General features: G+C 45.9%; 2 protein-coding genes across 2 annotated transcripts; both read left to right on the top strand.

Moving 5' to 3' along the window:
- The first annotated feature begins 13,495 nt into the window (after positions 1–13,495).
- On the top strand, positions 13,496–13,909 carry PIRT (phosphoinositide interacting regulator of transient receptor potential channels). The gene has a single exon (XM_063109355.1). It carries the CDS (start codon positions 13,496–13,498, stop codon positions 13,907–13,909), a length of 414 nt encoding a protein of 137 aa, XP_062965425.1.
- Positions 13,910–34,595: 20,686 nt separating this feature from the next.
- On the top strand, positions 34,596–34,835 carry TMEM238L (transmembrane protein 238 like). Its single transcript, XM_063109490.1, has one exon. The coding sequence runs from the start codon at positions 34,596–34,598 to the stop codon at positions 34,833–34,835; it is 240 nt and encodes a 79-aa protein (XP_062965560.1).
- The last annotated feature ends 37,254 nt before the right edge of the window (positions 34,836–72,089 follow it).

Genomic DNA, 72,089 nt, shown 5'->3' with positions numbered 1-72,089 from the left:
TCTCCTTAATCCTTGAAAAATAAGTGCCCTCATGCCACAAAAAACAATTACATTGTATAATACCGAATACACTATTTATCCTGATTTGAGCATCACATTGCGCACAGGTGTTGATAGTCAACGCTGTACCCCACAGATATGTACAATCAACTATGTTTCAGTAAAAAAAAAAAAAACCTCATCTTTCAACACTCACCACACAACACTCAACAAGTGCTCTAGTCTACAGCAAAGGCGACCTCCGTACACTGTCCCTGATAAGTCACACCCTCACTAGTCCCTCTGTCTAGAAGTCTCTCCCCTCACCCACCACTGCCTAATTCCTGCTAATCCTTAGCTTTCCTCCAAGAACTTATCTCTTCCCAAAGGCTTCCCGAGGTCCCCAGGCCTGGGTTCGTGGCTGCTCTGTGCTTCTGTCGCGTTCTGTGCCGAGCCTCACGGCAGCATCCACCGCTCCACGTGAACAACGTCTGTGTCCTCGTCCATCTTCCCCACTCGCCCCTAAGCCCCAGAGATCTGACATTGTGTCCTCTCCACCTTGGCATCCCAGTGCCCGGCTCTGTGTTTGGCACATAAAAGGCCCTGGATAAATATTTTTAGTTAAATAAATGAATTTAAATTGCAGTACAATGGAAGAGTCCACCTAAATAGTAGATAGAAACCGACTTTGCTGTGCATGCCCCTTTCAGGAGAGGTCCCCTCCTCACCCTCTTGGCGCTGAGGGTGTGTGCGGCTGATTTGACCTTGAAGGTCAGGCACTAAGGAGGTAAAGCCGTGCGGCTGAGGCATGGGAGAACCCAGATCTCTAGGGATGCCCTGTGTGTGGGAAAGAGGGAAGGGGAAGGACTGTGGCTCTCACTGAGGCCAAACTTACCCAGTCTATGTTCAAATATTCCTTATTATCCAAATGTCTTTGTACAATTGATTTGTTTCCGTTAGAATCCAAAGAAAGGAACAGATCGCATTTAGTTACATCTTTTTTTTTTTTTTTTTATTTTGTCGATATACATTGTGGCTGATTATTGCTCCCCATCACCAAAACCTCCCTCCCTTCTCCCTCCCCCCTCCCCCCCAACAATGTCCTTTCTGTTTGCTTGTCTATCAACTTCAAATAATTGTGCTTGTTATATCTTATTCCCCACCCCCGGTGTGTCTGTGTGTGTGTGTGTGTGTGTGTCTGTGTGTGTCTGTGTGTGTGTGTGTGTGTGTGTGTGTGTGTGTGAATTTATATATTAATTTTTAGCTCCCTCCAATAAGTGAGAACATGTGGTATTTCTCTTTCTGTGCCTGACTTGTTTCACTTAATATAATTCTCTCAAGGTCTATCCATGTTGTTGCAAATGGCAGTATTTCATTCGTTTTTATAGCTGAGTAGTATTCCATTGTGTAGATGTACCACATTTTCCGTATCCACTCATCTGATGATGGACAGTTGGGCTGGTTCCAACTCTTGGCTATTGTAAAGAGTGCTGTGATGAACATTGGGGAACAGGTATCCCTTCGACTTGATGATTTCCATTCCTCTGGGTATATTCCCAACAGTGGGATAGCTGGGTCGTATGGTAGATCTATCTGCAATTGTTTGAGGAACCTCCATACCATTTTCCATAGAGGCTGCTCCATTTTGCAGTCCCAACAACAATGTATGAGAGTTCCTTTTTCTCTGCAACCTCGCCAGCATTTATCGTTCAGAGTCTTTTGGATTTTAGCCATCCTAACTGGGGTTAGATGGTATCTCAATGTGGTTTTGATTTGCATTTCCCGGATGCTGAGTGATGTGGAGCATTTTTTCATATGTCTGTTGGCCATTTGGATATCTTCCTTAGAGAAATGCCTACTTAGCTCTTTTGCCCATTTTTTAATTGGGTTGCTTGTTTTCTTCTTGTAAAGTTGTTTGAGTTCCTTATATATTCTGGATATTAATCTTTTGTCAGATGTATATTTTGCAAATATTTTCTCCCACTCTGTTGGTTGTCTTTTAACTCTGTTAATTGTTTCTTTTGCTGTGCAGAAGCTTTTTAGTTTGAAATAATCCCATTTGTTTATTTTTCCTTTGGTTGCCCGTGCTTTTGGGGTCGTATTCATGAAGTCTGTGCCCAGTCCTATTTCCTGAAGTGTTTCTCCTATGTTTTCTTTAAGAAGTTTTATTGTTTCAGGGTGTATATTTAAATCCTTAATCCATTTTGAGTTGATTTTAGTATACGGCGAGAGGTATGGATCTAGTTTCATTCTCCTGCATATGGATATCCAGTTATCCCAGCACCATTTGCTGAAGAGGTAGTCCCTTCGCCAGTGAATAGGCTTGGTGCCTTTGTCAAAGATCAGCTGGCAGTAAGTGTGTGGGTGGATTTCTGGATTCTCCATTCTATTCCATTGGTCAGTGTGTCTGTTTTTATGCCAGTACCATACTGTTTTGGTTATTATAGCTTTGTAGTATAGCTTAAAGTCAGGTAGTGTTATGCCTCCAGCTTTATTTTTTTTGCTCAGCATTGCTTTGGCTATGCGTGGTCTTTTATTGTTCCATATAAATGTCTGGATAGTTTTTTCCATTTCTGAGAAAAATGTCTTTGGAATTTTGATGGGGATTGCATTGAATTTGTATATCACTTTGGGTAGTATGGACATTTTCACTATGTTGATTCTTCCAATCCAAGAGCATGGGATATCTTTCCATCTTCTTGTATCCTCTCTAATTTCTCTCAGCAGAGGTTTGTAGTTCTCATTATAGAGATTTTTCACCTCCTTGGTTAACTCAATTCCTAAGTATTTTATTTTTTTGGTGGCTATTGTAAATGGGCAGGCTTTCTTGATTTCTCTTTCTGCATGTTCACTATTGGAGAAAAGAAATGCTACTGATTTTTGTGTGTTGATTTTGTATCCTGCTACTGTGCTGAAATCATTTATCAATTCCAACAGTTTTTTTGTAGAGGTTTTAGGCTGTTCGATATATAGGATCATGTCATCTGCAAACAGGGACAGTTTGACTTCATCTTTTCCAATCTGGATGCCCTTTATTTCCTTCTCTTCTCTGATTGCTCTGGCTAGTACTTCCAACACTTTGTTGAATAGGAGTGGTGAGAGTGGGCATCCTTGTCTAGTTCCTGTTCTTAAAGGAAAAGCTTTCAGCTTTTCCCCATTCAGGATGATATTGGCTGTAGGTTTGGCATATATGGCTTTAATTATGTTGAGATACTTTCCCTCTATACCTAACTTATAGAGGGTCTTTGTCATGAATGAGTGCTGAGCTTTATCAAATGCTTTTTCAGCATCTATAGATATGATCATATGGTCCTTGTGTTTGAGTTTATTAATATGGTGTATCACATTTATTGATTTGCATATGTTGAACCAACCTTGCATCCCTGGGATGAATCCCACTTGATCGTGATGAATAATTTTTCGTATGTGTTGCTGTATTCTGTTTGCTAGTATTTTAGTGAGGATTTTTGCATCTATATTCATCAAGGATATTGGCCTGTAGTTTTCTTTTTTGGTTATATCTTTACCTGGTTTTGGTATCAGGATGATGTTTGCTTCATAGAATGAGTTTGGGAGATTTGCGTCCGTTTCAATCTTTTGGAATAGTTTGAAAAGAATCGGTGTCAATTCCTCTTTGAATGTTTGGTACAATTCTGCTGTGAATCCATCTGGTCCTGGGCTTTTCTTTGTTGGGAGTCTTCTGATAACAGCTTCAATCTCCTTTATTGTTATTGGTCGGTTCAAACTTTCTACGTCTTCACGGTTCAGTTTTGGGAGCTTGTGTGTGTCCAGAAATTTATCCATTTCCTCCAGATTTTCAAATTTGATGGCATATAGTTGTTTATAGTAGTCTCGAATGATTCCTTGTATTTCAGATGAATCAGTTGTAATATCGCCTTTTTCATTTCTAATTTTTGTTATTTGAGTCTTCTCTCTTCTTTTTTTTGTTAGCCATGCTAATGGTTTGTCAATTTTATTTATCTTTTCAAAAAACCAACTTTTTGATTCGTTGATCTTTTGAATTGTTTTTTGGTTTTCAATTTCATTCAGTTCTGCTCTGATCTTAATGATTTCTTTCCGTCTGCTAACTTTAGGTTTGGATTGTTCTTGTTTTTCTAATTCTTTAAGGTGAAGTGTTAGGTTGTTCACTTGCCATCTTTCTATTCTTCTGAAGTGAGCGTTTAATGCAATAAATTTTCCCCTCAATACTGCTTTTGCAGTATCCCACAGGTTTTGGTATGATGTATCATTATTTTCATTAGTTTCAATAAATTTTTTGATTTCCTGCTTGATTTCTTCTTGGACCCATATGTCATTAAGTAGAATGCTGTTTAATTTCCATGTGTTTGTATAGTTTCCAGAGTTTCGTTTGTTATTAATTTCTAGTTTTAATCCATTGTGGTCTGAGAAGATACATGGGATAATTGCAATTGTTTTGAATTTATTGAGACTTGATTTGTGACCTAATATGTGATCTATCCTGGAGAATGATCCATGTGCTGATGAGAAGAATGAATATTCTGAGGTTGTTGGGTGGAATGTTCTGTAGATATCTGTCAATTCCAATTGGTCTAGAGTCTTGTTTAGATCTTGTGTTTCTCTACTGATTCTTTGCCTAGATGATCTGTCTAATATTGACAGTGCGGTGTTCAGGTCCTCTGCTATTATGGTATTAGTGTCTATTTCCTTCTTTAGGTCTAATAGAGTTTGTTTTATAAATCTGTCTGCTCCAACATTAGGTGCATACATATTTATGATTGTTATGTCTTCTTGATGTATCAGACCTTTTATCATTAAGTAGTGTCCCTCATTGTCTCTTTTTATGGTTTTTAGTTTAAAGTCTATTTTGTCAGATATAAGAATAGCTACTCCAGCTCGTTTTTCTTTTCTGTTTGCATGGTAAATCTTTTTCCATCCTTTCACTCTTAGTCTGTGTGAATCTTTATGGGTGAGGTGGGTCTCTTGTAGGCAGCATATAGTTGGCTCCTGCTTTTTGATCCAGTCAGCCAGTCTGTGTCTTTTAATTGGGGAATTTAAGCCTTTTACATTAAGAGTTGTTATTGAAAGGTGTTGATTTATTCCTAGCATTTTATTGGTTGTTTGGTTGTCTTAGGTGTCTTTTGTTCCTTGCTTTCTGATTTACTGTTTGGTTTCTGTGTTTGTTGGTTCCTTAGGTTGTAGATAGTGTTTTTGTTAGCTTGTTTTCTCTTCATGAATGCCATTTTTATTATACTAGTGGGTTTAGATTTTTCTTGGGTTTTTATGGCAGTGGTAGTTATTTTTCAGGAACCAAACCCAGTACTCCCTTGAGGATTTCTTGTAAGGGTGGTCTTGTGGTAGTGAACTCCCGCAGTTTTTGTTTGTCTGAGAAATATACTATTTGCTCCTCATTTCGGAAGGATAGCCTTGCAGGGTAGAGTATTCTTGGCTGGCAATCTTTGTCTTTTAGTATTTTGAAAATATCATCCCATTCCTTTCTAGCTTTTAGGGTTTGTGATGAAAAGTCTGATGTTAACCTGATTGGGGCTCCCTTATAGGTGATTTGACGCTTCTCTCTTGCAGCTTTTAAGATTCTCTCTTTGTCTCTGAGTTATGCCAATTTGACTATGACATTTCTTGGAGAAGGTCTTTTTGGGTTGAATACATTTGGAGATCATTGAGCTTCCTGGATCTGAAGATCTGTGATTTTTCCTATACCTGGGAAGTTTTCTGCCACTATTTTGTTGAATATGTTTTCAATGGAATCTCCATTTTCCTCCCCTTCTGGAATACCCATGACTCGGATATTTGAGTGCTTGAGGTTGTCTGATATCTCTCTCAGATTTTCTTCAATGTCCTTGATTCTTTTTTCTTTCTTTTTGTCTGCTTGTGTTATTTCAAACAGCCCATCTTCAAGTTCAGAGGTTCTCTCTTCAACTTCGACAAGCCTGCTGGTTAAACTCTCTGTTGTGTTTTTTATTTCGCTGAATAACTTCTTCAGTTCAGCAAGTTCTGCTACATTTTTTTTCAGGACATTGATTTCCTTGTACATTTCCTCTTTCAGATCCTGTATACTTTTTCTCATTTCATCATGATGTCTAGCTGAGTTTTCTTGTATCTCATTCAGTTTCCTTAGAATTATCACTCGAAATTCCTTATCAGTTATTTCAAGGGCTTCTGGTTCTATAGGATCTAGAGTTTGAGATTTATTAACTTTTGGTGGTGTACTTTCTTGATTTTTTGTATTTCTGATATCTTTTTTTTGGTGTTTATTCATTGTGGCAGGGGGTTTCACAGTCCACCGGTTTGAGACTAATGACTAACTAGGATGTTGCTGTGGTTGCCAATTTCGTATGGCTCCCTTCGTGACTGCTCAGTTGGCCTCTAGTGCCTTGTGTGTGTGGTTGCCTCGGGTCTTGGGCTTCTCCGCGGAGCCACCTTTCTGGTCAGCTTGGACTCTGCTGGGCTGGTGGATCACGTACCACAGGGTGTGTGATCTCTGTTGAGCTTTCACTTCCTGTGCAGGACTTCTCCCTGTTCTGTGTGCTCTGGCCCAGACTGTTAGATCGTGCAGTGGCGACCCCACCGGGTGTGTGGTTTCTGTCGAGTCTCCCCCTCCCTGGCCGCACGTCTCCCCACTCTGTGCGCACTGTGCTGGGCTGGGGTGTGTCTTCTGCACCCCTCGTCTATGAGCTGGGCCTTCAAGACCCTGCTCAGCACCACCTCGCCCAGGAAGTCTACCAGGTTTCTGCTAGGCACAGACGACCGGTCTCTCTGGGTGCCTTTGTAGCACTATGTAGATCTTTCTCGGGTCTTGTTCACCTTTGTATCCTCCCAGTATAATCTGAGTCTAGCGCCCGCCTGCAGCCTGGTCTCCGGCAGGTTCAAGCAGACCTGGGAACTCTCCTACCACACTATTCCCAACCTGAAATTCGTTAGGCTTTTTTCCAAACTGGCGGCCGCAGAGATGGTATCTGCCTCCCAATAACAGGGAGTTTACCTGGGGCCGGAGTCCAGGGTGTGGTGGAGTGACAGTCAGCCCGCCGTACTTCCTTGCCCTCCTGACACTGGCCGGGGACCCCCCCGCCACCAGCCCCACCAGAGAACTGGGGAGGGAGTGGGAGAGGAGGCCGGCCCGCAGGCTCCAGAAAGCCCCGTGCCAGGCCAAGCAAGTGGGAGGGCTCAGTGATGGCCGAGCTGGGCGGGGCTGCCTGCACCTGGGAAAATGGAGGCAGCACCGGGTGGTGAGTGGCCTGGTGGTGCAGGTGGGAGCCGGGTGGGCATCCACCCCCCGAACAGAGCTGGGCCAGGGGTCACTCACAGTGCTGTGCCAGGTTGGGCGCTCACCCTGTCTCTGGTTTGTTGCCTTCCCAGTTCTCGGCCGCTGCTGCCTCGGGCTGTTCAGTCGCGGCGCGGCTCGGGCACTCCCAGGAATCTTCTTTAATGCCGGCCTGAAACCTCGAATCCTGAATAGGGCAGCTGGCCGCCTTCAGCGCGGCCCCGGCCTCCGGGATCCTGGCTGCATCCACAGCAGCCCTGGCGCCGTGTTCCCTGTTTCGAGACTCGCTTTTGCAGCTAAGAGACAGTTCTTTTCCTGCTCCACACTTCAAAGCTGTTGCCTGTAAATGAGGCAGCCTCTCCTGCCGGGGGCAAAGTGGCGGTCACCCCCCACGACCGGCCAGCAGCAGTGGTCCTCCCTTAAGAGATGGCAAGAGGAAGGTCCACAAGTTTCCCGGCTGCCTGAGGCCCAGTGGCCACCTTTTCCACCTCAGCTACTCTGCGCCAGCCGCCGCAGCCGCCGCCATCTTGAAAAACCCTAGTTACATCTTTTAATTGTCTTTGTTTAAGCATTGTATTGACACAGAACATATGCATGTCACAAGTGTACCGCTCCGCTAGCACACACCCATGTAACCAGCTGCCAGGTCATCGCCAGGGCCCCAAATGTCCCCATCGTGCCCCCTTGCAGTCACTACCCTGGCCAAAGTAGCCACTCTCCTGACCTCTCATAGCACAGACTGTTTTACATGCTCTTGAATTGTATGTAAATGGATCACACAGCATACATTCTTTCTGTGTCTGCCTCTCCTGCTCAGCCTCGTGTTATGCGTGGAGCTGTCCTTTCCCCTCACTGCTCCTTCCTGGCGCCAGCCTGCAGCCCGCCCAGCCCTGGCGTAGAACTGTCAATCAGTCTCCACACACTAAATCAGCCCCTGACACTCCAAACTTGGCCTCTAGAGAAGGGCCCATCCGCCCTTCTCAAATTGCTGCCCTGAAGGCGAGCTGACATTCAAATCCTGGTTAGTTCTGAGTCCCTGCCCTCCTGTCCTCCTGCCCTCCTGCCCTCCCTGGGGCCCTCCTACCTGCCCCCAGCCCCCCTGCACTCCCGGCCTCTTCTGTGTCCCCGAGCTCTACAGGCCCAGGCTCTCTCTCTCAGGTCTCAGTCTTTGTCCACCTCTGGGGTCTAGGGGACCTGAAAGAAAGCTGAGTGCATTAATTTTTTAGGGCTGCTGTAAAAGATTAACAAATTAGTTCAAACTTAGTGACTTAAAACAAGGGAAGTTTATTCTCTCACACTTCTGGGGACCAGGAGTCTAAAATCAAGGCGTCAGCAGGGCTGGGTCTTTCCAGAGGCTCTGCAGGAGAGTCCCGCCACGCCTGTCTCCTCGCTGCCCGTGGCTGCCAGCAACCCTTGGCACTCCCTGGCTTGTAGAAGCGTCGCTTCAATCTCTGCCTTACCTTCACATATACGTCCCCTCTGTGTGTCAAATTTCCCTCTCCTTTCTCTTATAAGGACAGCAGTCATTGGATTTAGGAACCACCCTAATCCGGTTTGTTCTCATTTCAAGACATTCATCTTAATTATATCTGCAATGACCTTATTCAAATAAGGTCACGTTCTGAGGTTGTGAGTAGACATAACTTTTGGGGGCTACAATTAAACCCACTACAGCGAGTAAGGGATTCCCTGAGACACACAAACCAAACCCCAGTAACTTCATTGAAAATGTTAATGGGTGGATCTTCTCACTGGACCAGCTCCCCAAGTGTCCCCTGGTCCCCCACAGAGTTGCAGCATCGGGCCAAGTCATCTAAGCATCGGCTAAGTGCCAGGCTGTGAACCAGGTGCTGTGGGGTGGAAAATGGTAAACATCCTACAACAGAAACATCATACAATCCTATAGTCCCCCACAGCAGTAAATTAATTACCCAACGCCAACTACACTATTGCTGAGAAACACTAGTATAGAGAAAAATAAAATAAAATCTTATTGCCTTTTAATAAAATGTTATAAAACTCACACAGACCCTGAACTAGTGATTTTATGGAAACCTGATTTCTCAGAATTCAAGTTGGGAGGCTGGCCAGTTAGCTCAGTTGGTTAGAGGGCAGCTTTATAACACTAAGGTCGTGGGTTTGGATGCCTGTACTGGCTGGCTGCCAAAAAAAAAAAAAAAAAAATTAAAAAACCATAGTCAATTTGATTCACTACCTGTAAATGTATCTAACCTAGCTTTGGAAGTCACCTAACCCAACTCCTTCATTTTACAGATGAGAAAACAGGGACCCAGAAAGAAAATGATTATAATAGCAACTGCAGCCATTTCTTGAACACCTGTAACATGGTAAACAATGTAGTAGTGTTTCTTGAAATTTGTCAGTCACAACAAACCGATAAGGTAAATACTCTGTTATCTTTATTTTATATCAAGCCATAAGTAACCTGCCTGAGGTCCCACAGCTTGGAAGTGGCAAACCACATTCAAGCAGTGGTCCCTATGATGCCAAAGATCTGGACCTTTCTGTCTCATGCAGCCACTGCAAATAAGTTTAGTGACTTTGGCTGCCCAGTTAGCTCAGCTGGTTAGAGCATGGTGCTGAAAACACCAAGGTCTGGGTTCAATCCCTGTACCAACCAGCCACCAAGAAAAAAATAAATGAAAATTTTAAAAAGGTTTAGTGACTTGCTGAAAACGTGGATGAGTGGGCCTAATTCTTCCCAGTGCAGTGTTCTATCCACGGCCCCTTCTGCCTGCCCCCTTCTGCCTGTAGTTGGTCCTGCCTCCTGCCTGGTCACAGTTAGAGAAAGAGGAAAGGAGGGGTGGGAGGGAAAAGGACAGGAGAAGAGGGGAGAGGAAGGAGAAAGCGTCACCCCTGCTCAGGGGAAGAGTCGCTGCCTAGACTTTCATCCTGCCTGCCCATTCACTGTCCCAAGCCAGTCAACTAAATTAATGGTTCCCATTCTTTGGGATTTCCTGGACCATTGCAATAGACAGATAGACACACGTCCACAGAGAGTGACCAACTTTTTTCTTGGCAAGTACAGATACAAACCAGTGATCAACTTCCAACATGTCATTTCATCAAAGGAAGAATATTCCAGTGCCAACAAAAGAAGGGCCTCATCTCAGAATAAAATCTAGTCCTTTAAATAGAATAAACGTAACATTATGGATAACTTACAACAGCGTTCTTATTTCTCATGTTATACAGTGGATTGGTGTTAGGGAGCTATGAATCTAAGTCATTCCACGTTCAGCAAGATGTTACTTTACGATGGGATGAAGCCCCAAAGTGAAAAACTCGAGATTCTTGGAGTTGAAGGGCCCTCGGGATTCATCCATGGTGTAGAGCAAGGAGCTTTGAGTCCAGGGACATTGGGCTAAATTCCAGCACGGCCATATATGAACTTGGATGTGGGGTCTGACCAAGCTCCTAAATCTCACCAGACCTCAGTTTCTGCCATTGCAAAATGGGACTAAACTAATGACCTCCTCACAGGGCCAAAGAGGATCAGTTAGGTGCTTCCAGCAAGGCCCCATTAGTCCCGCCTCCCTCCCTCAGAATCTGGGAATCCACTGTCCCTGGCGGTGGTCCCCGCCTCCAGCTGAGCACTTCTGTTCGTGAGGCCCCTCACACGCAGATGGCAGCGCATCGAGGGAGCTCCTCCTCGCCCAGCCCCAGCTCTCTTCTCTGGCACGGCTGAGAACCTCTGCATTCCAACTTCTCCACAAACTTTTCAACATCTGAATACAGCAGTCATGTCTGCATGGGGTCTTCACTGCAAAGGGCCAGAAATGGTAACCCAGAAAAAAGAATCCTGCTGAAGATGATGAAGCATCCTCACAGGAAACCAGGTTGCAATAACCAAAACAAGGGTACATAACGCACTTTATGGTCCCTTCCTTATCTCCCAGCCAACAGGGGAAAAAATCACTTTTTAAATGACTACTTAGCTTATGCAAATATACTGCAGGATAGAAAGAGAAGAAAACACCTGTGTATCTGTGGTTACAAAAGCACATGGTAATATTTCTCAAAGCTTTTGGAAGCAGAGATAAAAATATCCACTCTCTGCATGAGTGTGCATGCATGTGAATATCTAAATTCTGGAAGCACTGGTGCCTGTAACTGCTTGTTCTGGAAGGTGGGAGCATTGTGCTTCAGGTGGTGGGAGCACTAGGCCTGTGTGGTTCAGGCCTGAGCTGCAGGGGTCGAGTGGTGGAGACTGAAGGGGTTAAGTTGAAATTAACATTGTAGGAAGTGTTGAAGGAGAACACAGTTAGTGAAGGAAGCTTCTCTGTGCAGAGGTGCCTTGGTCAAGAGGGAGGGGCAGGTTCCTGAACATCAGGCTTGGTGGCCTCAGCTCCAGACCCCACCCCCTCATCCCACATTCTCTCTTACTCCCAGGCCAGTAACAAGGTTTCCAAAAATGCCTCCCACCCCCTCCATACTTAAGTCTGACTCTAGCCCTCTTGTTGGCACACTGTTAGGGGTGGGGAGGGTGGATTCATTGTGATTGCGAGAAATAGCCCACCTGCCCCAATAAACTTTTTGCTCACATATCACTCAGAAATAGGGATATTTGTAATGCTGATATAAATGGGACCTGTGGTAGCCCAATTGGAAACATAAAAGAATTCAGAGGAAGAAGCCCAGGATAACTGGAGGGTGAGGAGAGTGGGGGCCAAGAACCAGGGAGGGACTCCGTGAAGAAAAGTGAGAAAGCTTGTGTGTGGACTCAGGACACAGGAGGAAAGAGTGGCCAGCTGGGTCCCAGAGAGAAGTGCCCACCAGAGCTCACGGCAGGGGAGGCACCAGGCTCCTGCCAGGAAGAACCTGGCATGTGAAAATGGGCAGGTCCTGAGTTTGTCACCAGTGGAAGGGAGAGGGGGAGGAAGGAAGGGAGGAAAGTTATCACTTTCAATTAAAGACACAGCATCTCGGATACAAAGCGCTGCCCTAGACACTTTGGAGACAGCTCAAAGATGGATCCAGGCAGTGACTTGGTGAAAACCTCTGGGCAGGGGACCTGGGCTCTCTCTACCTCCTTTCTTTCAAACAAAGCCTGTCCTCAGGAAAGTACCTACTATCAGTCACTTATATCTTATTACCTTATTGTAAATATATAGGCATTTGCACCTGAACCCACCTTTCCAATCATGGAATGAAAAGCTTTACTCCCACATTAAAGGAACTTGAGAAAACACCGCTCCAGTGCAGAGTATTTGGCAGGCAAGTGGTGCAGTGCTTCTCAGCAGTTCGGAAATTGCCCTGTGCAGGTCACCATCTACTTCCCCTGAGTGGAGACCAGGAGACAAGGGGAAGTGACTGAAAGGTATGCAGATGGGCTCTAGATGAGAAATTAGAAGAGGCAGCTGAGCTAGACTCCATAGCTTTAGAGCCCTAAGAATGGGAAGGTGGAAATCTGCCTTGTGTAATTAACATGGAGGGTAGAGAAGGGTGGTGTTTAGATATTAGAAGCTCACACCATGAACCTGAGACTTCACTGTCTATGCTAAGAAAGCATGTGAAATCCCAGCTGCACTAAATGGTGTTCTCCAGCCTATACATAGCCTTAGCTTTCTTGTCTGTAAAATAGGACTACTGCTTAATTCACAGGGTTATTGTGAGGTTTCAATTTGATGAATGCAGTGTTTGGTGCCTGGCACAGCACACACACACACACAAACATTTATGTACAAAGAATCACTCTCCTAATAGGCAAATGATACCATTGATGGGGTGTTTGCAATGTGCAAGGCATTGATGCAAAGCATTACATGCCTTAACTCATTTAATCCTGTTGAAAATCCTATGAGAGAAGTAGTAGTAGTATCCTCATTTAATAGATAAGAAAACTGAGACACAGAGAGGTTAAGTAACTCACTCAAGGTCACACAGCTAGAAAGTGGCTGAGTCTGGAAATAAGATGCCATTCAATAAACAGTAGCTTTAGTTTGTTTGTTTTTAAAATGGCATCATTGTTCTCTGTTTTAAATATTAACAACAGTTGATTAGAATGATAGAATATTTATCTCTTACAAGAAAAAAATATACCAGCTTGGGTGGTTTCTTATTTATGTGGATTTCATCTGATTTTCCTTTTGGTTTCAGCACAAAAATCCTATATGACCCTCCATGAAAGCCAGGCTGGAGACGGATGCTGAGTCCAGGAAGGGTGTGTGAGGATTCCTTTGGCCTCACCCTTGTTTCTAACTGTTGCCAGTACTAGGTGCCCGGTCCTGAGCAGCCATGATGGTTGAGGCTCTCCCAAAGGCCCTGGAGGTCGATGAGAAGTCTCCAGAATCCAAGGATCTGCTGCCCAGCCAGACTGCCAGCTCCCTGTGCATCAGCTCCAGAAGCGAGTCTGTCTGGACCACCACCCCCAGGAGTAACTGGGAGATCTACCGCAAGCCCATCGTCGTTATGTCCGTGGGTGGGGCCATCCTGCTCTTTGGCGTGGTCATCACCTGCCTGGCCTACGCCTTGACGCTGGGAGAGAAGAGCCTTACCGTCCTCAAGATGATAGGGCCTGCCTTCCTGTCCCTGGGTCTGATGATGATGGTGTGTGGACTGGTGTGGGTACCCATCATCAAAAAGAAACAGAAGCAGAGACAGAAGTCGAGTTTTTTCCAGAACCTCAAGGCTCTCTTCCTGAACCGCTGATGGTGGTTTCCCCATCACCTTGCCACCTTGACCAAGAGAAGATCTGATGACCAACATCCAACATCCCCATCTCCTCCGTGGAGTGCCATGAAACTGATCCAGGCAAACCCTCCCTCCGGCCCCGTGGAAAGATTGAGCTCAGGGCTCCACCTCCATGCAGCCCGGGAGCATTGGGGGATGTATCTCACTTGGTCTCTCTGTTATTACTAATGCTGCCCTAAGATCCTGGCCACAGCCGACCCCTCCATTGCTCTCATCTCTGCTCCTGCATCCAAGCATCGTTCGTCCAACTCTCTCTGCCACATGCAATGCATGCTGGGAAATTCCTTAGGGGGTGGGTTCTGCCCCAAGGAGAACCTTGTGTTTACATATCTGAGTGCCTGAGCTGGATTCCACATTTGCATCCTTCTGGAACCAAAACTGACCAACAGAGAAGGGAGGGAAGGCTGAGTTCTGACCCCCTGGGTTTGGCAGCCCCTGCTCCCTGAGCGCGTGAGACACTGACTTGCATATCAAGAGACCAGACAAGTCACAAGTATCCAACATTCCAAAGACTGAACAGAGAAGGGAGGCCGGGAAAAACACTTTGCAAGACGGCACATCTTCCTGCACATGATAGCAGTTAGCCAGCCAAGGAGGTTTAACTCCCAATTACATAGTATTTATACCAGAGGCAGTGGGATAGGCTAGGGAGTTTCACTGTTTCCCTTTGACCTTCTAACCCCTTCTCATTGACTCCTTTCCTCTCTGAACTTGGCAATTAGCCAAGGACAAATGCGTGTTGCCCTAACTTCCTATCTACCCACTCCTGCCTCCATCCCTGATTCTAGAAAAGCAAGATTGAAAGCTGCAGAGGGATTCTGTAAAATTATTCTCCACTTCTCCTCCATCAAGATCAAATCTGAGAAGATCAAAGTCCACATCTGAATGGTCTGTGCATTTCTAGAGATGAATTCACTTAGAAATCCCAACTTCTGCTATCTCTGCCCCTGCCCACCAAACAAGCAACTATTTATTAAGTGCCCTGCTCTGGACCAGGCTCTAGGTTGGGAGAAAGACAGCCATGGTCTCTGCTGTCATGTTGCTTTCCAAAGGCAGAGACACAGCCAAGCCAACCAGCAGCTAGAATATTCCATGCTGCATTATCGATGGGGGAAAGGCAGGTGACTGTGGGAACACAGCAGGTGTCTGTCACAGATTTGGGAGAGGACAGAGAGGTTCCTGGAGGCCATGTCATCCTCACTGAGAACACAAAGGAAGAGAAAAGTTAGCAAAGAAGGGAAAGGAAAAGAGCAGGAACCACCACGTTGTGCAGAAGCTCAAGGTTAAGAGAGAGCGTGATGAGATCAGGGAATGGCACGGCCACTGTCCTGAGCTCCCACGTGCTCTGTGTCAGCCCCTCTCTCGGCCCGCTTGCCACCTACTTCCCTAAGTGCCTTACTGCAGCTTCTCCTGGGGCACGTGGAGTGCCCACTGGGGCCTATGGTAGAGCCTGGAAGTGGGTTTCCAGAGGGCCACCAACAGAGAGTGCCCACGAGGTAGGCACTCCCAAAACTTCCTGGAGCAACCAAGAGGCCCTCAGGTGAAAGACCAGGGGGCACCTGTGAGAGAGTCGGCAGCACTGCCCCAAGCCAGGCCAGAGGCCCAGTGGAGAATGCCTAACGTGGGGGTGAGAGGAGAGTGGCCCTGCCCAGGAACCACCCTTGGCTTGAGCTGACTCCCTTTACGCCACAGCCTTCCAGCCTCCCTGGTCACCATAGCAGTGCCTATCCCAAGAGGCCTGCAGGAATCTCCATCCTTCACAGTGGTTCCGTATGAAGAGTCAGAACCCATCCCGGCTGCCTCTGCATCGTGGGGGATTCCACGGAGGCAAGTACTTTGGGGACACCCCTTGCTCCACCTACTTGAGGAGTCATTGTTGCGGAGCCTGTGGCCTTTGAGGCTCCCCCAGGATGTCCAGGTTATTCATTCAGGCCCGTGCCAGTGTGGCCGGGTCCTCTAGCCCACAAGTCCCCTGCACACAGGTGGGCCAGGACCAATCTTGAGGATGTTACAAGTGCTGTGTCACTAACTGTAGTTCTGCTGCCTCAAGTAACAGGGCTTGCAGATCAGTTGCCTTTCCTCTGCCATAAGTGCAGGTTCGGGATGGGCCTATACCGTCACTCTCGTGTCCTCAGAGCTTTCTTAAATGGGATCAAGCAGGATGGGCTCCCAGCTAGCTCCTGTGCCTCACCACGTCAGCCCAAGAGCTTATAGTCGGAGCACAGCTGTAGGAGGGACCACGTAGTTGCTGCTACCACAAATGTCTTAGTGAAGGAAGTTCGGGGACAACCACGACATTAGAAGGTGTCCGAGCTCTGCACTCAGTTTGCAATCTCCAGCAGCACCTGCCCTCACTCCCTGCCCCCTCAAGTCAGTTTCTCAGCAAAGAAAAATGAGGAAAGAGCTACGAGGAAAAACCACCAAGCATCGTTCATCCCCACCAGGACCCCCACGTGAGTGTGGGCCTGGGAACGTGCCAGGGTCATGCCGAGGCAGAACACCTTGGAGACTTTTGCCAAAGACCGCTGCCCCGTGGACTCCTGAGCTACCGATGTACTTTCTCTGTGGAAACAGCCACATCCGACGCCACATTTCTGCAACAAAGCATCACCTGCAATGACATCTTTTATGCCCATGCCTCGGAAGAGAGGACCAGCATCCACTTACCAGGCTCACAGGATTGTATAAACCCCCCACCCCCAACCCCACCCTACAGCTGTTCTGTTTGGGAGAATTTGATCTAATCTGAGGCCTAAAGGAATCCATGTAACGTTGAGTTGTATTCTATTTACCAGTGTCTGCTGTGTTTTTGTTCTACCCTCTCTCCCTATCACTCCACAGTGCTACCTGGGAGAAAAGGTACAGGGTGGGCTTCGTGTACGGTTCCTCAGCTGCCTGGTGGGAGCTCATGACCCTGCTCTGAGATGCTGATGGGGCAGAGGGACCAGCAGCCCCTGACTCTTTCCAGTCCCATAAGCTCAATATTGAGACCAAAAAAGAGATATGGAAAAAGAACCTTCCAGAATAAATGAACCAGTGGTCCAGAGAGAAGAAGGTGGCTGCCCCAGGGTCAGCCTGTCAATGTCCCCATGCACTAACAAGAGGAGGCACAGGAAGGGGTGGCAGCAACTCCCAGGACCTCCTTGGCCTCCTTTTCCTTCTAAGCCTCTTCGTCCTTCTCCTGCGCAGCCTCTTCTGCTTCTCCAACTTTAATCCTGATTCTCTTCTTTGTGGTTCCCCACCAGACTCACCGTGACCTTGGCTTTCTGCTTGCCCTAGCTTGCTCAGCCCTCAAAGGAAAAAGAAAAAGGATGGTGCGGGGTCTGGGTAGAGCACGGGATGTTTTATTCCTCCCTCAATTCCTGCAGCATGGCTGGAGTCACGATGCCCCATCCCCTCCTGGCCCCCACACCCATCACTCCATCACTTCCATCCCTCGGAGATCAGAGGGCTCCATAAAACTAAAACCTGGAGCCCCAAACATGTCTGATGTTCAATGTGTGCAAAGGGACTGCCTGGGCTGAACCTGGTGATGCTGCCAGGTAATACCAGCCGGGTGCCACGGGGGCTTTGGGGCTGTGGGCTGGGGTGGAGGAGGCTGCAAGAAGGAAGTTGGAGGTAAGAGGCTGGTGGACAGCTGGCAAGAAGCCTTTGGGAGTGGTGTCTGAAGAGCAGAGACGGGCTCAAGCTGAACATAATGGCCACCTCTTGGATGCTTACTGTGTGCCAGGAACTGGTCTAAGCACTTCACACATTAACTCATTTAATCCTTTCCAAAAACTTTGTTCTAGGTACTGTTGTTACCATCATTCCCATTTTACAGGTCAGATAAATAAAACACAGGGACACCAAGCTAGGACAGCATCGAGCCAGGTTTGAAATCCACCTGGTCTGGCTCCAGAGGCCACAGCCATTAGCTGCACCCCATACGTGCTCTAAGCCCCTCTCAGCAGAAGGCACCAGGGTTGCCGGGGTGGGCTCTGGGCTGCAAGGTGGGCAAAGCAGGAAGGGGTCTGGGGTCACTAGACAGTCAGAAAGGCACACCAAGCAGGGACCCAGACACCAAGAAGGAAAGCAGGCAAATTTCCTAGCCAAGAGCTGGGAGAAGAGGGCAAAAAGGGCCACCAGCCGGGAAGATGCCAGCACTCTGAGTCCCTCCTGTGTGCCAGGCGCTGCACGGGGGGGCAGTCACAGTTTAGCTTGTTTTTGTCTTCTCCCCCATGTCTAATCCTTTGTGGCACATTTTATAGAGAAGTAAATGGGGCTCAGAAAAGTAAGTTACTTGCTCCCGGTCTCACAGGCCATCAGCAACGGATCAGAGATTTAAGCCCAAAGCTGCCTCCCAAGCGCACGTGCTGTCACACCCTGAGCTTTCAGCCCATGGGCCGCAGGCACTAGGCCATGTGCCTGGTTAGAGGCACGGAGGGGAGTCTCCAGCCTCCAGCACAAGGTGACGCTGTCAGAGCAGGGTGGCATTGATACACGTAGCCTTTGTCCCACAGGCCAGCCTCTTCTGCTGATCAGCAGGGGGATTGTAGCCAGCTGACACTGTTACATCTTCATATCCCATCACATCACCTTGGAGGCCAGTTCACAGGCCCCTCAAAAGTTTGAGACCACCTCTCACAGGGAATGCTCAGAATCGAAGGAGCAGCCAGGATCCCACAGCACTTCTCTAGAGCAGAGCTGCTGAACACCCCATCTTCCTGCAGGGAGAGGGGCTTAGGGGCCCCTTGCTTTGCTCCCCCGTTCTTAAAAGACCCTCTTTTCCTCATTCAAGATTAGTGAGGAGTCACTAAAGGGTCTTGGGCCTGGTTCATCCTCGGTCATGCTAACCCAGATCTTAGAGAGCAGCCCCAACATAAACCAGGGCAGAAAATCATCCATTCAGGTCCTACCCTCATTCCTGACCCCAGAATCTGGAGCCTGTGCTCTCAGCACATGCGAGGATGGCCCGTTCCTGTCTGGGTTTCCTCCTGTGCAGACTCACACACAGCCCCAGGGACTCTGCGAACCTAGCCAGGCCCTGGCACTGTGCGGTCAGCTCCCCCGGGTCTCCAGCCAGGGACCTCTGTGCCTGCAGGACCATGTGCTTCTCATGTGGCCTGCATGTGCAGTGAGGGGATCCCAAGCCATCTCCCACACCAGGTCTCCAACTTCAAGGAGAAAGAAGGTTCTCCAAAGGTCACCCTAGATTGAGACCGTCTCCCACTGCCTAGCAGGACCCTCTGGCAAAATCACCGATGTGACTGCAAAGAAGAGAAGGAGTAGTCACCAGTGGTCCCTCTAGTAATCACATAGACCAAGTTGGTCCCATCTTCAATAAATAAAGAAATGTAGACAGAAACCCTGGCCTTTCTCCTGTGGGGTTGCATGGGAAGGGGACCTGAGGGAGGACGGAAGCATGACTCTTTTATGCAGCACATGCCCAGCTCATTCCCCGGGTTACCAGGCCCTTCCTTTCTCTGATCGCTTCTTCGGACACCATCTCTGGATTCATACCTGAGGAACAGCCATTAGCCCAGCATTTCAATCCCCGGAGAACCTGCCACACACAGACCTCAGAACTGGGGATGTGGTTATGTAGACATGAGCTCTGGCCTCAGAAAGCCATCAGGCTGGACCCCGGAGGAGAGAGGCAAGGAAGTCATTGGTTATGACACAGTGTGACAGGCAGGGAGGGAAGCCTGGATGCAGAGATAGTGGGCACCCAAGTCAGCCTGGCCCCAGCCTGCCTTCCAGCCTTCTGGAATAGAGCTGTGCCAGGTGTTCACATGAGGGGTGGGAGCAAGGAGCCTGGGGCAAAGGGAAGGGACAAGAGGGGACTGGGAGCTGCCTATTGGTCAGTGGGGGAGGCTGGCCCATGAAAAGCAATGCCCTCTGACGATATTCAGAACTCTACTTTGCCATCTTGCTTTTCTCTGCTTCCCCTGAAATCTGTCCATCACAACCTCCAACTGTGTTGTACAGTGCCACGTATGAAGAACATGCTCGGGTGCTCAGTGGTCCCCACACTTCCCCCACCTAGTCACGCTTCTGTCCCGAGACCCAGCCATCCAAGAAACGGCGGTGCATGCGATCTTGCCCATCCCTGGAACATTGCCCTGAAGTCTCCCCTGCCCCATCTCTTCTGTGTTCCAAACACTTCTCTGAATGATTTCTTCCATGACAGTGGCTTCAACTCTTCTCTGTGTGCCGGTGACTGCCCAGATCTATTTTCATACATCTAAATGCCTTTTGGACACTGTGTTAGCTTCCTATTGTAGCTATTGAAAAAACAAGAAAACATAAATTTAGTAGCTTAAAATAACACACATTTACTATCTTATGGTTCTGGAGGTCTAGTCCAAAATGGATCTCACAGAGCTAAACCAAGGCATAGGCAGGGCTATGCTCTTTCTGGAGGCTCTAGGGGAGATCTGTTTTTTTGGCTCTTTCTAGCATCTAGAGGCACCTGCATTTTTGGTTTTTGGTTCCTTCCATCTTCACAGCCAGCAATGGCATGTGTCTGAGCTCTTTGTGTATCATCATGTTTGCTTCTATGACTCTCCTGCTTTCCTCTTCCACTTACAAAGACCTTTATATTGGACTTTATATTGGGCCTTTATGTTGAGACCATATATTGGGCCCACCTGGATAATCCAAGATACTTTTCCAATCTCAAAATCCTTGTGTTAGTTCGCTAGGGCTTCTGTGACAAAGTACCACAGATCAGCTGGCTTAAACAACAAAAATCTATTTTCTCACAGTTCTGGAGGCTGGAAGTCTGAGATCAAGATGTCAGCGGGTTTGGTTTCTTCTGAGATCTCTCTCTGGCTTGCAGACAACCATCTTCTCCCAGTGGGTTCCCATGGCTCTTCCTCTGTGCATTTCTGAGTCCTAATCCTGTCTTTTCATGGGGACATCAGTCAGATTTGATTTGGGCCCACAGTTATGACCTCGTTTTAATTTAATTACCTCTTTACAGACCCTGTCTTTAAATACAATCACATTCTGAGGTGCTTGGGGATTAAGACTTCAATATATGAATTTGGGGGGAGACACAATTCAGCCTATAACCTCCCTTAATTACATCTACAGAGTCCTTTTTGCCATGCGAGGTAACCTAGGGATTTGGATGTGGACGTCTTTGAGGGGACTATATTCTGCCTACCAGAGAAACCTTCACCTTAATAGCTTCAACAGTTTAAACTCAACGTGACCAACACTGAACTCCTCCTCCTCCTTCTTCTATGTCACCTGTCTCGAGAAATGACATTACCTTTTGCCACCATTACCTTTTGCCACCATTACCTTTTGCCACCATTCAGCCAGTTGCCCAAGGCAGAAATCTGGTGTTCTAGTGGGAATGCCAGAGACTACCTATCCAATATCCTTTTCCTCATCTTCTTTGTTAATAAAACCTCTGTTTTATTGGAGGCAGCAATTTGCCCAATTAAAACAAGATCTTTCCTGGCAGATATTCTCCAGCCTCCCTTAGGACGAGGTTGACCATGAGATGTATATAGAAATCATTAGATGAGGACCAGAAAAGCTCATTATCTGCCGGAAGCTCCTGTCCTTTCACCCCTCCTTCTGTGGATGCAGACCAGATGGCTGGAGCTGCAGCTGCCATCTGGGGACCACTAACTGACCTTGAGAATGGAAGCTTTTGTCAAAGATAGCAGAGCAGAAAGTTAGACAATGCCTGTGACCTTGATGACATCCAGGGAGCTACTGTACTGCCTAACCCCAGGATTTTCTTACAGAAGATAAGGGGGTTGAGCAGGTGGGACAGTCTGATAGGCTGCAGAGGAAGCTAGGTGCCCCTTGTGAACCCCACACTTCCTCTACACAACCAGATGTCCAGTCTGAGAAAGATCCTGCTGCCTCAGAGGTAGGAGGACTGGGACCATCGTCATCATGGTGCTCTGACTTTTTCCCTCCTTTTCTCTTTCCCTAGAGATTCGAGAATGTTTCCAGGTGGATGACAAACAGATGTAAAATTGCGCGGATTCAGAACTTAATTACGAGAGTCTTTGCTCTAAGTACATCAGTTCTGGACGTAATCAAATAGTATTAAATAGTACTATCAAATAGTATTCTGCTCTGCTGTCTTTGACAATGGCTTCCACTCTCAAGGTCAGTTAGCTGTCCCCAGATGGCAGCTGCAGCTCCATCTGTTCTAAGAGCTGAGGCAGGGGCAGTGGGGAGGGGCTGATTGTATACAACTAGCATCCACTGGAGAAGACACCACTCTCTCTCTCTCTCTCCCAGGTTCCAATCTGTGCGGTTGTCAAAATTAAGGAAACCTGACCTTACCAAACATGCAGTACCATGTATTGGTTCAGAATGCAGACTCTGGAGACAGCCCACCTGGGTTCACATCCTGTCTGGGCTTTCCCAGCCCTCTGGCCCTGGACTTCACTTCTCTACACTACAGTCTTCGCAAAGCACCCACCTCCTTCAGAGTATTATTGGGGTAATCCCCAAAAGGCTCTTTTGTATTAAGCACTGAAAGTTATTATCAATGTAACAGACTGCCCAGGGTAGTCTAGGTGAGATTTGGATGTTCTGCTAAGTTATTTTGCTGTAGGAAATCTGGCGAGACTAGAGAGCTGTGTGAACTGATTAGAAATAGAGAGTTACAGGGGAGGGTGTCACTATGTGCTGTGTAGTCAGGTGAATGGGAGTCTGATACCAGCCAATGGTTGTATTCTGTCAGTTTTGACTCCTCCCTTCCCCTCCCTCTCTCCCTCCAATCACCCCTGATCAATCACAAGGCCTGTGATTTCTATCTCAATACCTCTCACAGGCAGACATATTTCTGGGGCTGAAATAGCTCACTGTCCAGCAAAATTCATGTTGCCCCTCCACAGCAAGGAACAAAGTAGCTGTCCCACCAAGTCCACATGTCCAGAACCCCTTGTATCCAGGTGGGAACATGTGACGGGTACACATTAAAGCAAGAAGAGCCATATGACTCTGCCAGCCAGGCCCTTTAGGAAGTGGGTGTGTTCTTCTCCCAGCTCTGTACAGAGCCCCACGTGCAGGGAGCCTGGGCCCTGAGTCACCAAGGTCAGGAAAGCCCCATGAGGACCGGCAACACCACATTGGACTGGTATATGAACTAGAAATACACTTCGATTTTGTCTAGCCACTGGAATGTCACGGTTCACTTGTTACCGCAGCTAGCATCACCCCACTCATATACCACTCTGCCGTCACCGTCACCGTCACCATCATCACCTTCCCTGGAGCCAGGGAAATCCATCTCACAACTATTCCACAGCTCTCTCACTCATCTCCTCCCTCTGTTTTTCTCTCCCATAATCCATGCTACACCCTGAGCCACGGTAATCTGTTTCCCAAATGCAAAAACTTAATGAGCCTCTCCCTTCCTGCAATCCTCCCATGGCTCCATATGGTCCTGATGTGTAGTCTGAACTCCCCAGCTCGGTTTATGAGGCACCGTCTCCTGCCACGCCTTCGTGGCAGCAAGCCTTCCCCATCCACACAGAACCTCTTTCAGATCCTCATCCTCCCCACGTCCCCCCTGCCCTGCTCCATTCCATCTCTGCCCATCACTCGGTGACATTCTCTCTGCCCAGAACATTACCCCTCTTCCCCCAGCCCTGTCTGTCCAGCCCATTCTCACTCACTCCTCTCCTTTTCCTAGGTGCACATTCTCCTTCCACCAAACTGCTTAGGACCCTAGATCACCATTGCTCAAGTCAAATCCAGCTTGAAAAGGTCACCACTTATTTGGTAAGAAGCAATTATCCTCATGGAAAAATCAGAGGCTTTGGCGCTAAACAGACCTGGTTCGAAACTTGACTCCACCAGCTAATTTCTCCATTTTTACATTTCTATCTCAGATTTCCAATTATGTGTGAAGATGGCAATTACCCCTTTATGTCCCTGTAAGGATGAAATAAGACAAGAGAAAATGCCAATAGGACGCACTCGCATAGTAGGTGCCATGGTCTGAATGTTCGTGTTCCTCCCAAATTCATATGTTGAAAACTAATTCCCAGGGTGATGATGGTGTTAGGACTAGGGCCTTTGAGAGGTGATTAGGTCATGAGGAGGAACCCTCATGAATGGGATTAATGCACTTATAAAAGAGACCCCAGAGGGCTCTCTCACCTTTCTGCCATGTGAGGACACAAGGAGAAGACAGCCATCTGCAAGCTGGAAGAGGCTCTCACCAGAACCTGACCATGCTGGTGCCCTGATCTTGGACTTCCAGCCTCCAGAACTATAGGAAATAAATTTCTTTTGTTTATGAGCTACCCAGTCTATGGTATTTTGTTATAACAGCATTAGCTAAATGAAGTAGACAGCAGGTATTCAGTAAAATGCAGGTGTTAACTTTGTCACCAAGTTACCAGGTACACTCAGATCCTGGCTGAAGTTCCCAAAATTTGATACCAGATATACAGGTCTGGCTGCCTGTCCCCTTTCAAAAACAAACCATTCAAAAGTCAAATGTTGGTGAAAATGGAAATCAGTTTTTATTCAGGAATACCAGTGACCTGAGGACAGATGTTGGGCTAATCGATCTCTCTGGTAAACCTGAAGGAGACTGGCCAGGCTAAAGTTCATCTCAAAGACTCAGATTTACTCAGGGGTTTTTTAAGAGGAGGCTGAAGGAATGGAACGTGGGAAATGAAAAGCAGGAGGGAGGGAGACATGAGCTGTGGGGGCTCCGTGCAAGGTCTCGCCAAGACCCTGTCTGGTTTCTGCTCCCATCTTTGCTGTTATCTCAGGGCCTGGGTAGTACGTGCAAGTCTGCAGCTTCAGGCTGGCTGGAAAACAACTTCACATTCATGTAAATAATGTCATCTTGCCCCATAACCAGGTTCAAAATATCAAATAACTATGGGAGAAGGGGGAACTCAGAGAAATGCACGCCAAGGAAAAAACCTTTGTCCTTTTAAAATTTCTTAGAGCTTATGTGGTTTTAGTTCCCAACATGGTTTCAGTCCTGCTCACTCTAATGACAGGAAGAGATCGTTTTAGGTTACAACCGTAATGCAACAATTCCCAAATCCTTCAGCTCGAATAGATTTAGGCTTGGACATATAAGGCCATAAATGGACTCTTCCAGATAGGACATAGATATCTGATTTCAAACAAAGAAATGTGACATTTTGGCAACCGAGGGCAGGGTTGTACCTGTAGCACTACTATAGTTATTAGGGATCCTCTGAAGACCCAGACTATTTACCATATACACACTTTTACTTAGAATTTTGCTTAGAACCCAAGTAAGAACCTCAAAAAGTTCAGGTAAGAGCCCCAAGTGAGTAATTCTGGGAACAGTTGCCAAACACTCCATGGGTGCCATTCACTGGGAAGAGAGAAAAGCCCCATGAATTAGCCTGCAGTGACTGCCCATCACCTAGGGACAGGGTGTGGCTGCTTTCTGGGACCAGGCAAAGTACCAGACTGAGACCGACCAGCACCAAGTGTGCCCCATGGTCAAGGCCAGAGCAGCGCTTTCAGGTTCACGCCAACAAAAGGATAAAAGGAGTGGGGCCGGCTCCTGGGAAAGCTAGTGTGTCAGGGGAGGAGGGTGTGCCCGCTGGAGGATGAGCCGCCCAGCGGGGAGGAGGAGGGGGAAGCCTTGGATGATGAGCTGGACACGGGAAGGGCATGGGATGGCTTGCAAAGCCGTTTCCCACACGGTCTGGGGAAGGCAGCATTCTTCATTCATTCACTCAACAGAGAGCCTTTGAGCACTTCCTGAATGCTGCGCTGAGTGCTGTGAACAAAACAGACCAGAATCCCTGCATTCGAGAGCTTCGCCCCTGCTAGGAGCAGACAGTCCACGTACGCGGACACCATCACATGAACAAGGTGATGTCAGAGACAGACGAGGGCTGTGAGGTCAGAAAACAGGTTGAGGACGAGGGTTATGAGGTCAGAAAACAGGTTGAGAGCACAGAGCATGGGGGGAGGTGCTACTTGATAGGGTGGCCCAGGGAGGCCTCTCTGGGGAGAGGGCATTTGTGTCCACGACCTGAATGAAGAGGAGGCACCAAGTGAAGGTCTGGGGAAGGCAGGGGCCTCCCCTCCCCTCCCCTCCCTCCTCCCTGCCGTGATGTGATGTAATTTCCTCTCCAGCCCCGCCCAGAAGCAGACCCTGCCGGTCCACCCTGCAGTCTGACCTGTGGCCTGGTTGGCTGATGCCTCTCATTTGGATTGTTCTTCCTACTTTCTTTGCTTCCTATGGCTGGAGGGTTTTCTTTTTTATTTTCTAAGTTTTTATGACATTTTAACATTATTATAAATATAAATAAACTTAAATAAAGTTTGTTAATTAAAATATTGTATAGTTTCAGTTGTGAAAGATGGATAAATTCTAGCGATCTGCTATACAGCGTCGTGCCTATAGTTATCAACATGGCATTGTGCACTTAGAAATCTAAGAGGGTAGATTCTGTTACGTGTCTCAGGAGGCACCATTGGTCCACCTCTTTCCCACCCCGCTACCAGCAGCTGCTCCTCTTGCCCAGTCCACTGTGCCATGCTTACTCCCTGCCATACTTCCATACTTGGCCCCTCCAACCTGTTTGCTACACAGAAGCCAGGGTCCTCCCTAAAAAAATATGGATCACACCCCCTCCTGCTTAAACCCTTCCAACAGCTTCCCAATGCTCTTAGGAGAGAGACACTAACACAGCTCTTTGCTCCCTTCCTCCTCTCCATTACACTGACACCTGCAGTGCGACCTGCCACCACACAGATGTGCACACGCTCCTGACTCTGCTGGGGATGCCTGGTCACCCCTCTTCACTTAGCCACACCCGCTCACCCTTTAGATCTCAGCTCAAACACCAGAGCCTCAGAGAAGCCTCGGTCTCTGTCCTCCTGTTCGTATTCTCATAGGATCGTGGTCCTTTACCTCTGGCCACTGATCTCTGTCACATTTATATGTTGATTTACACGATTGGTATACGTGTGCTTTCTCCCTCTCCTTTCTCTCCCTCCCTCTCCCCACTTTAAGCTCCCTGAAGGCAGGGTCCATATTTCTTTTGCTCAATCATACCTGGCGTGGCAGCAGCTGACCCCAGTCCCCAGAGGAGCCCCAAGGTGGAGAGGCGGTTAGCCCTGCAGCTCTGGCCCTGGACCTGTGGGTGGAGACACCTAAGCGAAGCCCCTGGATCTTGGCCCTGGGCCCAGCTGGGACAGGAAGGGAGTCACAGACAGCCCAGTCCTGTGTCTGCTTAACCCTGGCAGCTTGTAAACAGGATTTGCACCTGATTGCTTCTAAGGCAGCCAAGTGATAGCCAGAAAATGGTGACAGAAAGGTTCTAGCACCATGCCCAGCAGATGTCCTGGAGGTGAGGCCTCAGGATTGGTATCTCTGACACCTCTTACTGTGTGCCCAGCAGTGAGTTCGGAGCAGAATGGCAGCAGAAAGTCCACAAACTCAGCGGGTATGGGGGAACACCTTGAAGCACAGCACACCGCTCGACCGCTCGAGTGCTAGATCCCCCTGCGGGGAGTGGGGGGACCACTTCCTCAGAAACAGGGGGAAGATGATACAGAGGGAATCTGAGCAGAGCTGAGTGGAGTTGGGGGAATTCTGGTGAAACAGTCTCAACTTCTCCAATAAGCTGGGAGTGTCCCAGGAGTTATAAAATGAACCTACTCAATAAACAGGAGCTGGGTTACCAAGGAGAAGGCAGAGCCGCTCCCCAACTGGAGCAGTGCCCGACCTAGCGAGGGGAACAGAGAACCAAACAAACTCCTTCAATAAATGTAACAGGGACTGTTATAAAGGTAACTGTCAGGTTAGTTAGGAATCCGCTTTTCACTTCAGGATAATTATTATCTGAAGAAACAAAACAAAACAAAAAATGGAAAATAAATTTGCTGAGAGTGTGAGGAGACTGGACGGGGGCACTCCTGCACCGCAGGTGGGAAGGCAGAATGGCACAGCCACTGTAGAAAAGGGAAGGGGGTTCTTAAAAAGGCAAACGAGGAACTGCCAGATGATGCAGCAGTGCCACTTCTGTGTATACACCCCGAAGAACTGAAGGCAGGGACTTGAACAGATATTTGTACACTGTTCATAGCAGCATATTCACAACAGCCCCAAAGCAGAAGCAACTCAAGTGTCCCTTGGCAGATGAATGGATAAACAAAATGGGTACGTACACACAATGGAATATTATTCAGTCTTAAGAAGGAAGGAAATTCTCGCATATGGTACAACCTGGATGTACCCTGAGGACATGATGCTAAGTGAAATAGCCAGTCACAAAAAGATAAACACTGTCTGATCTCATTTATATGAGGTATCTAGGGTAGCCAAATTCATAGAGACAGAAAATAGAACAGTGGTTGTCAGGGACCAGGAGGGGGGTGGGGAGTTAGTGTTCAGTGGGTACAGAGTTTAGTTTGGGACGATGGGGATGGTTGCCCAACACTGTGAATGTACTTAATGCCACGGAACTGTACACTTGAAAATGGTTAAGATGGTAAATTTTATGTTATGTATATTTTACCAAATTAAAATAAATAATTTTTAATTGCATTTTTAATTAAATGAGAAGAATAAAGAAACTGATTTGATTCTCCAAGGATGTTGGGGCAAGAGTCAGTGTGAGCATGACGAGCAGAAACGGGGGAGAAGTGCTACTTGTATTTAATACACACCAGCCACCGGGACAGGTTCTAAATGCAGCTCTGCCACTTACTGGCTGGGTGACCACTCTCCACTCTGGAACAGGAACAGGGCTCCTGGGAGGACCAGGAGATGCCGCATGTGGGCGGATGCCCATAGTACATCAACACGTACCACAAATGCATGGAAATATTATTCTCTGCCAAATGGGGGCAAGGTCATCAACCTGCTGAGAAGGAAGGTGCTAAGCGAGGGGAAGGTGGCAAAGGGGGGATGCTTTTGACCTCTGGATGAGAGTCATGAAGGTTTAGATCAGCCCAGTGGGGATAAGATGGGAAGGCCGGGGGGAGGGCCAGAGAGTTGGCTGAGCAGCAGGGAGGGCCCCCTGAGCCTGGATTCTCATTCTTATGTCTACACCTCATGTAAACGCAATTATACTGTATTTATCCTTCTGTGACTGGCTATTTCACTTAGCATAATGTCCACAAGGTACATCCACGATCTAGCATGTGTCAGACTTTCCTTCCTTTTTAAGACTGAATAATATTCCATAGCACATACATACTACATGTTGTTTATCCATTCATCCGCTGATGGACATTTTAGGGAATCCTCTTAAGCCCCCCTGGCAGCCTAACGGAGGAGAAATGAAGAACGCTGAAATTGCCCGGGGCTCCTGTGATAAGAGTGAATATATTTCTGAAAATACTGACCCTAGGCTCTAGCCGGGACAAAAGGACGAGTAAACACAGATTGACCATTGATCAGGGTCAATATTTTCTAAATCCTGGAACTATACACCCAGGGCTATGTGAAATGATTTCAGCTAGCACACAAACACATTAAAGTCATAGTTATTCTAATTTTCATTCAGACGTTCATACGGCTTCCAGGACAAAGTCTCTGATTGGTGCTATCATGTTTTTTCCACTCCTCTAAAATTTGTGAATCTTCAGCTTTTATTTGAGAAAGAAAAAAACAGGTCCGAGGTTCAGCAATTTCAGTAGGTAAAATGCTCAACAAATTTAACTCAACAAATCTGGCCCACAGCCTGGTTTTGCAAATAAAGTTTTATTGGTACACAGCCAGACTTATCTATTTACAGATCATCTATGGCTCTTTCATCACAATGGCAGAGTTGAATGGTTGTAACAGTGACTGACAGAATGGCCCAAAAAGCCTAAAATACATACTACCCAGCCCTTTACACAAAAAAATTGAGGACCTTGGTCTAATTTAATTACATTGTTTTTTCAATGTGTATATTCCTCAGTGTTTTTTCAGTGTAATACTTTCTATTATGTCATACCAGGTTTTCGCTAATTGTGACAATAATTGATTTTTAAAAAGAATCCATTCAAAGAAAAAAATTAACAAAATAGGATGCATTAACAAATGAATGTAATATTATATAATAGGTGATAGAAGTACACTGCAGCTACGGCAAAATCATGAGAGTGGTACATATATAACCAAGGCTTGATAAACACTGGATCATGAGAGCAGGGAAGCTGAAGAATTTGAGGACGAATTTAAAGAGCTGCTTTAGTAGAGGTAAGTGATTTGCAGGAAAACAAGGGGTCTGGGAAGGGGATTTCATGAGAATAAAGGACGGAGAGAGGGCTCAGCATGTCCTAATGGACCTACTGGGAAAGAGAGGAGGCAGCCAGGGGCAGGAGCTGCAACTAAGTGAAGCCAGGGTTGGTAAAGCAGGAAAAGGACAGTGCGATGGAGAATGCCTTCCAACCTGGGGTTTTCCTGACAGAAGTATCATGACAGAAAGAATGCGAAGGTATTAGTGACAACTACGACAGTGACACTTGTCTAAGTTGACTTTGTGCAGGTTCTAAGCACTTCACACCTACGAACTCACTTAATTCTCACAGTAACCCTGTGAAATAGGGATTCTTTTACAGTGAGGGAGTTGAGGCACAGAGAGGGTAAGTAACTTGCCCAAGGTCACACAAGCCAGTGAGTGGCACAGTCAGGCACTCCACTAAGCTCTGCACTATGAAAAGGCAGGGAGGCCAGTGGGCAGGGCAGAGTGGCTAGATCCACCCAACAACATCTGAGCCTGGCCACCCAGGAGGTGACTGGGCCTTGGTCATTTGTAGAGTCAGGTCTGGGAATTGTGACACTGGGTCAGCTGAGCTCCTGACCGGCCCATCCCTGTCTCAGTCTTGCCCTGCCCTTTAGGATCTGGATCATGGAGAGGCCGTCATCCTGTGACATCACAGGGAGATGACAGATCATGGTGACTTTGCCAAGGGAGTGATGAGGTCTCAGTTGCCAATTAGAGGCAGAGCCGTGAGGCAACAGCAGCAGAACAGGTCTGAACCACAGTGGCAGCTAAGGCCCCAGCAGCCCAGAGAGGTCTCAGAAGCAGAGGGGCAGAGGCATCCTAAGTGACCATACCCAGAAGTCACAGGCTGGGGCTGGGTGTCCAGTGGTGCCCTCCACACTGTGTTCATGGCTCAGAAAGCAAAGCTTCAGAGCAGCATGACAGATGCTACTGTCTTGTAGTTCCCTGCTTTTGTCCTTTTTGTATTTATCGCCACCTGAAGTTATATCACTCAGGTGTTACTTAATTATTAACTATGTGTCTCCCCCCAAGAATATTAACTCTGTGGTGTGAGGTTCTGGACTTGATCTTGTTCTCTGCTGCCTGACACATCATCGGTGCTCAATAACATCGGTTTCATTTAAATCCCACTTCAGCTCAAGCTTCTAAATGTGTAGGGGTCACTCAGGGCTACCCACCCATGGAGGATGAGCTCCTTGGTTTGGCCATTAGAGGTGAGAGACCCTCCTTCCCAGCTCCCTCTCAATGATACAGGGACAACCAATGGCATCTCTGTGTCCCAGGAGCTGAAGCGTGGTGCCTAGTGGCACAGTGAGCCACCTTTAATGGGGGGATGACACTACAGTTATCTGTGTTTCTGAAAACTTGGTTTGAGAATCTAAATTTTCTATATAGACTACAGATAGATGTCAAAGAATGTACAAACAAACAAACAAAGCTTTTAGCTAATTATCATGGGTTATGGGTTGAATTCCCTCTGTACCTCAGAATGTGACTTTATTTGGAAATAGGGTCTTTGCAGATGTCATTAGTTAAGATGAGGTCATACTGGAATAAGGTGGGCCCTACTCCAATATGACTGGTGTCTTTACAAAAAGGGGAAATTTGGGCCCAGAGACACGTGCACAGAGAGAACGCCACACAGAAATAAATGCAGAGATCATGGGGTTGCACCTGCAAGCCAAGGAATATTGAAGGTCTCCAGCAAAGCACTAGAAGCTAGCAGGGAGGCCTGGAAATGATTCTCTTCACAGCGTCAGAAGGAACCAACCCTGCCCACACCTCGATCTCAGACTTCCAGCCTCCAGAACCGTGAGACAATGCATTTCTGTTGTTCAAGCCACCGAGACCGAGCTAGTTTGTTACAGCAGCCCTGGCAACCAAAGCAGCTATTTCCAACAGCGGATGCTAGCCTTGGCAAGTAAACCACTCACCAAAGATCTCTGTGGGAAGAAGAGGGTGGTGTGTCCTTCTAGCTAAAATGGAGCACAGTGCACAGTTCTGTGTCAGTTCAGGAGAACACTTCTTGCTGGTGCCCTGCCCAGGTCAGCCTCCGCCCGGGTGCCTTCTGTTTCCCACGCTTCCAGTCACTCTCCCCCTTTCTCTTGTCTCCCTCCTCCTCTTCCAGCCTTCCCCATGGCAGGGCTCGACTCTCACCTGGCTTTTCATCAAACGTCCCAGTCAGTCCCTCCCAGCTGTGCAAATACCCAGAGTGCCTCGACTCACAGGAGAGGTACCTTCAGAAAGCAGGAGCAGGAAAGATACCTGGGGCAGCAGGTGTGCAGGGGCTCCTCATGGCTTGGCTGGTCTTCGGGGGGCGGGTTGGGGGCACAGTTAGCAACATGCAAAAACGGCCATGTATTGTGTGAGAAGGGAGTGGCAGACTGCAGAACCAGAAGACAATGCAGCCCGTTTCTGTAAGGAAGAAGAGAGAAAGTCATGGTTCTGGAGGATGCACGCCAAGTAGTTGATGCTAAGTAGCTCTGGATACTGAAATAGTGAGTGGTTTCAACTTGGTTCCTTTTGCTCATGAATATGTCATTTCGGCTGGTAATGAGAAAGAGAGAGAGAGAGAATAGCAGTACTAAAAATGTTGAGGAGATCCAGAATGTAAGGAACCAGCATTTCCATGGGATGCTCCAGGTCTTGTTGAGAGAGGTTGACCTGAAGCAGGGCACAGGGAGAAGCTTTTCTTGCCGCCAGCTTCTCTCTGACCCAGCACATCAGATGGAAGTAAGCTGACCAACCATCCTTGTTGACCCAAGACCAAGGGATTTTCCAGCACATAGAAATTTTAGCACTAAAATTCCTGTTCACTATAGACTAGAGCCACACACACACAGAACTCTGCAAAGGCTCCTGGGAACTTGTGCACAGCTAGGCCAGGACACATCAGCCCAGCTCTGCACAGCCACAGTGTGGGTACTTGACCTGCCCCTGGGGAGAGGCCATTGCTGTCCACTGACTCTTCCTCCCAGGAGGACAATGGATAGGAGGTGTCATGACTTCCCTGCAATGGGAGGGGTTCCTGTGTGGGCACCTCACCCCTTCTAGGACACACGGGGGAAAGCATGCAAATATGGGCGGGGAGAATGGCCAAGCTTCTCACTCTGAGATGCTCCAGGTTGCCTGCCTGGCTTGGGTCAAGTCTCATAATGTTTCATCTCCTAAAAAGTATGGTTATATCATCCTTACCTCAAGCACCCACCTACCCCACTTTCCCCAGTACTTTTTCTGAAAGTTTCTCTCTTATCCTGGCTTATTTTACATATAGGAAACACAATTTGAACATTCCCTATTTATTCTCACCCTCTGGGGAAGGCAAAAGAAAAAGTGGAAATTATTTGCATCATTTATCTGGGGAAACTGAGGTCCACAGAGGTCTGGTGCCTTGTTCCAGGCCCCACTGTGAATCAGGGACAGAGGGGTGGCTGTCCGGGCAGCTCTGCAGAGGTGACCAAGGGCTTCTCATCTGATGTTCACTCCACACACCCAGTGAGTGGCCACAGTGATAAGGTCTCCCCATCTTGTACATAACCCTTCAGGGATACGAGCAGTGTCTGGAAGAGCACACGGCTGTGGCCCATCATGAGACACAGCAAACACGAAGTCAGTGTAGAAAACACAGGGCCAATGGGCCATGTGAACACCTCTTGGCTTTTGCCTGGGAGTTGCCTTTCGGTCCACCCCGAGGCTACTGCAGACGGAGGCCGGAAGCTGGAAGTCCCTTCTCTCCCTGTTTTCTTCTGTATTCACGCGGTGTTTTTCATCTTTGCCCCTTTCCGAAGCCTGCCTTCTGCCCATTGTCACAGGAAGCTCAGGTCCTTCGGTCCTCAGAGTGGAGAATCTACATGGCAGACAAAATTTCTTTTGCTAATATTGACCAACTCTTACAGCATCATTTCAAAATCTATTGATGTCAACAAATTCTTGTCCACGTCCTTTACATAAAACCTCCTTTCTCCACCAGGAAGAGTGTGGGGGGGAGACTGGGGGGAGAACACCCACCCTATCACATCAGATGATTCCAACTGTGTCTCAGAAACAGTATGCTCAAGCTCTCTGGCTTGCATGTCAGAGAACAAGGCACGGGACAGCCCCTCCTCCAGGGCCACGGGACCCCTGACACTGCAGATTCACCCCAGGGCACCCTGACTCCCCTGCTGCACGGTCCTAGTGATAACCAGCCCAATTAACAGTGATGTCAGATTATTTTGGTTGGGATCATTCCTGAGCCATGAAACAGTTAAGAAATATCCTGCCCCACTGGCTGCGAACTCATAAAGGGAGACCCACGTGTACTTCCTTGTGGCTCCGAGGCGTGCCGGCTCTCTCATTTGCTCACACCCAGCGGGGAGAGAAGGCAGCCCAGGCAGGACGGCACCCTCCCATGCAAATCACCCCCGGGAGAGCGGCTGGGCTCCTCCAGCTCCTCCCGGGCAATGCTCCTGGGGCGGCCATGGGGAAGATGCCATCTCGGGCGCTGCGTAGTCTTCCTCATCCTCGCCCTCCTGCTTGATGCTGTGGGCCTGGTCATTTTGCTGCTGGGGATCTTTGCCACACTGACTTTCTGGGACTTCTTGGTCTACACGGGAGCCCTGATGCTGGCCTTCAGCCTGCTGTTCTGGATCGCCTGGTATACCTTCAACATCGAGGTGTCCCTCGATAAGCTGGACTTGTAGTTTGGCCTGGGCAGAGGAGGGACTTGGGCACCATATGCAGCATGTCTGTGAACTTGGGGCTGTCAGGCAGCGACCAGATGCAGCTCTCACCAGGTGCAGCTCCCACCGGATGCCCCACTGGGACAAGGTGAGTGCACACAAGACCTGCCTGGCAGGGTGGCCATGGACGCTCAGACGGGCAGGGGTTAGCCAGGGCCTCCTGAAGCTGAGTGGGCAAACAGCCAGATGACTGCACTCCAGCTGGGGACGGTGTAAACCTGGGCTCAGGTCAGTCCTACAGTGGACCAGCCAGGAGAATGTGGGCAGGTGTTTTCTCCTCTGGGTAGGGACACTTTTCCTCACAAAGGCTGGAGAGAGGGTCTCTTCAGCCCCTTCTTCTTCTGCCACGCAGAATGGGAAGCTATCCCTTCAGCTTGGAACTTGGGAGAAAACAGCCCACCTGATTCTCTGCTGGGGAGAACCCCTGCTGAGAAAACCCTTGAGTACCAGAACAGGATAGAAAGTTCCCAAAGGCTGCCCGTGCCCTTGTATTCCTGGGGGGTGGGGAGAGGGGGGTGCTGGGCTTTGGTGGGAGCAGAGCAGAACCACCCACCCAGAATGGCCCTACTCACTAGCTCCCTCCTTGCCCCTGCCTGCTGGGCCCCCAGGAGAGGGTCGGGACCTGCCTCCTCTGTCAGCAGCGCCCCAGCCCACCCTCCTCACACATGCTCACAGGCGGCCCACACATGTGCCCTGGCCAGCCTGGGGGATCCAGAAGTCAAGAGACTTTGGCTTCATGGGTGTCATCGGCCAAGCTGTACGTCACAGAAGGCGAGTGGCTCAGTTGACTGCATGGAACCAAAGAGGCAGACGGTTATGAGTTTTCACATAGAGATGGAGCCCAAAAGATAGTGTTGATCTGGCCCTTACAACCCTGAACTAGAGACGGGCAGCTGCCCCAGGGGACTGAAATCGGAGCCCTGGGTGCTTTGATCATTGCACCCTTCTCCCCAGGACCTGCACTCAGGTGCAGCCAGGCACTCCCTTTTGATTACATGGTGTAGGATCAAAGGTCATTGCTGAGTAGGAAGAAGGAAGTAAAATTGTATCTTTTCTGAGAGGTTACATCTGACTCTCAGAACTGAGAGGAAGGCAGCAAACTGAGGAGGTTTTGGTAGGGCAGGGTAAACGTGTACCCAGCAGACCACGTGGAAAGAGGTGAGACGTCCGCGCACCTGGGTCCTGACTGAGCTCACCACTTGTTAGCTGGTGACAGTGGACAGTCCGCATCACACTCTAAGCCTGTATTCCCACCCCTGAAATGAGGATAATACTCCCTGCCCTTGCTGCTGAAGGACAGCAAAGAGGTAAGGCAGGAAAAGGCTCTTTGCAAACGACGTGGTTTTTATGAATGTCGAGCGTTGGTACTAAACACATAATCTGGGGTTAGTAAACTGACCCAGGGCCCAAATCCTGAGCACCTTGGTGTCTTTCAATTTGGTAGTGGTGGGGTCAGCTCACACTTTGCATCATGAACCTTTAAAGCAAGAAGGGACCCCGATTTGTTTGCTAGTTTACCCAAATGTGTCAGGCACTGTGCAAGGCCCACGGGATACCATGAAGAACAGGACATATGGGGTCTCTACTCTTGGGAAGCAAGACAGACATTAACCAAACAGCCACACTAACAGAAGTACAATGTCAAAGTCAGGTGAGGACCAGGAAGAAGAAGAGAATCGTGCCGCAAGGACGTTCAACAGAGAAACTGACCCGGAAGGTGGGGTCAGGGAAGGCTTCACGGAGGAGGTGATGTTAGGCTGAATGCCAAAGGAAGAAAAGGAGCTGACTGGAAAGTCTTTCGGGGAGAGGCAATGGCTTGGGCATAGGTCCTGGGGTAGCAGGAAATAAAAGACAGCGGGGAGATCAAAGGGCAGAGAGAAGGTGCAGCAGAGAGTAAGGACCCTGTGGTAGGCAGAGGTGAAATGTAGCAGGGCCTTTAGGGCCCTCTGAAAAATTTGGGGCATTACTTTAAGAACAGTAAGAAGACACTGAAGAGACGTAAGCAGGGGTAGGGGCTTGACATAATTGGAACTATGTTTCCAAAAGACCACCCTGGGCACAGCACAGGTTAGAGTTAGTATTATTAGTGCCAGCCTGTGGCTCACTCGGGAGAGTGCAGTGCTAATAACACCAAGGCCGTGGGTTCAGATCCTATATAGGGATGGCCTGTGGCTCACTTGGGAGAGCGTGGTGCTGACAACACCAAGTCAAGGGTTGCGATCCCCTTACCGGTCATCTTTTATATATATATATATAAAAAAAAGAGTTAGTATTATCACCAGTTGAAAGCCATTTGGGAAGCTAAGACATGTGCCCAAATAGCATGGAGTCCCCCAGGTGAGGCTCCTTGCCCTGTACATCCTTCCTGCCTTGAACAGAAGTTCAGCAGCCCATGGGTGAAGAGTGTGGGCCATACCCAGACTGTATGGTTTATACTCAGTTTTGTTCCTTCCTAGCTATGTGACCTGGGGCAAGTGACTTCACCTCTCCATGCTCCAGTTTCCAAATCTGTAAAATGGAGATGGTGCTAACAGCCCCTACTTCATAAGGATGCTGCACAGATTAAGTGGATTCATATTTGCTTAGCACTAGGCAAGTGATGACTGCATAAAGCAAGGGCACTCCGCTAAGCCTCGGTCATGAGGCAGGTACCTGGAACATAGCAGTGGCTGAGACCTTCCTCCAAGGTAGACACCCTAAGCATCATGATCGATTGTGAAGGTGGCATGCAGCGTTAAGAGTTTTCAGTAGGTGTGAGAGTGAACGCTGCTCTAGAACGCCAGGCTTTTGCCCAAGCTCAAACGGACTTCGGGAATTGTGAGATCCATTGTAATTTTTGTTGAATACAGGCAGGCATGCAAGCAGCACTTTCACCTTTTCAGTCCCCAGAATCACTGTCCCACAGACTCTCACGGAGGCTCCCTCTGTCCCTGAGTCCCATGCAACATCTCAGGCTGGCCCAGAGTGACAGGTTAGTGACAGATGGACCTGGCTGTTCAGGAAGCTGCTCTCTTATGGAGCTGCCACCCACCCATGACCTTGGGCAAGTCATTTTACTTCCCTTTAGAATGAGAGATTTGGTCTCCAGGGGAGGTTTCAAAGTGAGCTCTGTGAAGACCCCTGGAAGGGGGTGAAGGGCTGGAGCAGAGTGAGGGGGCAGGAATCCAGCAGCCCCACCCACCCCACAACACACTCGTTCACCCAGAACAGCGGGGTGCTCGGCAGTCTCACCCATTGGACCCGCATGTAGGCCTCCACGTGAACACAAGCTTCTGATGCTGAAACATACCAATTCCCTTACGTCCCGTGCCCTTTGGCCTCGTGTAATCGCCCATCGTATTCATGATTTACAGCAGATCGTAACTGGCTTCACCAGCTCTGCAGTTCTCAGAGTGGGGTAAAAGCAAAGAACAGCACGTGGACTCCTGAGTTCAGAGCCTGACGCCACCATTTCTAGCATGTCCTTCAAAGTTTCAGTAAGATGAGGCTGATAGGATCTGCCCTGGAGATAAGGAGGTCACATTCCTGGTCCCATACAGAACCCGACTCAGGACAGAGCAGGGGCCTGGCCTCCTGCCAGCCTTCAGCCTGCTGCTTGCACGGTTCCCCGGAGGCTAGAGGGCAGCCTGGCCACCAAACCCCAGAGCCCCCAGAAGTTTCAGGACAAGTGGCTCCTTTTTACAGCCCCACTGTGTCCCCAGCGAGACATCCCACCATTTGATTTTATCACTTGGTTGCTGTATTTTCAGGACCTTTGTTTGCTCCATTTTCCTCTTGCTGGGCATTTCCCACAGATGGAGATAAGTCTCCAGGCCCAGTCAGGTGAGAACTCTTGTCCAAGACTACACACCCCAAGGGCCGGCCCGTGGCTCACTTGGGAGAGTGCGGTGCTGATAACACCAAGGCCACGGGTTCGGATCCCTACATAGGGATGGCTGGTGGCTCACTGTGGAGAGCGTGGTGCTGACAACACCAAGTCAAGGGTTCAGATCCTCTTACCGGTCATCTTTTAAAAAAAAAAAAAGACTACACACCCCAGCAATACACACACACACACACACACACACACACACACACACACACACGTCTCCCTTCTTCACCTCACAAACACAGGAACACCCCCCTCACATACACACGCATCCCTCCCCCACTGCACACACGTGTTCACGCACAGCTAATACGCCCCCCACACACTCACACAAGCCCAACTCACACATCCTCCACACCCACACCCACACTATGCACACACCCCCCACGCCTTCCACATACACACCCAGAAACGCACTCACAGACAGACACAACCCATCACCCCACAACGGAAGCCACAGGGCGTGGAAGGCTCACAGCCCCCAGTCCTGGACAGCCAAACTTGTTCCTCCCCACCGACTTTTTCCAACACACAGACTCTCCTCTCTGCATGGAGGAGGCCGGCGGAGCTGCCGAGGCAGTTCAAAGTGAGCCAGTTTAAAGGCCCCTGCCACCACTCACCGTGCCCGTGCCTGCCTAGACGCGGTGGGGGGCCGTGTAGGTGGCCAAAAGCTTCTCTGATATCTCCAGGGGTTTCTAAAGTGAAGAGCGAGGTAAAGCGAGCACCCAGCACTTGGCATAAGCATTCGGGGAATGCATTCCTGGAGATCAGCCGGTCTTGCTGGGGCGGGGACAGCAGTGCTGAGGGAGGGCAGAGCCACCTGGCCCAGGGGCGCGGGCTGTGCCAGGCATAGGATGTCTGGCCTGGCTCCTGAGGAACAGGTAACAACGTGACAGGCAGAGATGGCACAGGGAGGGCCATGCAGGCAGAGGGGAGGACTGCAGAAACGAAAGAATGAGTGACCTGGGAGGGCTGAGCAGACATGTGACTGGGGACTGGGGTCTTCAGTGCCGGCCCTGACCGAGCTGGACTTTGAGCACCAGGTGGGGATTTGGTAAGGAAGGAGGAGCTTTCAATGACATTAGACTGGGGGGCAAAACAGCCAAGCTCTGCTCAAGGAAGAGAAGGTGGCATTGTGTGCAGAACGGAAGGAAGGAAGGTTACATTGAGAAATTTGTCCAGCATGGTGGAGCTGGACAGTGATGGAGCCAGACTATGAAAGCGGGTGTATCTGATCGTATTGTTCATACTCTTTCCACTAGACCAGGGTTGGCAACTACAGCCCGGGAGCCAAATCCGGCCCCTCTCCTGTTTCTGTAAGTAAAGCTTTACTGGAACACAGCTAAGCTCATTCACTTAGGTACTGACCATGTCTGCTTTATGCTACCAGGGCAGGGTTGGATAATTGTAACAGCAACCATGTGGCCTGCCCCTGTCATATTTACTACCTGGTCCTTTCCAGAACACATTTGCCGACCCTGGCCTAGACACTATGTTTCCCACAGGAGCCAAGGTCAGAACCTTGGGCCGTGCCTGCATTTTGGGAACAGGAGAAAAAAGGCAGGCTGGGGAGGCCCAATGGAAGTTCCCAGTAATAATAAGGGAGTGGTCCTGTGCAGGTGGCAGAGAGGACAAAGGAGGACATAATATCGAGAGTGGGGGGGACTGACCTTCAACGCTTCAGAGCCGTGAAGAAGGTTGGAGCCTGAGAGAGGTGGTCAGACTTGGCAACGTGCCTTTACCAGTAAATGGTAAGGACAGGAATCAGGTGAGTGCGATTACGGAGTGGCTGTTTAGACGTACGAGGTGGGAGTGCAGATCAGTCTTTGAAATATCTGGTGGTGAAATGAAGTGGCAGGGTAATGCCTGATGGCACAGCTGGCTTGAGGCAGAAGTTTTTTAGAGGGAGGGATACAGAAAATTGAAGAGAAGAACGGAGGAGAGGAAGAGGATGTCGAAGTTACACATGAAAATGGATCTCTGGCCGCGTCCAGAAGTAGGGGTCAGAATCCAGACCCCAGAGAGATGTGTTAGTTTCGCCTGCAAGGAGGGTGGGGAGAGGGAACTAAGATTTGATGAGCATCTTGGTCTTTACCGGGCCCATCGTTTATTTTCATGATCACATTCAGTGCTCACAACTCTGTCAGAGATTCAAATCCCTATTTTACAGGTGAAGGAAACAGTCTCCAAGTGGTTTCAGGGCTAGACCAAGCACTAGAATTCAAACCTAAATCTGGGTGACTCCAAAAACTATGCTTATTACACCACCCATGGGCTTGAAGTGGTGTATTTGAGTCTTGGGCTGATACATCTCATCTTTGTGTACTCGACACAGGTCCTGTCAAATGAAGAAGAATCGAACCAAGAAGATGCCTTCTCTTTGTAGGACATCCTATAACAGGATCTGGGAAGAACCAGGGCTGCAGTGTTGAGGCTTTCAAAGCTCCCGCAAGAACACCCATGAGTGGCTGCGAACGCCAGGCTTCTGGCAGGTTCTAGGCTCCACGAGCCCAGCACCCCTGCACAGGCTGTGGACATCACCGCCACCACCCCAGCTATTTATAGAAGGCTGGAAATGCTCTGAAGTTCCCTCAGTGAGTTGTTTATGGCAGCAGCCCTGCAGGGAGCTTAGACACCAAAAGAGAAGTCTCACCCTCTGCTGTTGTCTTGTCAATGTTCTTTTGAAAAACTATCAGAACCAAGCACAAAAGTTCAGGCAGGATCTCCTGCAAGCACGGATCACACAGCATTGTTGTTCTCTCTCCACCTCGGCTCTATGGATAGACTGTGTGAGCCCCGGGAGGCCTCCACCTTCTCCATCCTTTGATGCCATCTGGTTGGCACAGGATAGCATATTGCAGTATGTTGCTTGCAAAGGCGAATGCACAGCCAGTGCCATGTCCAAGAGGACTCTCCTCCCTCAGTGGAGACACACTGTGCTCTATTAATGCAGCCCTACCCACTGGCACAGCCAGGCCATGCCCATGGCTCTTGTTGAGCTTTGAGTCAGCTGAAACCCTCCAGGCATTTTTCCAACAAGCAAGCTAGGCCTCTGCTACGCTATTTTTATGTCATGCATGCTATGACTTTAAGGGCAGGGCTTTGTTTTTTGTCACAAATTTCATCCGGTCAAGTTCAGCCCAACTGCAGCAACTCTAGGGCAACCTTCACAGGCTGGTCAGATCGATGAGCTCGGCTTCATCCCCCACACTGGACCTGCCCACTAACTTATATTTCCCCCAGTCTAATTTTGTAATTTTTATTTATATGTCACACTATAAGTGTATGTGTTTCTTGGTAATTACCTAAATAAAGAAGTAGATTTGCCTTATGCTTTAACGTGATGTAACGTATTTCTGAGTCTGCATGATCTCATAAGAATTCTCATACTCCCACTTTTAGGGCATCCTCTTCCCATTAGTTTACCCTGCCTTGGTGCAAATCCTAGAGTTCTTCATTCAGTACAGCCCCTCCAAGGAAGGAACGCATAGAGCACAGTGTGATGGAGACAGGACACGGCTTATCCCCACACCACAGAATCTTCTGGCGTCTCGGCACTCAGCCACCAGCCTGGCTTCTCAGAATTAGGCTGAAACCTGAAGAGATGAAAGAACAGCCTAGTTAAGGCATTAAGAAGAAAGATTCCGCTCCTACTCGGAACCTTCTTCAGTGATCCTTACCAGTAATCCTACTGATGTTCCCAGTGGGAAATTTCTTATGTGTCTGAGCTGACTACATACTCTGAGGGGCTGGCTCCTCTTACTTGGGGTTGTAAAGTTAGCAGGAAAGGAAAAGTCACATGTTATCAAAATCACCCTTAAAAATTCCTTAGGAAGACACTGTGTTGGAAGCCATGTAACTTTTCTTAATGAGACCAACACTGTTGTTTTTTTTAATTCTACACATGGGACTGTTTTCTGTTCTTTGGCTGGGTTCCAAATGCAATAGTTGGCAGCAACTGTGCTGTTCAAAATATACAAACCTTGAAAAGCTAGGATCACAGTCAGCCCAGAGCACGTGTTCACATCTGAGAGAGGCTGGGAGAGCTGAGACTAGCTGAGCAGCCGCCGATTCTGGCCTCACCTTCCCACTCATGCCAGGGAATTTCCCACACTACATCCTCCTTCCTCCCTCTTCTGTCTGGCTGGTAGCATGCGAGTTAGATGCAGTTAAATGCATACACAATGGTTCTCCATATAGGGCATTTGTTGAACTCCTGAATTAGAGGACATGCTGCTTTGGAGAATGAGTATAGAATAAATCTGTAATAATAGGAGTAGGGAGTGAATTAAATTCAGTTTCAGCTGGTTACCTGCTAGCCCTGGAATTAGCCTGCAGATAGAAAAGGGAGGCCCACAGAAGAGGGACTCCTGGAATTTAGCATCAGCTACCCAGCAATCACCTTTAAGAGCTAGAACCGAGGAGGCACAACCAGGAGACACAACCAAGCAGTGCACGTGGAAACTGGAGGGTAGTCCCTCTGGGGAAAGCTGGGTCCACAACTGAGCACCCATCTGCAAGGACAGTGCTCAGAGACTCCCTGTGGTACAGAATTAGAGAACACAAGCCCAAATGCAATCTTAGAAATCACAGAGAAGCACTTTTCCAACTGTTTGCAAACCTCCTGCAGATCTTGTTAAAATCAGATTCAAATTCAGTAGGTCTGGGGAGTGGCCTGAGACTCTGTATCTCTAACAAACTCGCAGGTGATGCTGCAGCTTCTGTTTGTCCCCATGACACATTGAAGAATGAAGATCTCGAGCAAGCCCGACATTTTAGAGATGGAGACACTGGCACCCGCAGAAGGGGCTTCCCCAAGTTCAAGCAGCAGAAAAGCAGCAGATCTAGGTCGGGAGCCCAGGTCTCCAGGCTGCCAGTCAAGTCCTCTTTCCCCTCCATAAATGGCTGGCTGACTTCTCTCCAGCCCTGCTGAGCCTCAGGCAGAACAAGGACGCAAGCAGGGCCTTGGCCAGAGGAAGTGAGACATGCTCATGCACAGGTGAGTCACGCTTCTCACACTTCAGCATCAACCTGCGTGTGCCCAGGATGAGCAGGCCTCCACACTGCTGTGTCACTTCAGATGCCAGAGCGCTGAGCACAGCTTGGAGATGGAGGAGAAAACAGGAGGGGCTATGCTTCCACCAGACAGGGCCACATGGAGCCTGGCTAGACCTGACCTGGTTTGTCCTCACAGAAAATTCTCCCAAGGGGCTGGGAATGGGACAGCCCTCCAGGCCTGTCTCTGTGGCCTTTCCTCCTAGTTATTCCCCTGGGAATCAGCTGGGCTTTTTCAGTGACATGAACTCAGTGCACTCTGCCACTTACAGGCTGAGTGACCATACAGGTGGTTCTCACCTATAAGGAGATAATAATAATGACCTCACAACCAGGAATATCAAATTTGACTCAGCATTGGCCTCTGAGACTTCTGCAACCTCCTGAATTGGCAAATACCTTAGAATGTCTCATTTCCCCTTTGTAGAAATTAAAATCTTGAGCTGTAAATCTTAGGTCATCTCCTCAGTCTAGTAATGATTCCAGGACCATAGGACCTGTCATTTTTAAAGCTACGTAAAGTCGGCCACTAATAATCAAGTCTGCACTTTACACCACCTCTTTTCCACGGTTTCTCACAGACATGACTAACAAGGACGCACAAAGCCTAGGGGAGATTACCAGATGGAAGGGAAGCCCACCCCCAGTCAGTAGCCTCAAAGCCTCTCAATTCAACTCATCTCTCAGTGAAATCACGGTAGGTTGGAGAAGGGGAGCTTATCCTGGCTGGATCACAACCTGAGCCTCCCACTGCTGAGGCAGGCTCAGAAATGTATTTGCATGAAGGGCTAAAGAACCTTCTGTGTAAGAACCAACCATAAGCATAAAGGGGATCAGGCAGACAAGCTTTGCTCTGAAACAGATGCTTCACACAGGTACGTTGCATTTCCTTCATCTTCCCGCAGTCTGTGTTTGTTCTCAGGCAAGAAGAGCTATAAGAAGGGTTAGACTGGATTTCAAAAATAAATAAATAAAAGCTCAGTGTGATACTGAAATCTGCATCTCAGCATTTGGAAGCAACCGGCATAGACTTGGACTGTGTTAGTTCCTAGTAGACACAGTGATAATCTGGCAGAAAAATGTAAGAGGAAGTGCCAATTAATAGCTGAATCAACTTTTTTGTGAGCTGGATTGGTTCTTCCAAGACTCCTAGAAGTTTCTTCATAGGGGCCAGCCAGGAAGCAAGGATAACAATAAATCGCCCCTTGTCAGGGACATTGGGATGAAAGGCTCAGAAAAGCAAAGCTGAATATGAGTCTGGCAATGCCAAGGTTTTGCGGATGAAACGAAGAGAGGGTCCAGCGGTCACTGACTCCACAGCAGTCACATGGTGTCAGGCTTTTATTCTCCGCTTTATTCAACAGTCACCTCAGGCCTCATTCCTCCTGGGTCCCAAAGACTGTTCCTACTAGAAGGTCCTTTAGCATGTGAAGCTGGTAACTTTTAGAGAAGGGAGGGGGTAGTAGAGTACAGACTCCCACCATGCCCCAGGCCACCTCTCTGCAATGCCCCACGCTGCAAGGGCCATGTGCCCCAAAACTCCGAAGTCAGCATGCGAAGAAATAATTAGCATATACACTCTATGCACTATTTTACAAGTCAACAGCTTAGACACAAAACTTGGACTAACTCTGCTTCCCAAATATAGGCGTCCAGTTTACAATTATTCTATTTCTTTCCTTTCTTGCTTCTCTTTCCCCAAATTGGCTGCTCTGGCACTAGCTCTAGCTCCAGGAACAACTTTTTTCTCTTTACCCAGCTTCACTTCTGGCCCAAACCACAGGCCTATCCCACAGTGAGGAGGACAGAAACCCCCCAGATTTTATGCACTGGGGTATGCCCCAACACACACAGTCTCAGCTTGGATGTCCTCTCACCCCTGATCCCATCTTTCTGACTATTCTTCCTTCCCAACCCCCATCAATCTTGGACTCTGGGGCCGTCCTTGACCAAGTCCACATCTACCTCCCTGACTGCAGCTATTTGGAGTCTCAACTCTGGTCCCTGCCAGGAGCCTGTCACTCTGAAGAGAGTCCAGGGCCACAACACCCAGCTCTAGGCCTCTGAAGCTGCCTGGGAAGTGTAGTCCAGGGACCAGCAGCACCAGCCTCACCTGGAACTTGTTAGAAATGCAAGGTCTTCAGCCCTGGGTAGAGTGACCAACTCATCCCAGTTTGCCCAGGACTTTTCTGGTTTTAATGTTGAAAGTCCTGCATCCTGGGAACCTCTTTAGTCCTGGGCAAACCAGGATGGTTGGTCGCCCAACCTCTATCCCAGACCTGCTAAATGACCGTCTCTGAGGGCAGGGCGGGCAATGGCTGTTTAACAAGTCCTCCAGGGCAGTCTGATGCATGCAGGCTCAAGTCTTAGAACTTCTACCCGAAAGAATTTCTAATGCTGAACTTTCACTGAAAGCTGCCCTCTGAGTGACCCCATCTTCCCAACCCTATCCCTGGGCACAGGAAAGCAAACCTCGTTCTACTGTCACTGGGAGTCAGGGCCAGGCTGCACCAGCCCCCGGCAGCTCTATCAGCTGTGAGGAACCTCACGTCCTGGCTGGCCCACACTGTCACAGATCGCCTACAAGCGGTGTCCTGGCCAGATACGGGATGGACTTGTTTTTCCTCCTGTCTCTTTTGCATTGCAATTTTCAAGAAAATCGAGTTCTTCGAAGTTTAGAAAGAAAGTCAGGTATGGTGGGGGAAATTGCTGGGGCTGGTTATGAAGCAGGAGGGAGGAAGCAGGAGAGGATGGTGGGGAGGGGAAAGGATTGAGGAAATAAAATAGTTAAGGGGAAAATGAAAAGCCGGGATGGGGAATGGGGATGAAAAATCTGTGGAATAGAGAAACTGAGAAGGAGTTGACAAGAAAAGCTGCTCTGACCAGCTCGGCTAGATTGCAGCGCCTTGGGAGATCTGGGATAAGTGAGTACTCACATCTGCACATCCTGGAAAACATTTTCACATGACCATTTTCACTCAGAAGCAGAGGTGATGGCACCAGAAAGTCATAAAGTGGCCTAGAATGCCTCTTGTAACCCTTACCCTAGACCCCTGCATGTAGGCTGTAACCTAGTAACAATCCCAAATCTACATGTCATGTACAGCCAGTAGAAAAATTGATGAAGTGATAAGTCAGGGCTGTCCTCTCTCTCTCCTTTGATTCTTTCCCCTTCTTGTGATTATAAAATGCTCAGCTCTGCTGGCCCTCTTGGGAGCACATTCCTCAGGGTGACCCGACCTATGCGTTTCCTCGGTTGCAATTGTCACATTGGCTCAATAAATCCTATGCTTTGTCTGTTTGGGCTCAGTTTCTTTCAGGTCAACAGTCAATGGGGAAAAAAAGAGGGTTTCTCAAAGTGTGGTACCTCTTGGGGCCAGCCTATGGCTCACTCAGGAGAGTGTGGTGCTGATAACACCAAGGCTACGGGTTCAGATCCTGTATAGGGATGGCCGGTTCGCTCACTGGCTGAGCGTGGTGCCGACAACACCAAGCCAAGGGTTGAGATCCCTTTACCAGTCATCTTTAAAAAAAAAAAAAAAATTGTGGTACCTCTGGACCGGCAGTGGCTGCTTCACCTGGGACTTATTAGACATGTAAATTCTTGGTCTCCCCAGACCTACCAAATCAGAAACTCTGGGAGTTGGGCCCATTTGTCTGCATTTTAAAAAGTCCTCCCAGGGATTCTGATGCAGACCAGTTTGAGAACCACGGGGCTGAACAATCCTGTTTCTTTCAGGAGGCATGCTGCCCCTTTAAAAAGTATCTGTCTTGGGCATAAGGACTCAGAAAAGAGAGATGGGACCCCCTAATGTGACTCTCACACGTGCCACCTCTTGCTCTTCTTGAGTCTACAGAGATAGGGACAAAAGGCTGTACATCTGTTCCGCTCCATCTCTCCTGCTGTACCACGGGTCCCACCAGCCTCTGGCAGCTCTAGACTGTGCCGCCCTATCCTGGAAGGTGTTCCGGGCTGGGAACAATCCTAAAAGGCTTCGGGCGCTGTGCCACTTCCCAACCTAGTCAACATCAAGACTCATCTTTATTATTTTTCTGTCCAATCTCCCTTGACTTGAAATATGCTGTCTGCCAAAGAGACTGTAATCATTAAGAAATAATTAATTCATTTCCTCATGATTAATTAATCAAACACATCTATAACCGGGAATGCAAAAAGCAGAAAACAGATGTATTATGATTTCCATTAGAGTTTTTGGAACATTTAAAACACTCCACTACAGCTTCCCTAAGCCTCAAGGGATCTGGGAGGAACAAATGGAACCAGAGGTTCCAGACCCCGAGTGCTCCTATAGCAAAGGCGGCAAGTGAAGAGCACTCAGGCAAATGCTCACAGGCTCTTGCCACACTCCCCGGTCCTCAGCTAGCTCAGGACTTCATCCGTCCACAAACTCCACCTTCCCCTCCCATCCAGTTTCCGGGAATCTCTAAAGGACACCTCACACAGACTCACAAACAAGGCCAGTACTAACCAGGTGAGGTCTGCAGGCAGGCTGCTGCTTATCTTTCCCAATGTGGCCACCCCTGCTACACCCCACCTCTACTTCCTGCAAAGTCAGTCTTCAGTCTCCACCACTGAATCCACCAGAAGACTCCAGGCTGCTTGGTGGTCTGTGGCAGAGGGGAGGAGCAAGCCCCTGTGCCTTGGTGTTCCCCTTTGTCACGGGAATCTCAAAGCCATGCTGCTCAGGCGATGCAAAGTGCTATAGAAATGATGTTTCCTGTTTCCACCCACAGGCCCTGCTCAGACGGGAATTCACGGGACAGCGGAGCTGGGAGGCACATCAAGCGATGGAGACTACAGGGCTCAGCATCCCTTTCCTCTCCAATGACTATGGCTTTGCTCCTGGCTGCAGGTTTGACAGGGCCTGCCTCCTGCCTTGCCTAGGACACTTGTCAACCAACACATCTTAATGACAGAAGACAGCAGAACCAGGGATGACCTAGGGATGGATCTGGGACAGGCCTGCCTCACACAAAGAATGTGCTAAAAATCATTTTTTATCTTTAAAGTTTGTACAATGTTGCCTTTTACTCTATGATATATTTGTGCTTGTTCACTACCTTTAAAATGTCCCCAAATCTACAAGTAAAATCGGCATCGTTGTACATGCAGATTTACTTTCCCCCAGCACAATGATAGGGGCCCCAAGGGCCACCAGCGCAGCAGAAAGGAATTCTCAGAGTTGGCAGCCATTCTCTCCCAGGAGGCTCCTCAGCCCATCACAGGTGGAAGTGTGCCAAGGTCACCCTGGTGGACAGCCAGGCAAGTCCTGCCATTCCGAACACCCCTACTCAAGACCAAAAAGTGCCACTTTGGTCCATGTTCCACATTTTCTACTTAGGAAAGTTGAGATGTTCAGTGACTCCAGGATGTGAAATGACTCACCAAGGCCACACAGCCTGCTGCTGATGGGGCCTGGACTGGAGCCCACATCTTCTGATGCCTGACCTACTGCTTGTCCTTTCTGGCCTTCCATGTCTCCTCTGTGGGGGAAGGAAAAGGGCTGGCAGTAAAACAAGGACCCTCCAGGATGAGCCAAAGCCCCTGGTCAGCAAGCATGGACCAGACTGTGCACTCAAGTAAGCCTGCTATGCCCCTTCTATAAAACGGGAATATTAACGCCAGCACTGTGTACTCCAGAGGATGGCTGTGAGATGTGTGCTGGGTAACATACACAAGGGACTTGGGACAGGTGTAAATATGTGATAAAATGGGGTGCGTCTCTTGACCCCGTCGCCAGAAGGCTCAGGTGAAGCTTCGCTCATTCCACCCTTCTCTCTCCTCTCCCCATTTGCTGCACCTCAGCACACTCTTGGGGGACAAGGGAAGTGTGGGGGACTCAGGGAAGTCAACTCTGTAATGATAATGGAAAACACCTGGCCCATGAGCCACAGCCACCCCACACGTGCCTCCCGTGCCAACAGAAGGCATCAATGAAGGTCAAGTAACTCCTGCGGGGCACCAAGGTGGCCTCCACCCAGGACTGCTGGCGCCATCACCAAGCCTTTGAAACTGGCTCCAGAGATAAAATCCACTTATCATTGCTATTATTTACAGTTGATATACTCTGATCGTCAGGGGTCAATTACGCAGGTGAACTTAGACCAGCTGCTATAATGGACGAACACCTACAAATCCCTCCCGTCACACCCTGTCCCACAAATGATTCAAACTGCAAAGAGCCCTGATTTTTAATCAACGTAATGTTCTACGTTAAATCTGTATGGCTTGTATTTTTACTGTCCTCCATTCCAAATTCCTCTTGATCTACTTGGTGAAAGTCTTCATGCTTTTTATGCTGAAAGTCTTCTTACTTTTTATGCATAACTTTTGAAACAGGTTTAGTGGACCCTGTACTAAAGAAAAAAAACATACCCTACTTCCCCATAAGTCAAGGAAGCTTACAAAGAGAACTCAGAGAAGTTCTGGAGATGGAATTAAAGTGTAAAAGCAAGAAAAGGTAATTGAAGAGGTGGATTACATGGAATGAGAGGCTAAATGCTACAAACCTGAACCAACAAGCAAGTTCAGTAGTTTGGGGTTGTGTGCTTACAACTTACCTTATCCATAAATAGATCCTACCCTGCATTATAAATAGCTTCACACTTGAAGAGTTTCTGAATGTGCTGTACTACAGCAGACAGGAGGTGGGGAGAAGTGAGGGATGCAGCAAAGAAACCAGATCATAAATCCAGAGTCCTACCCTCCCCCACACACACACTCACACACTCACTCATATTTCCACTTCCTTGAATGGTAGAGGCAGAACAAGAGGCATGCAAGAGGCGTCAGAGGAACTCCAGCAACAGGGTGGCTTTAATTTGGAGTACGGTCTAGGACTTAGTAGAATATAAAACCCCATAGTTTGGAGGTGACCCCCAACATTAAAAGTTAAAAGCTGACTAGTCCTTCATGCAAAGTGTAATGCAAAGTTTTCCCTCATTATTAAACACACACACACACACCTGTGTCCCTCTCCCTTTGCTGATAACCCTCCACTTAGATAACAGAGTCAACTGAGGTAGAGAAAGCTAGAAGTCAGACCTGGGTTCCAGTTTTACCTCTGCAACTTGCTGGCCAAATGACTTTGTCACTACGCCCCCTCTAGGGCTCCAATTTCATCTGTAAAATGGGCTCTCATAACTATCAAATGAAATAACACATTCAATAATAATTAACGTCTATTGAGTGTTTATCACATGCCTGTACTTTCCATGGTTTATCCCCTTTAATCCTATCATAACCTTGCAAGGTTGTTATGATAGATAATCCAGAGAAGTTAAGAAACTTGTCCAAGATTACAGGTAGTGACAAGTAGAGATGACATTGGAAACAATCTGATTCCGGAGCACTTTAAGCTCTAAAAAGTACACTACAGTTTTTGGCCAAAGGTGGAAGGAGGTCTGAGGTCAACACTTCTAACTCGTGGTGAGTGAGCCTTCGCTCAAATGCAGATTCTTTGCTCCCTCTGCAGACCTTGTGTTGCTGGATAGGAGCATCTGCATTTTAAGAAGCTTCACTGAGTGATTTTTACATCAAAGTTTGAAACCCTCAGAATTAGGAGTAGACCATAAAGACCCACTTCTGGCCAAATGGAGTGACGGGGACTGGATTTACCCTCCTGCCTGAAACAACCAAAACCAAAGAAACAAACTAGCAACAGACTGAAACGCAAAATATAAGAGAGGAGACATCTGCACAGGGTCCCCATAGATTACTCAGTAAAGTACCGACAGGCACGCATGTCTAGAGAAACTACCCAAGGCTGGGGAAAGACCATGGAGAAGATTAGAGGGGACTTTGCAAGATGTTTGGCAGGGGTAGGAAGAGAGCCCGCTCCAACAGAATACCCTGAAAATGCATGATTCATGTGTTAAGCAGAGTACTCCAAAGGATCTTGCCTCAGTAGTGCAGAATAATTACTCCTAGACTAAATGCTACCCTTGTCTTGCATAAGAAATCTAAAAGCAAAACCCAAAAGAATCAAACTACTCCCTAATTTAACTGTGTCCCAGAGCAAAGCTTAAAGATTTTTACAGAAATACAAAAATATCCAGCATTTGTTTAGTTAAAATTCACAATGTCAGGCACCTTCAGAAATATTACCAGGCATGCAAAGAAGGAGGAAAATGTGCTGAGGGAATTCCTTTATCATTTCCTGTAGTGAAGGGCTGCTGGTGCAAATGAGAAGACAAGGTAGCAACATCTTTAAAGTACTAAAGAGAATAAAACTGACAACCAAGATTACCCATGTAACTACATCGGTAAACATATAAGAGTTTTTCCTCATTATTTAAATCCCTTTAAAAGATAATTAGCTGTTTAAACAAAAATAAGAATAGTGTATTGTGATATATGTATATATATATATATATGTATGTGTACATATATATATATATGAGGTTACATCAAAAAGTTCATGGAAAAATACAACTAAAAGGTAATGCAAATCTTTTCATGAACTTTTTGGAGTACCCTTGTATATACCTCCCCCATGTAAATGGAAACTAAATAACACATTTCTATATAATCCACTAGTCAAAGAAGAAACAAAGAAATAAGAAATAAGGGAAATTAGAAAAGTATTTTGAATTGGATAAAAATGATACTCAACCCATCAAAATTTGTCAGATGCAGTTAAATCAGAACTTAGAGGAAATTTATAGTTTCAAATGCTTATGTCAGAAAAAAGTCCTCAAATCAACAACCCAAGATTCCATCTTTTAAAAACCCAGCAAAATAGTGCAGAATAAACCCAAATGAAGTGGACGAATGGAAATATTGAACATCAGAACAGAGACCAATGAAATGATAAAGAAAAAACAACAGAGAAAATAAACAAAACCAAAATCTGGTTCTTTGATAAGTAAAATTCATAAACTGCTAGCCAGACTGATTAGGAAAAAAATGAGACACAAATTACCAATATCAAGAATGAGAAAGGTGTCAAATTCTACAAATATTAAAAGATATTAAATGAGTATTATGAGCATCTTTGTGACAATAGGTTTGACAAATTAAATAAAATGGACAAATTCCCTGGAAAACAACAAATTATAAATGCTCATTCAGGAAGAAATAGATAGCCAGAATAGCCCTATATATATTAAAGAAATTGGATTTGTAGTTAAAGACCTTCAGAAAACAAAAATTCCTTTACATTGAAAACTATAAAACATTGCTAAGGGAAATTTTTAAAACTTAAATAGATAGATATACCATATTCATGGGTCAGAAGATTTAATATTTTTAAGATATGATTTCCCTTCGAATTGATCTATAGATTCAAACAATCCCAATCAAAATCTCAGCAAAAATTTTTTAAAGAAATCGACAAGTTTGTCCTAAAATTGACATGAAAATGCAAAAGGCTTACCACTGCCTGATTTCATGACTCCTGATAAAGCTATTCTAAACAAGATCTTGTGGTATTGACATAATGAAAGGTAATTAGATCAATACAGCAGAATAAAGAGTCCTACTACAGAACCACAAATATAATGGAAAACTGATTTTTTATAAAGATGCAAAGGCAATTCATTTAAAAAAGGGTAGTCTTTTCAGTAAATGACACAGGAATAACCAGATATCTACATTCAAAAAAAAAAAAAAAGAACTTTGATTGGTATCTAACACCTTTTACAAAAATTTACTCAAAATGGATCATACACCTAAAAACCAAAAACTATAAAACTTCTAAAAACATAAGAGAAAATCTTTGTTAACTTGGGCTAGGCAAAAAGTTGTTGGACATGATATCAAAAGCATAATCCATTTTTAAAAACTGATAAATTAGACTTCATCGAAATTAAAACTTTATCAAAAATGTCTCTGCGGTCCGGCCCGTGGCTCACTCGGTAGAGTGCGGTGTTGATAACACCAAGGCCCCGGGTTCGGATCCCATATACGGATGGCCAGTTCGCTCACTGGCTGAGCGTGGTGCTGACAATACCAAGTCAAGGGTTAAGATCCCCTTACCGGTCATCTTTAAAAAAAAAAAAAAAAATGTCTCTGCAAAAAGCACTGTTAAGAGAATTAAAAGACAAGATACAGACAGAGAGAAAATATTTGGAGATTACATCTCTGATAAAGAACTTGTATCTAAAATATATAAGATACTCTCAAAACCTAGCAAAAAGAAAGTAAACAACCCCAAATAGGCAAGTTCGCCAAAGAGAATATATATGGAAGGCTAAGAAGCACATGAAAAGATGTTCAAGAATGAGGAGTAACTCGAACTTCCATGCATTGCTGATGGGAATATAAAATGGCATAACCACTTTGGAGAACAGGTTGGCCATTTCTTAAGTTAAACAAGTACCTAACATACCAGCCAGCCACTTCAGTCCACCTACATACTCAAGAGAAGAGAAAGCATACATCCATACAAAGACTTGTATACAAATATTTATAGCGGCTTTACTTGTAATAGCCAAAAATTAGAAACAACTCAAATATCCACCAATCCACCAATAGGTGAACAGATTCGCAGACTGTTGTATGTCCATACAATAGAACACAGCTCAGCAATAAAAAGAAATGAGCTACTGATACAGGAAACAAGGATGAATCTCCAAATAACGATGCTGAGTGAAAATCAGATGCAAAAGAACACATACTATATGATTCTCTCCCTGTAAAACTCTAGAAAATGAAAACTAAGCTATAGTTGCAGAAAGTGGATCCCTGGGAGCAGGGAGAAGTGGGAGAATTGAACAGAGAGAGAGGGGTTACAAAATTTAGCCCAGGTATTAAGAGACCGTCTGCTTACTTTGCTCCCCTCTCCATATTCCACGGCGGATGTTGCCCATCGATCATGATGCTTTCCTACATATACAGGCATGCGCAACTCCCACTGGTGTGTGTCCTGAGCCCTTCTCCTTGCATCTTCTACCAGATAACTGAGCCCTTGTGTTTGTCTGTGCTTCTGGCACTCATCTCTTCATTCTCTCTTGCAAAAGTTCCAACTTACCTGCCAAATGACTCAGTCCAACCTGGGTTTGGGATGATGGGCAAAATGTCTCAGAAATATACCACTTCCCATCTTGTCTATGTTCCTTTGCTTGTAGCTGCTTTCCATAGTCCTATCCTCCTGAAACAAGGGTTTTTCAGGGTGGGCATAATGGAAACTGCTGACCACAGGGATAGCAAAATAAACATGTGGGCAAGACACACTGCAGGGCTGTTTGGGGACGTATGGCATAATCACTTGGGTAAACTCCATGATGGCAGGGATCTTCATCTATTCGGTTCTGAGATAGGAGGTGACCAGTTTCCCTGGGTTCAAGTTTCAGGACACACCTCTGGGTTTCAAGCCACTCCCCAAGGTCTCAGGCCCCTCCCCTGGGCCCTGCTCTAGTTAAGAGTTACTGTTGTATGTTGGGCCTATTTTTGGCACCAACAAGAGAAATTGAAACCACAAGGGGCTGACTTAGGTAAATCCAGTAGCCGGGCATGCTCAGTAGAATGGGGTTATATAACCCTAATAGCCAAGCATCCTCAGTAAAGTGAAATTTATTCTTTGAATGAACCTTCCACTAGAGGTGCTAAAGAGCACAGAATATTCTTGAACCCGTTCAGTGCATGTGATAGAATTTGACCAATGAACATGCCCTAAAAGGAGACCAACTGAGCATGTGCAAGACTCTGTTACATAACAGGGAACCATCCCCTTCGTTGAATATTCATTAGATAGCATGAAAGATAGTGAAACTATAAAAGCTGAATCCCGACAGAAGGCAGGGCTGTCATGCACTCTCTCTGGGGCCAGCCCTCACTCTGCCCGTGAAGTGTGCATTTCTCTGTTTTTGTATCAATCTTACTTTGCAAGAGGCTACTCACTCTCTTGAGTCAGCCTGTGCTCTGTACTAAACTTTAAGTGTGTATTTCTTACTTTTGTATTAAACTTGGTGTGGGCCCTGCTCAGTCTCTAGAGCTAGGCTGCTCTCTCTCTGTGAAATCTGTCTCTCTCATGTGTTACATTAAACCTGTTCTCACTTTCCACTGTGACTGTGCCCTTGAATTCTTTCCTGTGGCAGAGTCAAGAACCTGGTCAGAGGATGGGGTGGATTGAGGCTGGCTATTGGGCTTTGCCAGACCCTTTCCTCCAGCATCAGTTCTTTGGTGTATTCCAAACAATTAGAACAGTATCTGGCACATAGTAGATGCTCAATAAATATTCATCGAAGGAAAAAATGATAAATATTTTAAATAGTTTTTCTTTCTCTTTTTCTCATCAAATGAGAGGTCTTCTTCTCCACTGAGAGCAAAGATCAATCTGATACCAGTTTTTCACAACCTATTGCTGCATTGCAGATGACTTCAAGCCAGGGCTTGGCAAATGTGGGACCACTAGAAGCCTCTGATCTGAAGCATTCAGTCAAAGCAGCACAGGGTCCAGGGGAGATGGAAGGGCTTGAATAGAAGGTGCCAGACCACTGAGTCCTAGATGGGGTCTTGACCAGGAATGCTGCATACTGGCCTTTGGAGATAGGATCTAAAGATCTTTGAATTTTGTTAGAGTGTTAGTGATGTGTTTTTGTGATTATGGGTATGTCATGAAAATTAAAACAACATTGTCAGTGTTTATAGATTTTGAAGAACTAAGAAAAAATTCATGAAAATTCAGTCTAGCTAAATAATACTATTTCTTATTTCAAGAGCTACTTACCATTAATGGTAAATAACCATGCAGCACAAAGAAATTGAAGAAACAGTACATCTATGTCAGATGGATTCCAAGGTTTCATTTGATTTAGGCTCCAAATCAAAGACTGAAGGATTTGGTCTCCAAAATGGCTTAAGCATTTTCCCACTAGAGGCTTTGCCTACTGCATTTCAATCCCTGCCAGCATTAAAATCACTTGAGGAAATTTTAAAAATACCCAGTGTAAAATAACATGATATTCAAGATTTGCTGAAAATGACACAGCACAAAATAGGGGTAGGGGCAGGATAGATGAAACACGATCGGTAAAATGCTGATAATTGTTGGAGCTGAGTGATGGATGTTCCTGGAGATACATGGAGATCCATTATACAATCACCTGTATTTTATGTATGCTTGAAAATTGCCTCAACAAACAGACGTGGGCAAGTTTCTCTGGCATATCGGTGAGAGCACTACACTCAGAGAGATCTGAGAATGGGGAAGTTTCAGTTACTAGATATTTGTCTCTATTTAGGACCTCCCTGCCCCACCAAAAAAAAATTTTATGTGAACAATTCTTTGTGGTTCTCTCTGTCTGTCTGTCTGTCTGTCTGTCAATCACTCCCTGCACCAGTTGAATCAGAATCTCTAAGGGAAGGGCACAGACATATTTCTAGGTATCCAGTTTACTCTAATGTGTGGCCAGGGTTGAGAACCACTAGTAAGGGACAGTTTCCGAGGGTGAGCCTCAGGTCAATGTTTTTTAGAGTAAAATATATTTTGGTATGTTCGTGAGGGCACAGACCAAACACAGGGAGACTTGGATTCCAATAATAATCACCACCATTTATGAAGAGTCTCATAAGTGCCACTGCATGAGTTCCTTTACATATGTCAACTCGTGCTCTCTACAGCTACCTTATAAAGAAACTGAGAATGGAGGAAACAGGGTAAATCTTGCAGGGTAACCCATGGATCCTAGGTGGCTGAGCTTGGATTAGAACCCAATCACCCCAAAGCCTGTCCACTCCAGCTTATCTGAGTATCAAAACAGAGGACTCAAGAAGTCCACGGCTCTGAAAAATGCTCCTCTCCCTCAACCCAGCCTCGGTTTATCCATCTCCCTAGGCTACCTCTGGATATCATATTTCCACACTCTGCTAACCCGCATTTCAGCTGAAGCCGCTAAAACCTTTCCCCCTGCTACTCCAAGTTTCCCCCACTTCTGCTAACAAGTGTTCAAAAACAGCTCCAAAATGGTGGCATCTCGTGGTCAAAACCCGCTTCAGATGGATCTATAAAAATATGCCCTATAAACATTTTTCCTTTTTCTAAAACTATGCTCACCACATCCCATATGTCACGTTTATACCCATATATTTGGTCAGTTCTCAGAGCAGTGCTACAACGGAATAACGCAGCCGTATAACCAAAATTAATTCTGAAACAACTCAAGCTCTTGGTGGCATGTTTAACGTCCACAGGTGCAGGATGTAAGACAAATACAACATAAGCGGAGGAAGGCAAAGGCACCAAATGCGGGAAGTTTTCTATAGCCCACCAGAAGTGGTGAAATTCTGATTCTAAATCAACTGAGAAAAGGTAAGTACAGTATTTATATAATAACCCCTAGAACAACCACTAAGAAACTGTTTTTAAAAGACGTAGTCAAAAGCACAGAAGAAAAATTTAAATAGAGTACTAAATAATGTTCAAATAACCAGAAAGAAGGCAGGAAAGAGGGAACAAAGAGAGAAAAAATGAAAAAAACAAAAAGAAAAGAAATAATAATTTTTTCTTGGACCTACAGGTTGTTTGGGAGCAAGCTGTTTAATTTCCACATATTTGTATAGATTCCAGAGTTTCACTTGTTATTGATTTCTAGTTTTAATCCATTTTTGGTCTGAAAAGATACTTGATTGATTCCAATTTTTTAAATTTGTTGAGACTTGATTTGTGACCTAACATGTGGTCTATCCTGGAGAATGTTCCATGTGCTAATGAGAAGAATGTATATTCTGTAGTTGTTGGGTGAAATGTTCTGTAGGTATCTGCCAGGTCCAGTTGGTCTAATGTGTAGTTTAAATACTGTGTTTCTTTGATCATTTGTTGCCTAGACAATCTGTCAAGTGCTAAGAGAGGGGTATTCAGGTCCCCTACTACCATATTTGGGTCTACCTCTTTCTTTAGGCCTAATAGTGTTTGCTTTATATATCTGGGTTTTACAGTGCTGGGTGCATATATATTTAAGATTGTTTTGTCTTCTTGCTGAATAGATCCCTTTATCATTATATAGTGGCCTTCTTTGTCTCTTTTCATGGTTTTTCATTTAAAGACTATTTTATCCAATATAAGAATAGGTAATCCTGCTAGTTTTTGTTATCCATTTGCGTGGTGTATCTTTTTCCATCCTTCACCATTAGTCTGTGTGTGTCTTTACAGGTGAGGTAAGTCTCTTGAATACAGCTTATAGTTGGGTCTAGCTTTTTTTTTTTTTTTAAGATGACTGGTAAGGGGATCTTAATCCTTGACTTGGTGTTGTCAGCACCACACTCTCCCGAGTGAGCCACAGGCTGGCCCTAGGTCTAGCTTTTTAATCCAATCCACCAGTCTGTGTCTTTTGAGTTAGGAGTGTAATCCATTTACATTTAGGGTTGTTATTGAAAGGTATTGTCTTACTCCTGGCATTTCATTGATTTTTGTTTGGATGTTTTAAATATCTTTTGTTCCTTCTTTTGTCTTTGATATCTGTTGGTTTTTTGTGGTATGATTTAGTTTCTTTCTCCTCCTTGTTTGCATTTTTGTTCTACCAGTGGGTTTTGCTCTTTCTGTGTATTCTTGGTAGTGATGATTGTTTTTTGGATTCCAGATGCAGGACACCCTTGAAGATTTCATGCAGGGCTAGTTGTGGAGTGGTGAATTCCTATAATTTTTGTTTGTCTGGGAAATACACTATTTCTCCCTCATTTCTGAAGAATAGCCTTGCTGGATATAGTATTCTTGGCTGGCAATTTTTTTTCTTTTAGTATTTTGAATATATCATGCCGTTCTCTTCTGGCCTGTGGAGTTTCTGTTGAGAAGTCTGCTGTTAGTCTAATGGGGGCTCCCTAACAGGTGACCTGATGCTTTTTTTTTTTTTTTTTTTTTTTTGCTGCTTTTAGTATTCTCTCTTTGCTTTTGAGCTTTGTCAGTTTGACTATAATGTGTCTTGGAGAAGAACTTTTGGATTGAATCTGTTTGGGGATCTTTGAACCTCCTGGATCTGAAGGTCCATCTCTCTCCCTGTACCTGGGAAGTTTTCTGTTATTATTTCATTGAATAGATTTTCAATGCCTTTTCCTTTCTCTTCCCCTTCAGGAATACTCATAATTCGGATGCTGTGTCCTTAAAGTTGTGTGCTAGCTCTCTTGGATTTTCTTTGTTTTCTTAAATTCTTTTTTCCTTTTTTGTTTGTCTGGGTTATTTCAAAAAGACTATCTTTGAGATCAGAAATTCTTTCTTCTGCTTGCTCTAACATGCTGCTTAAGCTCTCAGTTCTGTTTTTGTTGTTGTTGTTGCTGCTTTAGTTGTGTTTTTTATTTCATTGAATGAATCCTTCAGTTCCATTAGTTCTTCATTCTTTTTTACGGTATTAATCTCTTTGTAAGTTTTTTCCTTCATATCCTGGATAGATTTTCTCATTTCATTATGTTGTCCAACTGAGTCTTCTTGTACCTCATTGAGTTCCCTTAAGTTTGTTGTTTGGAATTCCTTTTCAGTCATTTCATGGGTTTCCTGATCTATGAGGTTTGGTACTTAAGAATTACTGTTTTCCTTTGGTAGTGTTATATTTTCTTGGTTTTTCATATTTCTAGTATCTCTACAATGATGCCTGGTCATCTGGTAGAGCAGTTGCTTCTTTTATTACTCTGGATAGAGCTACGAGGAGATAGACTTCCTCTTCTTTTCTCAGTATCCACTGGTGACTCTCCTTGTGTCAATGCAGTCAAGTAGGCAGGATCACCTGCATGGTGGCTGTGGCTACTGCAGTGTTGGTGAGCCACCCTTGCAGCAGCAGTGGCTGTGGCAGTGGCTGGGGTGGACCACCTGAACAGAAATGGTGCTTTCATCATGCTCCTGCCTTCTCAAATGGATTTTTAAAAATTACCCAATTAAATAAATAAATATCTCTCACTTTATTTTATTTTTTGTTGGCATATTCATTATTACAAATCATACTTATTCTTTAAGCCCCTTAACCAATCTCTCCCCTCCCCCTCCCCCCTATAATAACTATAGATTTGTTCTCTTCATCTGATAGATTAATTGTTCTTCTGTTGATTTGCTGCCTAGGTTATCTGTCCAGTACTGAGACAGGTGTGATCAAGTCCTCCCCTATTATCATAGAGCAGATGCTTCTTCTGTTATTCTGGAGTGTGCTTTGTGGAGAGAAAGACCTCTTCATGTCTTTTTTTTTTTTTTTTGGTTTCCAGTGATGCCTCTCCTTGTGTCAATGCAGTTAAGAGCCTGGCATGCCATCTGCATAGTGGCTGTGACCCCTGCTAAAAAGACTAGCCATTTTTGCAGAAGCCATAGCAATTGTGGTGGCTATGGTGGACTACCCGCATGCAAATGGTGTTTTTGGTGTGCTTTTTACCTGGTTGCAGCTGGATTTGGCTTCCCCTGGCTCCATACCTCAGGACCCTGGCTAGGCCCCAGGGCAGTGGCAGCAGCTTGCCTAGTTGCAGCTGGGCTTGTCTTGCCCCAGATCCATGCCTAAGGATCTCAGCAAGGCCCCAGGGCAGTGATGGAAGCTTGCCTAGTTGCCAATATCTCTCCCTTTGAAAAAATAAAATAAAATAAAATTACCCAATTATATGATATCCTCAAGAAACCCACTTCAAATACAAGATATTGATATGTTAAAAGCAAATAGATGGAAAGATATATACTCCAAAAGCATAGCCAAAAGAAAGTTGGAGTGACTATATTAAGAGCGAAGCAAATTACCAGAGATAAAGAGAGGCATTACATAATGACAAAAAGGTCAATTCACCAGGAATACAGAACAGTCATAAATGTATATATTTCTAATAATAGAACTTTAAAAAACATGAAGCAAAAACTGACAGAACTACAGAATTGAAAGCAAAATGGAAACAGACAAATTCATAATTTGTTAGAAGACTCCTCTCTCAGTAATTGATAGAAGTAGTAGAGAAGAATCAGAAAAGAGAAAAAACTGAAAAACCACAAGCCAACTGAATCTAATTGACATTTATAGAACATTCCACCCCACAACAGCAGAATACACATTTTTTTTCAAGTGCACATGGAACATTCACCAAGATGGACTATACATAGCTGGGTCATAAAATAACCATTATTTATGCTGTGTCATAAATAAACAAATATAAGTAATTGAAATCATACAATATATGTGCTCTGATGATAATGGAATTAAATTTGAAATCAGTAATAGAAAGACAACAGAAAAACTTTCAAACACTTGGAAATTAAACATCACACTTCAAAATAATTCATGGGCCAAACAGGAAGTCTCAAGGGAAATTAGAAAATATTTTGAAGCAAATGAGAAAGAAACTTATCAAAATTTGTGGAATGTGGCCAAAGCAGTGCTTAGATGGAAATTTACTACTTTAAATGTTTATATTAAAAAAGAAAGTTCTCAAGTCAATAATCTAAAAACAGCAAAAGAAGTGCAAAATAAACCCAAATTAAGCAGAAGGAAGGAAATAACAGAGATAAGAGCAGAAATCAATGAAATAAAAAGCAGGAAACCAATAGAGAAAATCAAAGCAACTAAAAGCTTTTTAGAAGATCAATAAAATTAGCAAGGCTGTAGCAAGACTGAAAAAAGAAAACAGTAACTAGTATCAAAAATAAAAGAGCAGGTATCATTACACCCTGTGGACCTTAAAAAGATAATAAGATACTACTATAAGCAACTCTGTAGACACAAATTTGACAATTTAGATGAAATGGTCCAATTCTTTGAAAGCTGAAAATGACCACAACCCATGCTAGATGAAATAAATGATATGAATGATCCTATTTTTAAAAAATTGAATTGTAGTTAAAAACTGCTTGAAAAAGAAATCTCCAAGCCTAGATGTTTTCACAGGTAAATTCTACCAAATATTTAAAGAATAATACCTCTTCTACACCTTTCCCAGAAAATACTAGATGAGAAAACACTTTCCTACTTTTTTCATGAGACTGATATAGGAGGTGCTCTGTTTCCCTGGGTTTGAGTTTCAGGACAGCCTCTGGGTTCCAGCCACTTCCTGAGGTCTCAGGCCCCCTCCCCTGAGATCTCCCATGGAGGAAAGTTACTGTTGGACCTATTTTTAGCATCAACAAGGGGAAATGAGACAAGGGGTGGGGGTTGGCTTATGCAATCCAGTGACTGGGCATGCTCAATAGAGAGCACAGAATATTCTTGAATATGGCTGGCGCATGTGATAGGATCTGACCAGTGAACAGGCTCCAGGGAGAGACTGACTGAGCATGTGCAAGACTAAAAGTTACATAACTGGGAGCCACCCCCTTAATTGCATATTCATTAGACAGATAAACTATAATAGCTGAATCCCAGCAGAAGGCACCATTGTTGCTCACTCTCCTGGAGCCAGCACATGCTCTGACTGGTGAGTGTGTATTACTTTCTTTTTGTATCAAACTTACTTTCAGCAAGCAGCTGCTCATTCTATTGAGTCAGCCTGCATTCTGTACTGAGTATTAAATATGTATTTCTTGCTCTTGTGTTAAAGTTGGTGTGTGCACCTTGCTCAGTCTCTGAAGCTATGCTGCACTCTCTGTGGAACCTTTATTTCTTATCTATTATATTGAATTTGTTCTCACTCTCTACTGTGAATCTGCCCTTGAATTCTTAACTGTGGCAGAGTCAAGAACCTGGTAAGAGGACAGGGTGGGTTGAGGCTATCAGGCCCCCACCACCCACTCAGACCCTACCTCTGACATCAAGACCAACACTATTCTGATACCAATGCCAGACAAAACCCGTACAAAAATAATAAAACTTCAGACCGATAGCACTCATGAACATAGTTGCAAAAATCTTCAATAAAACATGAACAAATTGAATCCAACAATACATCATGACCAGTGGAGTTTATCCCAAGAATACAAGGCTGAGTTAGACAAAAGTTTTCTGGACATGGCACCCAAAAAATGGTCCATTTTAAAAAGGTGATAAATTGGCCTTCATCAAAACTAAAAACTTTCTCTTTGCAAAAGGTGCTGTTAAAAGAATGAAAAGACAAGCTACCTGGAAGAAAAAGATTTTCAAATCACATATCCAACTAAAGACTTGCCTCCAGAATATATAAAGAACTCTCAAAATTCAGTAAGAAAACAATAACCAAAAAAAAATTTTTTTTTATAGAGGGCAAAAGAGTTGAAGACACCTCACCAAAGTTCATCATATGGAGGGTGAATATGTTCAATATTATTAGCCATTAGAGAAATGAAAATTAAAACCCCTCTGAGATACCACTACACATTTATTAGAATGGCTAAAATAAGACACACTGGCAGTGTCAAGTGTTAGCAAGTGCTGAATACCTGGAACTCTCATTTGCTGCAGGTGGAAATGGAAAACAGTACAATCACTCTGAAAGACATTTTGACTGCTTCTAATAAGTTAAATATACATATTCCTTACCAGATGACTCAGGGATCCCACTCCTGCAAATTTACCCTAGAAAAAATGAAAAGTTACATTCACGCAAAAACAAATGTTTATAGCAGCTTTACTCACAATTGCCAAAAACTGGAAACAACTCAATGTCCTTCAGTGGTGAATCAGTAAACAAACTGTGATACATGCATACAAGGAAATGCTACTTAGCAAGAAAAAGGAATGAGGTATTGATCCATGTAGCAATGTGGATGAATTTCAAAGATGAATGAAAGAAGCCTGTATGATTACAGAATGTGCTTGAAAACACAAATCCATGATGATGGAGAAAAACTCAGTGCTTGCCAGGTGTTAGGGCTGGGGGTGAGGATGTGATTACAAATGGGGTAGCAGGAGTGGGGCCTTTGGGGTGATGAAATTTGGCTGGATCCTGACTGTGGTGGAGTTTAGACAAATCTGTACATGCTTTACAAGTCATAGAACTATGCATTCTTCCAAATAATGTCAACTACTGTCTGTTAATTTTAAAAATAAAACATTAAAAACTGAAGTTCTTCATATTTTGTAATTCCTGAACTCTGCAAAGGAAATATGTAGGCCACAGAAAAACTCCAAATTTCTTTTCTCTCCCACCTATTCAAACATTCTAACTGCTTCTACTCTTCCCTCTTCCTCCACTCCCAAATCCCCCAAGCCAGTGCTAAGGGGGGTGAAAGGAATGAGTGTTCCACAGTCTTTGTCCCTTCCCTCATTCTTTAATATGATCATTGACAACACGCATGTCCAAAGTCAAAGACAGTTTCAAGTTCCCCACTTTCAACCATTTCAGCACCGCTACCCTTCCCATATGGAAATTTTGGAGTACGCTACTGTCCCCAGCCCTCCCTTCTCCCCGCTTGCTCCTCAGTCTGCATTACAAGTTCAAAGGAATCCTTTGCTAACGGTAGGACCTGTCATGGGGGTGGAGAGACAGATTGGGCTAAGCCAGCATCCCCTTCAGGCAGCATGGGGGAAGCAGGATTTGGAGATCCACCTTAATAGAACCTACGTGCATCCAAAGGAGTCCTTCAAAACAGCAGGTGGGGAAGCTGTAGACTTGGTACAATCCTGCTGCTGCCACAGCCCAAAACATTTTTAGCATTTTTCTTAATAGTCTCCATGCCAGTGTGTACCTCACAGGGACTCCAAGAATAGCGGTGAAGATCTTAGCCCTTCACAAATATGTATATTCATTTAATCCTCACACCAACTCTGCGAGGTAAGAACTATACTATCCCCATTTTACATGTGAGGAAAATAAGGCATAAAATTTAGTTAACTTGACCAAGTTTATACTGCTAGAAAGTGATAGAGCCTTGGCTTTGAGCCCAGACATTGTGGTTCCAAAATCTATGCTCTAAGTATGGATTAGTTAGATTACATACTCTAAGTATGGATTAGTCCATAATCCATACCACTAAGCTCTGCAGCCTAGTAGTACATACAATTTCCCTATTTTGTACAAATTGTTGGATTTTTTAATCCCAAATTGTATCGATTCATTGGATTCCACCTGAATTTTAGCTATTTCTGAACAGAAATCTTTTCTCAAAAGAACATTACCAAAACAGAATGAATTCAAAAGAATTTGCTGCAGGCTCTGGAGGTGGGTCCTACAGAAGTTTCACCACTGCTTGAGTAGTGGCAGACTTCCAGGATTATGTGTTCTACGCCAGTCCCCAGAACTGTATTATTGGCTCTGGTATGTATGTTGGTTAAAAATAATTTACCACGTTCCTTGACAGTCATACCTCAAAGCAAGCAGGAACATATATGCCGGGTGAGGGGTGCATTTTCCATGACCCTGTACCTGCTTCCTTCTCTGGGGTTCTCAGGGAGATGGAAAATCAAATTTGTAAATGCTCCTCCCTGCTCAGACATGAGTGATTAACAACTTCTCCTCATCCACTTTATTCCAAAGTAGGAACATTTCTGCTCAATGTCTTTGGTGAGCTCCAAACCCTGGGGTGGGAGCGAGGAGGTGATCAAAATACAGCTCAGCCATCAGCACCCTCTTGCACCCCAGGCTGGAATTGGGCCCACCCTGAGACCCCACTCATTCCTCTCATCTGCTTCCCAGTGAAACGATGCCTTTCAGAGCCATAGCAGCCCTAAAGAGACACTCACTCTGGGACTCAAGGATGGCTGGGAACTTGCTGGAAATGGGAAGCTGAGGGAACAGTGAGAGAGGGTGGGAGCCAGAAGACCTGGGACCCCAGACAGAAAAGTATGAGTCCCCTGGAAAACTGTTAAAATATACAGATTCCCCAGATGTACGTCAGGTATTATGGGGTCCAAGCATCAGAATTTATTAAAAGCTCTCCATGGTGATTTTAATAGGTAGTTAGGGCTAAGAAGCATCCCTAGGTCAGGAGACTGCAAACCTTTCCATAAAAGGCCAGATATTAAGCATTTTACGGTTTGTGGACCACGCACATTTTCTATCACTCCTCCTCCTCCTTTTCTACAGCCCTATCAATTTTTTTTTTTTTTTTTGTCGTTTTTTCGTGACCGGCACTCAGCCAGTGAGTGCACTGGTCAGTCCTATATAGGATCCGAACCCGCGGCGGGAGCGTCGCCGCGCTCCCAGCGCAGCACTCTACCAAATGCGCCACGGGCTCGGCCCTCAAAATGTTTTAAAAAATTTTTTTTTAGTCCATGGGCAGTATAAAAACAGGCAGCAGGATGGATTTGGCCCACAGGCCATAGTTTACTGACCCCACCCTAGCTCAACAATTCTCAACCATTAGTCTTCAGACAAGAGGTCAGTAGACTCAGTAGTGTGCTGGTAAACAGACTCTCAAAAACAAAAGCTCTGAATAGTAGTATTTGCTGATGTTATGGTGAAAATATTCCCACCATGCCCAGTTTTAATCTACCAATGTGTTGGCATTGAACACAGAGTTGGGAATAGCTGCTCAAAATCCACTCTCACTAGCCAGGACCCCTCAGCTTCAACAGGTCGCTTTGTAGGAATCATCTAGAAAGCTGGTTAACAATTCACCCTGGAAATTCTGGTGCTGCCAAGTATGGGAAACACTGCCCTTAATTACATGAGTAAACAATCCATGATATATTCATTCAACAAATGTTTATACAAGGCACTGTGCTAAACTTTGGGAATTCAAAGGTGAATGACACATGTCCCAACCTCTAGGAGCTCATAGTCTAGAAGAAGAGACTTCACAAATAGGCATTTACAATGGAAGAACAGACTGTGATTCGCAGATTCAGGTGCTTTGGCAGGCCAAAAGAGCAGCCCTTGACCTGGGATCAGGGAAAGACCTGCTTGGGAAAAGTATCCATGACTTAGAAAGAAGACAAAAAGATGATCGTGTAGCCAACCATGCCATGCTGGAGCATTTTCTAAAAATCCCACCTAAGGATCATTTGATTCTCTTGGGGAATGTACCTTTGCTTGGTAAATTCTTAATCAGGGCAGACATAAAATTAGAAGTTAACTTGAATAAAACTGATAAAGATGATTTTTTTTTTGGTCCAGGAAAGAAGTCTAAAAATGAAAACTGGCACTGATACTTTCTGGTATCATTAAGGTCTTTATATACTATAGCTAGGAAAAAATAAAACAAAATAAAGCAAAAATAACAGGCTCCCACTGCCTGGCTCTGGTTCCCTACATCATAAAACCTTGGTTATTTCTCATAAACCTGGATTCCTTAACAAAATCTACTCATCCTTGATTTTTGCTATGTTGATATCTAAAGATTTGCCATGACCTTTGGGATTATGATGATAATATATGAAAGGTGATGTTTTTTTATCATGAAAAAGGTTAACATAAACTTGATAAATTTGGTCATCTTTCAGTTTTTTTCTTTAAATGTTCACTGTGTTTTGTATTTGGCAAGGCACACCATTTGAAGTCTGACTCCCTTATGCTATTTGAAAATACGCTTTTTCTTTCATTTCCTAAATGCTACCATCTCTGAGTATTTGATAAAAGATAATCCCAAAGGTTACTTTTGTTTGTTTGTTTGTTTTGTTTGGCAGCGGCTGGGGATCCAAACCCTTGACCTTGGTGTTATTGAAACAGTAAAGCTAGGCCTGTGAACCAAACTGACTCCAGTTTCCCTGCAGAGGACACTTTGTTACTTTTTGACTACTCAGTCATGAGACCCCTCAGGGCAAATGATTACCCCATGGGCTGCCCTGACAAAATAGTCTGAGATAAGAGAGGAAACATATGTTTACTGAGTTGCAAAACCTCTCCACAAGGCTTGTTTACTATAATTGTAAAAGTTACAGATTTATCTTAAGACCCCTTTAGAAATTCCCATCTGCACACAAAGCATCAAGGTGACTGCTACAATGACCCACCTGGGGTGACAATGATGAACACCACTGCCTACTGAGCATGCGCCCATAACACAACCAGGAAGAACACAATGGACCACCTCCAGTGACGCTGGCCTGCCACCCCTTATCTCCCTTCGCTATAAAAGACCCTGAACAGCTCCCCTCAGGGCTAGCTTTATTGTCCCTACCCACTTTATGCACAAGTCTATCTCTTCTTTTAATAAACCATTGCTTGCTTTACTGCTGGGTACATTGTTTATTTCTATGACTTTGGAATACGAGAGCCTAATTTAATCACTGGCAAAAATTGGAAAGCTTTGGACACCAGAAAAAGACTGTAGCTGCAAGAGGCAAGTGGCCACTGGGACTATTTTGCTCCCATGTCTCTGCTGCTGGTAGATCGCTCTCCTGCAGTCCCTGGCCTAAATTCTGACAAGGCAATGCTTTACTCTCTTTACCTTTTTCTGATTTTCCAAGCCCTCTTCTGTTTGGTTGAATTGTATCCACTTCTGTATAGGTGCACCCTGGAGGGCTCCTGGCTATGCTTTGTTTTTCTGATTTAAATCTAGTTGATACTTTTCTTCTTTAAGCTGAAAAAAGTGTGGAGAACTGCTTTTATCAATTACTGTTAATGGAATAGTTTGGCCCCGCTGATTAGGACTAGGTTAAACTGGACTCCACTGTTCCTCTTTTCTCTTTATTTGTTTGCTTGGTTAGACATTTAGTTGAGTACCGGTAATCTGAATAAACCTTCCAATCCCTGCATCAGTTTTTGGACTTTTAGGTCATTTGTTTAATGCGAGAGGGCAAGCCAAGCCTGGCCTGTTGGTAACATTGTAACACTGCACTCTAACCAACTGAGCTAACTGGCCAGCCCCCAAAGGTTTCTTTTTATTGCCTTGTTGTATATTAACCAGTTTTACACTGAATTTTGCCATCTTATTTCAGCACTTTTTCCCCATTGATTACATAAATCTCAGTTTCTCATATTTTCAAGGAACCAGCTATTTTTCTTTCTGCTGATTGTCTCATGTATCCATTAGCTTCAGTAGTGTAACAAACTGCTCCCAAACTAAGTGGCTTAAAACAAGAACCATTTCTTTAGTTCATGATTCTGTGCTGGGAAGTTCTGCTTTGAGATAGCATGACCAATGTCTATTGGCTCACTTATGCATCTGTAGTTGGCTGGCGGACACTCAGTGCTCTAAAATGCCCCTGTTAACATGTCCGGTGATTGGCCCGCTGCCAACCAGCGCAAGAGAGACAACTGGGCCCTGTGTCTCTCAGCATTCAGTAGGCTAGCCCAGGCTTTTTACACGGTGGTTGGTGGGTTCCAAGAGCAGCAAGAATAGACAAGCACCAATATGCCAATACTTTCTGAGTCTCTGCTCATATTTTATTTGTTACATCTCATTGGTGGAAGCATGTCACATGCCAAGCAAGGTGGGAAGTTGTAGACATAAGATGTGAATAAATTGGGGACCATTACTGTAACAATTCACCACACCTCATTCACAAGTTGTATAAGTTTTGCACCTGCTAACAAATAACTTTGTCTTGAGAATTATGTTTTTATAGGATAAAGAAATGGCCAAGGGGAACACTGTAAAACTAAAAGGGTCAGAAAAGTGAAGAGACAGTTAGGAAGAGTGATCTGCGCAGAGGCAACAGTATATGCAAAGTCCTAGAAGTGGGACCTAGAAGTGGGACCACCAAGCCTGCTCCAGAAAGCTGCTTACTGTGGCTGCAACAACAACGAAAAGCAAGTAGACTTTGATTTGAAACTTCTGTCTTACTGGGATGGGCTTTTATTTAAATACGGAGAGGTAGGCTAAACTCAGCCAGCCCGTTCTCATGTAAAAATTTAACTGTTTTCCTTTGCTACTTATTCTTGCTTCACTGAAAAGGTTGGGGGATTAAGATCTCCCTGCCCTGGAAGAAGGGAGCTCTGACCTTTGCTTGGTTTAGAATCAGGTCTAATGGGCCATCGGGGTCTACAAGGAAAGAACAAGGAGAGAGATAGGAGGACTTGCCTCTGGTGAAAGAAAGGATTTCTCAGAGATGGAAAAGGAAACTCTGGAAAGTAGTGTGTTGTAAGAGTGTATTGGCAGGGAGCTGGGCAACCATCCTGGGGAATTTGTCCAAGAGGGAGGGTATACCGTGGGAAGAACTGGGAGGTGGGAGAGACAGGACAAAAGACCACAATGAAGGGCCTCGTTCTGGAGTCCAGAAGCTGCATGGCTCCTACCTTCACTCAAACCAAGAGCCTCCCCTGTCCCCACCACCTGGTCACAACACAAGCTCTTCCTGCCACTGAGGCCAGCAAAGGCTTTACTCTGACAGCACCCAGCATCCAGCAATTTGTCCATGGCCTCCTTCCTTGATTCCTACCTCAGTATCTCATCTGGAAACCCCCCTCCCTGTGCCCCCATAACCCCCCAAAAAAAGGACAGTTGGGGACCTGGACTGCTAGTGAGATGGAAGAGTAAGAAGAGACCCCCTCCTTCCATACCAACTCCCTAAGGTCTGAGGGACTGAAGCTCTGAATCAGCTAAAAAGCCCCCAAGCCTTCCCTGCCATAGAAGATCTTCTGTGAGACCATGGATCAGATCAAACACCTAGTCTCTTCCCCAGAGGTAATTATTATTAATTGTTTCATGCACATTATTTCAAAAATCTTGTGTGGATTTAGACAAATTGATCCATAACACCCACAACTGTGTATTTCATATGTATTTTCAAACAGCTAGAGAAAGAAGGGGAAAAACTAAAACAACGTAGGTTCTTACAAGAAAACCTGATAAAAGTTGCTGTGTTGGTTCTATGAAAGTATTGAGTTATTTTATGTAAACTAACTTATTCACAGGGGTTAGTTTCAAAGACAGAGAGAAGGAATGATTTAGCTTAGTTACCGAAGTCACACTTCCTTAATTGCAGAAAGAAAAAGTGTCCATCAGCTTTTACAATTACCCTCCTTGACATCTATATCTCACTCTCCTGATCACAGAAAGGAAAAAAGCTACAGTGACTTGCAAAGAATGGGCCTCTGGGAGCAGAAAATGAGATTCTCCCCCTTGAAAGCAAGCGGGGAAGGAGGGGCAGAGAAGGCTGGATTGACAGAGACAGCAGTTCAGAGCTAATTAAGTCTGCAAAAGAGACAAATAGGCCTCTTCCCTGGTTCACTGCCAGCAAGCAAAGCTTTTTGATGTTGCTTTGAAATCTGTACAGGCAGGGCCAACTTCAAGGGCCCAGGATAAGGGTTTTTATTATAAAGGCCAGAAGTATCAAGAGAGGACCAGTGCAAGAAGGGGCCTTGGACAAAATGAAAACCACCATCTGATTGTGCAGAGATAGTGTGAGGAGAGTATTTAAACTCAGTCTTAGTATCTAAATGATTATTACAGTAAATAATTTTATTTTAACCAAAGGGGGCAGAAATTTGTCATCAAATGATATATCAGCTGCCCATGCCATGAATTAGCCACCTCCTAGTCTCAGCTCCCGAAATTACAAGCACAGGTGTCACTGGCTTTGGCTGGTTTTGCAAAGCAAAATCAGAGTAGCAGCATGTGCCCTCAGCTTTTCCTTCACTACCTTGCTGC

The sequence above is a fragment of the Cynocephalus volans genome, chromosome 10, assembly GCF_027409185.1.
Source record: "Cynocephalus volans isolate mCynVol1 chromosome 10, mCynVol1.pri, whole genome shotgun sequence".
Taxonomy (NCBI): Eukaryota; Metazoa; Chordata; class Mammalia; order Dermoptera; family Cynocephalidae; genus Cynocephalus; species Cynocephalus volans.
This window is presented reverse-complemented; position numbering and strand designations above follow the sequence as displayed.

What these genes read in the sequence shown, in the direction of transcription:
- PIRT (XM_063109355.1), top strand. Translation starts at nt 13,496, where the DNA reads ATGATGGTTGAGGCTCTCCCAAAGGCCCTGGAGGTCGATGAGAAGTCT.
- TMEM238L (XM_063109490.1), top strand. Translation starts at nt 34,596, where the DNA reads ATGCTCCTGGGGCGGCCATGGGGAAGATGCCATCTCGGGCGCTGCGTA.